Source organism: Nesoenas mayeri (genome assembly GCF_963082525.1).
Source record: "Nesoenas mayeri genome assembly, chromosome: Z".
NCBI lineage: Eukaryota > Metazoa > Chordata > Aves > Columbiformes > Columbidae > Nesoenas > Nesoenas mayeri.
The window spans coordinates 33,546,991-33,619,079 of record NC_137542.1 but is presented as its reverse complement, the minus strand read 5'-3'; the positions used below and the strand labels follow the sequence as shown (position 1 = coordinate 33,619,079).

General features: G+C 40.4%; 1 protein-coding gene across 1 annotated transcript; it reads left to right on the top strand.

Annotated features, from left to right (window-relative positions):
- Positions 1-17,852: 17,852 nt before the first annotated feature.
- RAD23B (RAD23 homolog B, nucleotide excision repair protein) lies at positions 17,853-56,566 on the top strand. The gene is made up of 10 exons (XM_080363163.1): positions 17,853-18,129; positions 33,398-33,479; positions 36,243-36,322; positions 38,085-38,332; positions 41,769-41,824; positions 45,719-45,846; positions 51,164-51,287; positions 51,693-51,820; positions 52,232-52,408; positions 54,226-56,566. Exons 1-10 carry the CDS (start codon positions 18,064-18,066, stop codon positions 54,337-54,339), a joined length of 1,203 nt encoding a protein of 400 aa, XP_080219289.1. The 5' UTR covers positions 17,853-18,063; the 3' UTR covers positions 54,340-56,566.
- The last annotated feature ends 15,523 nt before the right edge of the window (positions 56,567-72,089 follow it).

Below are 72,089 nucleotides of genomic sequence, written 5' to 3'. Positions count from 1 at the left end.
GAACACTTCCAGGGAAAGGGTGTCCACATCTTTCTGGGCAACCTGTTCCAATGCCTCACCACCCTCATGGTAGACACTTTATTTCTCATATCTGATCTAATTCTACCCTCTTTCAGTTTAAAGCCATTATATAATTCCTTATCGTATCCCTACATGTCCTTTTAAAAAGTCCATCTCCAGCTTTCTTGTAGGTAAATATATAGCAAATGACTAAGTTCTGGGAGATGGATTTGTGGAAACAAACCCTTATTTCATGTAAGAATCTAAGTCATAGATGAAGAAGCCCTTTTCCTGAGCATTTAACTTTATATTTAAGAGTATGTGTCAATCCAACTGGGTTGTATTCTAAATAATAAGCAAGTCCATTTTGCACTTTGTGTGTCTCTGTGCAAAAGCACCTGTTAACCACTGTGCTTATAAACTCAGCTTGATATTAGGGACTTTCTATGCTATTATATATCACACTGCAAATTCTATTCTCATTGTTGTGTTTGCTTGTCTCCTCTGTGACCTTTTGGCTCCAGATTCAGCTGAAGTCCCCTGTGAGGTGACAGAAAGAAAAAATCTTTAACTTGGCTAGATTTAACTGCAGAGTGTCATTAAAACCTGGTGACCAGCTATTCAATTACAGTCCATTTAATCTCACAGCAGAAAAATAATTGGCAACAGCTCAAGGCAAACTAATTGTTCAAATCTGAAACTCAGCAGGGTGACAAGAGAGCTGTGGATGAGGTGGTGATGGATTCTGAACATCTGACAGGTCTGATCTGGGAGGCTCCTGACAAGGAGACTACTGACAATCCAGGAAGGACTCTCTCTTGTGTCATGTCAAAAAACATGGAAAGACTTGGGGGCAGAAAATGAACTGCTGGACGGAAAGGAAAATAACACATTCAGGAGGAAAAGGGGAGAAGAAGAAGGGTGGACTTTTTAAAAGCCTCTAGTCTAAACCTTAAGTTTGCTTTGTAGCAAAGGCACAGAGGCAGGCCAATGTGTACAGGTTGCACTTTTATGTTACTGTTTTTTTCTCCTCTGTATTTCTTGCATCAGCCAAAAAATAATTAGGCTTGCTGGAACTCACATACGTCCTGGGAGAACAGTGTGGTAAACTCAGAGAGCTCCTGGGCTTGGATCTATGGGAGGGAATTAGTTGGAGCATGTTGGCTATCAGCACCAGCCCTGGAGCCTGTCCTGTGAAACTCTTGCACAAAGACTGTGGCATGTCCGACAGACAGAGGCAGAGCCTGGAATCACACCAATATTGACTCAGCTCGTTGGAACTCAAAACATAGCAGCTGGGTGGGTATCTGCAGATCAGTGACAGCATAAGCGTTTCCTATATGAAGGAAAGCACACCAGTGCTGTCAGGTGAGACCATAACTAGCTCCAGTACACCTCCGAGAAGCAAACACTTTTTGCTACTAGAAAAACATAGAAGTGAATTGGATATTTTTATGCTTCAGGCTGAACATTCATATGTTCCTCACTAAGACCTTAAGTCAGGAGGCATGCCAAAATGTTTGAGGGAGTGTTTTGAGGACTGGATTTCCTGGAATGGAGGTACAAATGCGTGCCTCGCTCTTTCCATGTGGTAGCACAGAAGCTTTCCAAAATGCAGAGGTGGATGTACCAAAATAACAGTGCTAAAGTAGAAATTATTCAAGTAGGAGCTATAAAGAAGTTATTGCATCTTGTTCTATAAGGCATAACTTGATGAGTAGCTGCAAATATCAGAAATTACAATAAAATTTTATCATTAAGAAATTGTGTTTTTTCACTGACCCTGAAACAGAAGGCAATATCTATGGCCAGAATCCAAAGGTCAAATATTGTTGCCACATGATTCAGAATAAAACTGTCACTGTTTTGGGGAAAAAAAGCCTTCTTTTTTTCCCCAGCATCTACTGTGATCTTTAGTGGAGGGGCATAGGACTGGGAAGGATGCAAGAAAAAATGAAATAGAGTGTAAGCCAAAGGGATGAGTTACTACGTGTATTTATTGAAGTGGTCACTATAGATGGAGGACAGTTTTGCAATGAGGTAACTTGTTTCTCATTCACTGAAATTTTTATCCAGAAACCTTAGAGGATCATAAAAATGACAGAAACGTCCAGCTTGGAAGGGGACATCGACCTTCTATGGAAAGAAGTGCCTTAGGTTAGGTTACCCAGGCTCTGCCAAACTGAGTCTTGAATACTTTCACCAAGGGAAAGTCCACCGTTTTTCTGGGCTCCTATGTCTAATTGTTCTCATAGCATTTTTTTTTCCTCTAGCCAGACAGAATTTCCCCTTAATTTGGGGAAGGTGTCTATAGGTGTCCAGTTTGTGGAGATGTCTCCTGATCCAACTTTCCTTCACTATTGGTATTTGCACATTTATTTGTCATTGTTTCTCAGTGTAGAGTCCTGGAGGCTGATCTCATCCATCAAAACTCAGGCAAAGAAGGCACTGAGCACTTTTGTCTTTTCTGTGGGGGTTTTTAATTAACCTTCCAGCCCCATTCAGCAGCACACCTACAGCTTCCTTGTACTTCCACTTGTAACATACCAATAACAGCTTTTTTTGCTATATTTGTCATCTTCTGCTAGTTTGAGCTCCAGCTGAGTTTTTGTTTTCCTAACTACATTTCCGCATGCAGGAGCAATACTTGTAAGTTTCTTTCTACAGGAGTCTCACTTTCTCCATCTCTCATATTTCCCTTCTGCATTTGATCTCCCTCATTAGCTTACTTTTTAAGTAGGCTGTTCTTTTTTCTGATGAAGAGTGTAGACCACTCTTATTCTTTGAGAGAGCTATATCTAAAAATTTCCTGGTACTCCTGAGAAACTTTGCCTTTCAAGGCAATCTCCAATTGGATTGTTCCTAACACTTCTGTTAGGAAGCTAACATCTGTCTTTCTTGGATTCAGGGTCTTCATTCTTCTACTTGTCTTTCTCAAGCCCCTTAAGCCCTTACATGTTAAAATCTTAGAGATACTGTAGGCAAACCTGCCAAAAACTGTCCATTATTGGTAAAGAGTATGTTCAGAAGAGCACCGCTCCTAGTCAGTGCATGCAGCAATTGCCTTAGGACACACTATGTCCTCAGGACAGAAATGTAGATTGCTTATGCATCACTGTGCTGTTTTCCCAGCAAATAGCAAGGTAGCTGAAGGATGGATAGCTGCTTGCATGTGTTAGTTGAATAAACTGCTGATGAAGCATCTTCTGACAAAGGGATGGTTTTCTTGCAAAAGGCATGGGAATAGAGCCTGTCCTGGATGTCTGTGCTTGATTTGCTGTGTGTCTGTATGCTACTTCTCTAGTAAGGCGAGACAGAGAGACAAATAATTAATCAGGTATATTTGAGACCTGATCGTTCATACATAGGATAGACCTAAACCAAATTTGTGTCTGCAGGTGAACACCCGAGACTTCAAAACACACAGAAGAAAAAGATCCTTTCTACTGACAATTAGGGTAGCAATAGGAGGACTCTGAACTAAAGCTACCAGCTGGAGGAACAGGCAAGGCCTTTTAATTGCATTTACTTTGTACAGACAATGAAAGCTGACTGAGTCTTGACTTCTAAGATTCATCATAGCCAGGCTGCACTGCCTCCATGACAAAGAAAAAAGCTGATGACATCATTGCAATTTGGCTGCAAGCAAGCCTCACCTCTGTTCAACCCTCCCTACCATTTACTGACTTTAATCTGCAAAAAAAGAGCCTGCAGCTAAAATGTGCTTGCAAACTCAACTTGTTCTCCTGCAGCAGAACTGGCAAACTGGGTATGACCATCCTACATTTCATTAAAAATACAAACTTTAGGAGGTTCATCTGAGCAGGAATTCTGCTGGAACAATAGAAAGCCCATTGTTATTTGCATTGCAGCAGCAACTAAGGGCTCAGATGAAGCTCTCTGCCCATTCTCAGATGGTTAAAATCCACATCCCAAAGAGTCCCCCATCCAGAGAAAGCAAGCAGACTGTGGGACTGTGGGAGGAACTGCCCTGCCATGGGGGCTCACACACTTGGAGCTCTGAGGTTTCAGACAGACTCTGGTTTGGGCCACTCACAGAGAATGCAAGCATTGAGACCTCGTCCAGCAGCCTGAATCAAAATCTGATTCTGATTAATGTCCTCCATTTGTCATCCCTTTTTTTTCAGAACGAGGTGTTGTTCTGAGAATAACCTTTGGCTTCCAGTAGCAAACTACTGAGTCAGTCACATGATTACTTGAACTGGAAATCTCCAGTATTTATTAAGTATTTAACAAGTAGCATTTCACATTATATTTTCTACAGTTGTTCATTTTATTTACATCAATGGTGAAGTACCAATGAAACAAATACATCTGTTAAATGAGTAAATTAAAACTTTAAAATCTTTTAGAAGCCTTTTTTAAGAATGAGTGTTAGTTGTCTTCTTGGGAATTGTTCTTCATTACTATCTTTGTTACTATCAGGACTACATGGTAAGATATTAGAGTATCACAGACTGACTTGTTTAAATAGCATGGATGATTCAATGTTAAGGTTCACTTCAATCAAAGCTGAATATAGTTTACATTCAAGTTTTCAGATTTGAAATTGAGGGATGAGCCTATCAATGGTTTCATGAGTACATGATGATGAATACTTTTTTTTTTTTGCTAAAGGACTATTTGAACTACGTATTCTGAGGTTCAGGAAAAAAAAATCTGCTACCAAACATGACTTCCATTGACCTGATAGAATTATTTTGATTCTCCTCTTGCTGTCTAGGCACCCATTAGAAGTGTTTGCTGGGAAAGAAACTGGCACAAGAGACTTTCTGTGAAGATTAGTGTGTGGAGATTAGACACAGATAGTCACCTGTCTTTCACCGCCCAGGAAATAAAAGAGCAAATAGATCATAGCTTAGTTCTTGTACTAAATGAAGTGATAATTACAAATTCATTTCTCCCAACAAAGTATAGCCATTAGAGTCAACTAAATAAATGTATGACTGTGCAACTGAATTGATTAGACCTTATATAGTCACAATAGGCTTTTGTATTAGCTTTTTACTATTGCATATAAGCAGTAGTTTTGAACTGCGAATTCATAAGTTAAATGCTATACATAATCTGGACCACCACTGTGAAATCAAACATCATGAAGCAATGTGATTTAGAAGTAATATTATCTCAACACATTTGACTAACATTTGCTATGTTACCTATCTCAGTATCCACAGTAGCCAGAATACTGCCTATATATGGAGTACAAACATTAGTTTAATAAAGAATTTGAGAAATCAGACTCAAACTAAGAAATAAAACATAACCTCACTTGAAATCAGTATAAGACAAATTCTCCTTAAATTTACTATAACTACACCAGAGAAGAAAATTAAAATTTCCACACTGTTAGGCTTCAGGAAAATATAACTAACTTTTAAAAATATATGTATATACTACTATAATAAGGTTTTTTTTAAGTTAATAGCAAACCAAAATGAAGTCTCCTAAAAGAATCCTTTTGGCATCATTACCTTTTAAAGAGAAAATACCAAAGCAAATAGAAGAATCTCTGCAGGACCTGAAAGAACGAAAAAGGATGAACTTTTCTAGAGCTTCGATGCCATCTGCTGGATGGGTAAAAAGAATGCAATGAGCCAGATACATCTAAGTGGTCGTTCGGCCACCTGGAAATCTGAGGTCGGGCTGTCCCCAGAGCTCCTGGTACCTAACAACATAATTTCAGAATTAGGAAACAAAACCCTTTTGGGACTGGGTAGCTCTGCAGGGAATGGAAGAAAAGATGAATAAAAGAAGATGTAAACCAGCAAACTGGCGTCTTTATTCCATGCAAGGAGTGAATAACCATTTCAAGAAAGAGGAACAACTTCACATCTTTTGATTTTTTTTTTTTCCAGCAAGACTCCTTTCAAGGCAGTAACATCTCAATTTGGGTCCTAAACTTTATGTCCTTTAAAGACCCACAAGTGAGAGATTTTTAGTCTATTTAACTGGACTCCAGATTTCTGCTCTGCATTTGGACTTCCACACTGACAAGCTTTAACTACTGTAACGTATGCAAAACAGTAAGCCTTCTAGGATACTCCCAATTCAGGGAGCAAATGTCAATGTCACTCGGGAGCGAAAAATGAGACAATGTAAAATTGAGCAGTAAGATTTGGGTATCTTCTACCTGAAGCAGCAATCAGATACTTGAGGAATATACACTGAGGAATGACCTATTTTTTCCAAATCCAATATAGTAAATATTTGCATATTAACATTGACAAAAATCATCACTTATCATATTAAAATTACATTGTTACCATAGATATGACTAATATCAACTTTTACAATTGTTTTCTGTGGGGAATTCAGACATTACTGTTCTAGCTAAGCCAATCCATCTCCATTGCAGTCCTGGCTGTGGAGCTTTCTGGCGCTTTTAGATCACCCTTTACTCTCTGTTTTTCCACATAACAGAAATGAAGAGTGTCTTCTGCACTGCTGGAAATGTCTGATGAGGCCACAGCACTGCTTGAGCCATAGCAGTCAGCTGCAGCCATTGTGCAGGGCTGCTCTGCTGAGTAGCTGTGGCTAAAAAGAGTTGGGCTTCCATACACAAGGTACATACTCTGTCCTGTCCTCTCAGCAGGTATAAATTATTTGCTGCATCTTGAGTGCATTGGGGAGCATGTATACAAGCAAAAGTGAGTAATTCACATGAGCTTTCTCTGGTGCCTCAGCTGGAAACACGGAAGCCCTGTCTCTTATCAGAAGTAGCATACTGCCACGGCTTATGGCAAATTTTACTCTTTTGCCTCTCAGTGTGAAGTGCTATTGATGCCATTGATCATGTGCTCATATTGCTCCATAATCAGCTTCATTCCATTTACCCCCTTAACTCTTCACTGCTGCTTTTCATAAGCGTGCACATCTGTGGAAGCACAATCCTTTCAGTCTCTCCTCTTAAAGCAGACATGCAATAGAAGTGAGCAGGATAAAAAACCAATAACTTTGGATAACTCCTTTAATTTCTCTCCAGTGCAGACTAACTTGGACAGCACGTCCTCTTCACTGCACCTCCCTAAAGCATGGTTAAGTTCTCCCTGCTTTGGCTGATGATATTTACGCTTGTGCTCAACTTGAATGAGTTTATTCTCACTTTCTCAGTTTTAAAGTCCTTCTCACCTTAAACAAGCTATCCCTTACAGGTCTTTTGCAATCCTAAAAATGTTATTTCTACATTACAATTTTAGTAGAAATCAAGTATGCTGTAACCATCAATATTTATAACCAGACACGAAAGTGAACACTGCATAAATCCAGAAATTGAATTGTTTCTTGCTAAGTCCTCCCCTTGATCTCAGAAAACACCATTTAGCAAAGAAAGTATAAAGACAAACCAAGCAATACCTATATAATTTGATTTTCTGCTTCACTGAACCTGTCTTCCAACAAACAATTAGTGGCTGACTTTTATTTCCTGTTGTCATTGCAGGTAACTTGCTTCATCATCGTAATTAAAAAATATTATTAAGTTAAACTTTAAGTCATTGTACTTTGCAGATCTAGTGAGTTATTTCCACAGAGAGGACAGAACCACAAACAGATAAAATCAAAACATTAGCTGATCGGTTACTTTGGGCAGGATGGTAGGCAGGCCTTTTTCATCCCAGTTAGGCACCCTAGTCGCTGCTCTGAACTCCCTCTTAAACTAGCAACACCAACTCTATTGTTAGAAATACTAAGCCTAGGTCTGTAGTTTTCATACATTTATTGTACTATTTGATCATTTTTCTCCCAGTCCCCTTAGGGGCTGGTGGGTGCTCCAGCTGCTGGTCCAGCCCTGGTTTCACGAGCTCCTGGGGCACCCTCCTACTGTCGCCGGTGGGGTGGCCTCTTGTTTGGCGGTGAAGTGGCCTCAGGGCTGCCGGCCCTCCTCTTCGGGGCTCTCTGGGCACTCCCAGGGGAGCACTGGCTGCCCTGGATGGGAGTGGAGGCCGTGGGCCCAGCCTCCTCTGGGTCCGCCCGCGGTTCCTCTGGGTCCCCATGGGTGGGGACGGGGACAGAGCGGGTGCTGCTGGGACCCCCATGAAGGGCAGCCGAGGAGGTGCTGGGGAGCTCTTCTGCCTCCGATCTGTCAGGGCTGCTGGAAGGGGCTGGACTGGGGGCAGGAGAGCCCCTTTGGGAGGCAGCAGGGCCGGGAGCAGCTTCGGGGCTGCCCTCCCACTCCTCGGCAGCCCAGTTGTGCCCCAGGCGCATCCAGCGTTGGGCCTCGTTGCTGCACCGCGCCACCACGGTGTCAACCAGCTGGCGCACAAAGCTGACTGTGTGCAGGCCCAGGGCAGCCCGCAGCAGCTGGCACAGGGCTTCCTCATCTGGGCCAAAGAGTCTCAGGTTGGACGTCTCCAGGCAAGAGGATTCACTCAGTAACACCTTGGTTAGAAGGGGAAAAACAGAGACCAATTAAGCATTGCAGCAGGAGCCAGAGAGGCTGTGGTGTCTATGTCCTTGGAGGTTTTCACAGTCTGCCTAGATAAAGCTCTGAGCACCAGGATCTGAATTCATTCTAGAACCTCAATCCAAGGAGAAGTTTGGACCAGCAACTACCCATGTCCCTGCAAACTGCAATGCTTCTGTGGTCTCTGTGACCTAGGAGTTATTATTATTTTATATATGGCTTTATGTGGGCAGAGGAGCTACATATACAAGTGAATTCCTGATGAATCCAGAGGGCTCACACTCTCCAGCTGTCAGGGTATGCATATGCTAGGAAAGTAATGTACTGCAGCAGCTATATTACTCCACAGCAGATGGCCTGTATAAGCTATGAATACTGTGACAAAAGTCTCAGACCATGGCATATTGTTCTCTTTTATCTGGGAGTCAGGATTAAAAGCAGAGTGTTGTAAAGTGCATGCTCAAAATCAAGTAATGCATAAATCCATTATCAGGTCTACAGAAAGATCTGTTTTGGTGTTTAATCCCCCATACCATGCTGGAAAAGATTTGTCTGTGTGGGGGGTAGTACACTTGAGGCCAAATTCATTTATATGGCTTTTAACTGCATTTTTATTAAATTAAAATACTTTCACATAACTACAGTGATGACTGTAATATGATTAATGACTAATAGAAAAAATAAACTGATCTAATTTATTTATAGTAGGCTCAGTTTGACCTGTAGGATTTGATTAATTATTTTTCAGATAAATATTATTCTTGGAATCAATGTTCCAGATTGATTGCTGCCAATTTCTGATGTCATTTCCCTAGGAGCTTTTCATAGTGCATTTCACAATCGATTATGCAACTGCTTGGTCCAGCCCTGAAGTTGGGAAGACCTTCATAGTGACACTGTCAAATCGTGGCAATAGTGATGGGCTTCCCTGGCTGGCTGCATTATTTGCCATTCTAATGTCTCATGCAATAATTGGCCTTGCTTCAGAAATATTCCGATGTCTGGCCTTTCCATAGCAGGTCTGCCGGACTACAGAAGGCCAATATGCAGCTTCTGGGTTCCATTTGTTCTTTTTATTACAGCACAGGCAAGAACAAAGACAGGACAGAAGCTCAAACGAAGCCTAAATATTAAAATAGTTGGCAAAGAGTTTTGCACACTGTTAAATCCCCCTGAGCAACAATAGTCCTTCCTGCTAACAGACACAGCCATCAGATAACTGTCCTTGGAGACACACACTGGCAATTGTTGAACCGGAATAATTTTTATTCCCTTCCCTTTCAACTGCCTAGCACTCCAAAGAAACTAGTGACTAAATAATGAAACTTTTCACAGATGACAAGATTTGTGCATTTCCAAATAAACTCTCTTGAAGCACACGGAATTCAATACCTTGTCCTCCTCACTGACAAGTAGTCTTTATGCATACACAGATTTACAGAGTTTAATTCCTATGCCCAGTCAATAGCCTCTTCCAGGCATTGACACTGACAGTCTAAGCTTCCAGAGTCATTAGCCATGACTGCTATGAGCCTGGAAGATGACTTCCGCTTTAAAATGTTTTGGGCAACATCTAGTCTGCAGCCTGGTATTCAACCTGAGCTCCCATACAACTTTTATTGGCAAACCTCATATCCTGGGGTAGTAAAATGGCAGTGACATGACTGCAAGAGAGAGAGACTATAAGCAAACAAAAATACATATGAAAGAGTTAGATTCTAACTGCAGGCACAGTGTTGGAGTGAAGCTTGACTGTCAGAAGCAATGCCCTATGAACAGCTCTCAGAAAGCATGTCTTGTAGACACTTCCTGAACTGAGATTTCTCTCCCCACTCCTTGTTCTTTGCTTCCTTAATAAATGGGGTAAAACAAACTGACAGTCATTTCAAATTAGGAAGTTCATGTACTTAGCATAGTTACTGCACCTAAATCTCTGTACAGGAAAAAAATTATAAAGGTTTTGCTACTGAATGAGAAAATTTGTGACATATTTAAGGAAAATTTGCAGGCTAGTGTCAGCTGAGAAATCTTTTGTGGGTTTCCCCATGCCTGGTACTGATTTTACAGATGGGAAATATCATCTAGATATTCCTATATACAATTACTACACTCACATAATTAGTGTAATAAATATGTAAGCCTGTCAAGATGACAGTCTAATGCAGGGGTTTTAAACTCATTTTCACTGGGGGTCACATCAGACTCACGGTAGCCTTCAAAGGGCCAAATGTAATTTTAGGACTGTACATATGTAGGAGTAGTTGCACTTGCCATGCTCTTATTTTGTAGACAGTCCCCAGTATTCTTGGCAGCTGTTTGAGGGCAAATCAAGCTAAAAGGTTAACAACAAAAAAGCAATCACTCACAAAAGATCAAATCCCTACTTAAAAGACATTTCAGTTCGGTTTTGTCACAAAAAGCTGGGTTTCATTTTGATCTCATACTAACTTCATGTTGGTGTGTATGAACTACAGGTGCTTCTGTGCAGACTCTGTACAGTGGGGTGCAACACCCACAGTGCCCAAGTGCTGATGGAAACTCTAATGGAATTTCTACACTTCTGGATGTGGTGCGGAAAATGCACACAGTGATTTCTCTCATCCAAGGGAGTATCACTGCTTTGGAGAAGGGTATCGCCAAGTGTGAAGTCTCCAGTTCCTTTTGATGACTTTTTTCAGACCCTGAGGCATGCAGACATGAGAAGTCACTGATAATGCCAACAAAAAGTATCATCTAGACCCTCTTCTGCCTGCAGCTAGTAGTGGCTGAAGAGGTTAGAACTACCTTGCTGCAAGTTACCACTGCTCCCATGATCACTGCCTAATATCTCACAGTCTAGTAAATTGATTAACCTGAGCAGCTGCTCTTTACTACGATGGCAAATAGTGTGAAGCTGCTTCGGTGTTGTCTTGCACAGTAAATGAGGATGACTGTGGAAGGTTGGTAGCAGCTTCACACCTCAAATAAGCCTCTGAATTACTCCTGTAGTGAAAGAAATAATGCTGCCAACAGGAGACAGAAAAAGCTCCTGAGTGCATACAGAATTTGATTCTGGGCGAATTAATTTACACTGATAACAATTACTGCAAACTGGAACATAAGTACCAGTTAACCTACCCCAGAGATGTGCTAGTAGCTGATTCAGCCTTCCCAAAAGATGCCCTGGCATTCTCTGTTTATATGTGTTAGAGAGAAATTGAATGGATGCTTTGCATAAAGGCATGTGGAATGGAGACCAGTCAACTCAATGGAATATCTCACCTTAAAGGAAAAATAAACACCATATCTTAAGACACATCACACTAATTAATGCCCATTTAATGTCGACAGCTGGTGAAAAGGCCTACTTTCAAAACATTTTTCTAGGACAGGTCACTCATTGTAAAAGGTGTAAATCCTGCCTTTCATTAAGGGCAAGGAGGGAGCGCTTCACATTACCACCTGCCAGTCGCTCTGCTACTTCCCCTCAACTCTCCACTACTGATGTGTGTTCCATTTGATCCAAAGCCCCTCCAGACTGTGCTGCCCTTCTGGAGTCTTTCTACACATCTGCCTAAGTAACAGCTCTTCCTAATCACCATCACAAGCTCAAAATCTTAACTCTTATCTCTGCTGCTGCTCATCTGCTGGTATCTAGCCTCACAGGCATCCACTTGGAGTATTGCCCTCTGCATACCTCCCCATGCTTCAGCACAGCAAATAGAAGCTGCTTTTTCCACCTTCAGGGCCTTGTACAGGCCATGCTGCTGTTCCTGTTGCTTCTCACTTGGTTTTGAAAAGTCAGCACTCTGCTCCAAAAGGTCTGAAACAGAGCTTCTGCTGTGCATGTGCTGCTTTCTAGTAAGCACCCTTCCATTCCTTGCTTGCTTAGATTGTTAGTTCTTTGGGGCAAGAACCACCTTCATATTCTTCATCTGGCATCGGTCCTAATGTCTGAGTAGGACTTGTAAAAATCACAGTAATGCTAATAATGACTGCTAGTCTTTCTAACACACAGGTATCTTGAGACGGTGAGATGACCCAAGCAACAGAGTGTAGGCACTTACTGCAACTTACTGCAGAAACTGGATGCACTGACTTACCACATGAACTGACGGATGCAAGTATTTGCCTCAAAGTTTGCCAGAGAGATTGCAGAACCTTTTACCAAGAGTAATTAGACCAACTGTAGTAAGATGCAATAGGGATTTTTTTGGTGGTTGAAGAGGTGAAAACACACAGACAAGTACACACTCTTCTTGTTATGCCTGGCCCTGGACAATGCTCTCAGGTCTAAGGCTCTGTAACTGGGGTCTTTGAAGCCAGGAGTGTGCTCACAGCTTCAAAACAGTATGTGTAATAAGAAAACTAATTAATTGGTGAGATCTTATCCTAACAGGTTTGACTTTCTAAGCAGGGTCTTAGCCACAGGCCTCTGACTGATGGATTTCAAGCAGTGCGAGGCTTGAAGGTGTTACTTTCCCAGCATGTCAGACGTATTATCCCATTGCTCAACATTTTTCTTGCTTATATTCTTTGTTTTTTTTTCTGTTCATGATACAGTTTTTGTCAGGTCTCAAGGCTGTACTTCTTCCATAACCAGTAACTACTAGTGAATTTTTCATAGCCTTGGGGATGCTCTTTTAGCCCACGCCCAAGCTTTCAAAGCCTTTGCTATTACCTTCTACTTAAACTGCACATTGTAACAAGTGACAGCATTACAAAGCTTATTTTCACAAAGTAACTTCTCACAAGTCAGTAAGCACAATAGACCCTGGTCCTCTGGCCTCACAAAGTCAGCACAAGGATGGTCATCTGTTACCAACAACAGCAAAACTGCTTTTACTGGGCCACCAGCAGCTGAGAATCAGATCATTGCACATTCACTGTAGGCAAGCATGGTTGCAAATGGCAAGAAGGAGGACCCGGGTAACTATAGACCAATCAGTCTCACCTCCATCCCTGGAAGGTGATGGAACAACTTATCCTTGGTGCCATGTCAAGGCATATCAAGGATAAGAGGGTCAATTAGGGGCAGTCAACATGGCTACACCAAGGGGAAGTCATAATTGACCAATCTCATAGCCTTTTATGAGGAGATAACGAGGTGAATAGATGATGGCAAAGCAGTGGATGTGGGCTACCTTGACTTCAGTAAAGCATTTGACACAGTCTCCCACAGCATCCTCACAGCTAAACTTGAGAAGCGTGGTCTGGATGATCAGGTAGTGAGGTGGACTATGAACTGGCTGAAGGGAAGAAGACAGAGTGTCAGGTCAATGGTGCGGAGTCTAGTTGGAGGCCTGTATCTAGTGGAGTGCCTCAAGGGTTGGTACTGGGGCCTGTATTATTCAATACATTCATCAACGATTTGGATGAGGGAATAGAGTGCACTATTAGCAAGTTTGCTGATGCCACCAAGCTGGGAGGAGTGGCTGACACGCCAGAAGAGTGTACTGCCATCCAGCGAGACCTGGACAGGCTGGAGAGTTCAGAGGGGAAAAATTTCATGAACTATAACAAGGTGGATGGCAGGATGACCACTACTGTGCCCTTGTGGCCAAGAAGGCCAAAGGCATCCTGGGGGTTAGTAGGGGGGTGTTAGAAGGGGGCTGGTTAGTAGGTTGAGAGAGGTTCTCCTTCCACTCTACTCTGCCCTGGTGAGGCCACATCTGGACTGTTGTGTCCAGTTCTGGGCCTCTCAGTTCAAGAAGGACAGGGAACTGCTGGAGAGAGTCCAGCGCAGGGCAACAAAGATGATTAAGGGAGTGGAGCATCCCTCTTATGAGGAAAGGCTGAGGGAGCTGGGTCTCTTTAGCTTGGAGGAGATTGAGGGGTGACCTTATTAATGTTTACAAATATATAAAGAGCGAATGTCATGAGGATGGAGCCAGGCTCTTCTCGGTGACAACCAACAGTAGGACAAGGGGTAATGGGTTCAAACTGGAACACAAGAAGTTCCACTTAAATTTGAGAAGAAACTTCTTCATGGTGAGGGTGACAGAGCCTGGAACAGGCTGCCCAGGGAGGTTGTGGAGTCTCCTACTCTGGAGACATTCAAAACCCGCCTGGACACATTCCTGTGTAGCCTCATCTAGGTGTTCCTACTCTGGCAGGGGGATTGGACTAGGTGAACTTTCGAGGTCTCTTCCAATCCCTAACATTCTGTGATTCTGTGATTCTATGTATTTACTGTCTCAGTTGCCAGATTCTACTTCCATTAAATGTAACATTATTCTGAAAGACCTAGAGTGTCACAGACTCCAGTTGCTACCGACTGTGGGCTCCACAGCTTGTATACACACTCCGATAAATTACCAGCAAGGCCCTAAGCTTTGGACAACTCCGTCAGTAAGGTGATAGTGATGACTCCTGTCCTTATTTCTGTGTGGTTTATATGTGCACATCTTTCCAACTTCCAGAAACACCACGGTTATGTAAGGAAACGTTGCTGTGGGGAAAGGTGTACCTTCCCTACTTCATTTTGGGTTCACTGTGTTTTCCTCCCTCTCTGCAAGAACCAGCTGTAATTAATGGCTTTGCCTAGTAACTTGTAAGACATGGAAACATACACCTCCACTTGGGAGATGGCATTTACTGGACGATCATGGAAAACCAAAAAGTGCTGAGCAGGACAAAGCCCTGGGGGCGTGAAGTTGGAGAACCTGCACCAGGGAGATCAAGTTACTCAGAAATGAAAATCCAAGAGTTCTGAGAGCTGAAAAGTAATTGCTATAGACATCTGCCATCAAAATATCTAACTTTTTAGGCTTTATTTCACATTTCTTTCAAAGCAATGTAAGGTTTTCTACTTGCGTAGAGGTTTGTGTACTCACTGAGTCAGCATACAAACTGCTGTAAATGAAGTCAGTGACTGTGATACTCCAGTCTGAACACAGGGCAATCACCCCAGACACTTCAGACACAAAATGAAAAAGAAACCTAAGCACTAGCTGTCAAGGAGAACCACTGTTGAGCTGAAAGACAAGAATACTCTGGGAAAAAACACAGCCATCAACTCTGCAACTGATGGGAGGGAGCCTGAAGAGACCTGGAGAGTCAAGGTCTGCCATAACACATTTTATGGAGGTGAAGGGGCTGAGCTAGAGGAAACACCAAAACTTGTTTATTTAATTTAGGTCCCATACAGTGAGTTGTCCCAAGTTTCTGTACCACTCTGAAGGAAAAAAAAAAAAAAAAAAAAAAAAAAAGAAATATCACAGGTTTTCTCTTTCTGTTTGCTCAAAGTTCAATACATGGTCAGGAAAACTTTTATTCTAAACAGTTCACAGCCTTTGGAGTTGATTCCCAGTTATGCTGAGGCTTTTACAAGTCTCATAGCAGAACTAAACAGCCACATGTAAATGAACCCTCGCCTTACAACAAACTGGTCAGAACAGTTTCATATTATAACCAGTAACCACAAAAATCAGATGAGTAGATTACACTTAACATATTCTGAGCAAAAAAGAGTAGTGAAAATGACACAACCCCTCAGCAGGAGTACTTTTATTTACATGTGAAGCTCAGCACTTACACATGCTGGACTGCTGAATGGAAAGCTTAAAAACATCCCATTTATTTTGTCTCCAATGTATAAAATTAGATATGCTATCATGCAATAGTGAAAGCAAATAAGCAGCATATTTTAAGGGGTAACCACCCACACAAAAAATAGCAGGTGATATTTAATCTGATGCCTTTTTTTTTTTTTTTTTTTTTAATAGTGCTCAATGCAACGCAAGCGAGTTATTCTGTGCTGCCAAGAATGCTGCATTCCTACTAGCAACAGTCAGCAGTTTCTTTTTGGTTGCGAAAGCCCTGAGAGGCTTTGGCTGTCTAGCAGCTGTGTGTCAGAGCCTAAGGGGGATGATGACAATAGCAGCACCACCACTTGTGCATGCAACACGTGTACATTCATACACTCCCACAGGGAGAGGCATCTCCCACTTACCCATTGTACGGCAATACAGCCTGCTGGTCTCTGCTCCACTGTGCTGCTGGTAAGAAAATCACAATGAAGCCAAACCTATTGTAATAATGAGTTAAAAGATGGAGGGGTGCCACATCAACAATGTGGCACAGCAGAACTTCTCAAGGCATTACACAATACCAAGAAATGTTGAGTTTAATTACATTACAGTATTAAGTTAGCCTAACATAAGAATCCTCTTTTGCAGAAAGACAGCCTTAGTTCCAAAGAAAGAACACTGGGAGATCCCACACCTACTGGTGGAAAAGGTTATAAGGACCTGGAGTGGGAGTCTCTTTTACCAGTAGTTCTTTGTAGCAGGGGCCTCTCCTTGCTGCCTAAGGAGTACCAGAGGAAACAGAGGTACATCAAAGGTAAGCACTAACTATTGAAATCAGCAGTGGCAGAACTGAGGGACTACATTGTCCACCCGCTGGCATTGGTTCCTCTGATAAGCAAGTAACCTCCTGGGTTCCCTGTTTGTATGCATGGGATTGAAAGGAGGTGGAAATGATAATGCAGAAAAGATGATCCAGACCTTAGGAAAATCAGACAAACAACCTGTTAATTATAAAGCTTGGGATGACTATGGCAGAGAACCAGTCTAAACTTTTGTTTATGTGTATGATAAGGCTTGTCATGATTTTGAAAAGATATTCAGTCTTCAAGAAGGTGTAACAATAGGTTGTTATCAACTTCTTGGAGAAGTCTTTCACCATTGCCAACTGGAGATGTGCTGTGATGACAGGTAAGCTTCTTTCCTGACACGTCAGTTTATGTGTCTGCACATCAGTCGATGCTGCTGAAGAGCTGCGCCCATGTTGAACGGGCTTGCGACAGCGAAGGAAATGTGACCCCCCGCTACGCACACGCGGGCTGCTCGAGCGACACGTGCTCCCGGCGCACTGAGACGAGGAGCTGTGTCACTGAGCTGGCTCGCGCAGCGGCACGGCCACCTCCCCGCAGCAGCTGTGCCAGCCAGGAGACAGGGCACAACTCCAGCTCCCAGCTGCTGCGGACACGCTAGACGGACAGACAGACACATGGTCTCACCCTGCCCCCAGTACTCCCTGTCCCCTGCGAACACGTAGGTATGTGGCAACACACCCGCAAACATAACTTACGGGCGCGCAGCCGCACTCCCCCATCGGCACCGCCCCCCCGCGACCCGCCAGGCTCCGCGCCTCGCGCCAGCGCACTGAGGCCGCTGCCGGCTGCCCGCGCCTGCGCATCACGGGCGCCTCAGGTGGCGCCGCTGGCGCGAGGCGCTCCTCGGCGGGGCTCACGCGGCGGCCGGCAGACCAGTCGGCACCACCCAGGCGGGGCGGCCGCACATGCGCGCCCGCACCTTCGCCCCCGGCTCTCGGCGGACGAGAGGAACGCGCAGCTTGCGCAGGCGCACGTCTCCCGCCCCACCCCTTTCCGCCGAGCGCCTGCGTACGCCCGCCGTCGGGTGGTGCTTGTCCGTCCTCTCCCTCCTTCCCCCCCCCGCCGCTGGGGCCGGGGACCTGAGCGCCACCGCCCGCCCCCGCGCGGTGAGTGTGACTGGCGCCCGGAGGCCGCGCGCCATAGGGCGAACCGGTGCTGCTCCTCCCCTTCCTCCTCCCTCTTCTCCGCCCGTCCCGCTGCGCTGTGGGGGACGCAGGGGTAGGAGCGTGACCGCGACGGGCGGGCTACAGCCGCCGCCATGCAGATCACTCTGAAAACGCTGCAGCAGCAGACCTTCCGGATCGACATCGACCCCGAGGAGACGGTGCGGGCCCGCGCGGGGACGAGATGCGGTGGGGAGGCCGCGCTCCGTCCCCTCCAGGGCTCAGGCCTCGCTTTCCCTTCCCGGAGGAGAGAGCGCGGCCCGGGCAGCGGCTGAGGGCAGAGCTGGGGCGGCCTTTTCCGTGTCCCCGGGGCGGGGGGCGAGATGGGGAAAGGGGCAGGACGGACCTCTCTGTTGGGGGAGGGGCGGGCAGCGTGTGCGGGGGACGGATGGCCGGAGCCTCTGTGAGGGCCTGGGTTGTGTGGGTGTGATGTGACGACCTGGCAGGAGTTTAGGGGTGCGGGGTCCGGCCGGGAGAGTGGGGTTTGAGAGCTTCACCGCGGGGAGATGCGGGCCCTTTTCTGGTGAGCGCGGGCGGTCATGGGGTGACCCCTTTTTCTCGGGGCGCAGAGAGGCCTCCTGCTGGGTGAGAGTGACTTTTCATAGCTGGGGAAACGAGGGGCCGTTGTGACCAGTCCCTCAGTGAGGAGACTTTCCTCGTTTCGAAAAGGAATGCCCAAAACGTGGAAGGGAGAATGTCTCATCCTGTACTCTGGAGAAAAGAAGCAAGAGGGCAATAGGAAGCTAAAGTTTTTTCTTTCAGGAGTATACGTGCCCACACCCGTGGATTAATGGTGATGGGGCAACACTGGGAGTGTTTGATGACCACTTGGGGGAGTGGGGAGGCTGAAGGGAAGTGTGGTGCTCGCTCTCTACAGATTCCTGCCTGGAAAGGAAATGTCGGGAGAGTTGTAGGGCTCCTCTCTGCGGTAGTGCGTACTGCAGAGGAGCTCGTGAGGGTTTGCCCTCAGATGCATCCCTATACGCTTAGGCAAGTGTATACTGTGTTTGAAGGTAGGTGGTTGCAGGGAGACTTTGCTGTTTTCCTACAGCATGATTAATCTCTGCTTATGAGGTGAGGGAGTGCATGTGAGATTCTGCTAACAGCTGTAGGGTGAATGTTGCTGTCTTCTGCAAAACAGGCATTTGGGTTTGTGGTGAGGTTTATAAGAAGTATTAGCCTATCTTACTGGCAGGCTGCAGTGACTGTATCTGTGTACTTCTAAGATTGGGAGTGGGGAGAGGATGTGTTTTGGTTGTAGGTGAATGTTTTTGATTGGCACGTGGCATTCTGCTGGAAGATCCTCAGGGAAATACACTGTTCTAAGATGAAAGGAAGGGCCTTAAGTGAGTTTGCAGGGTTGGAAGTTGCCTAGTCACTTGTCTGAGCAGGGACGGTTGCCTCTGATAGCCAAGTCCAGACAACCTTGTGGCCTTCTTTTGAAAGATTTGGAGAGTTTAGCGTCTGAAGGTGTGTCTGCAGTAGCCTTTCACATGATACCTGGGCAGTGAAACTCTGGAAACTGTGGGACATTACATCTGCTTTTATCAAGTGTCTTGGTTTACCCTCTTTCGCTTCAGTCTTAAGAAAAATGAAGAACAATGGTTAAAGTTGGATTGAGAGTTGATGTGGTTGAAAAGTGTGGTAGAGGGAGATGGCAAATGCCTAGCTGATGCATGTCTTAAAAACCTTCAAAGATTTAAAATATCAGTCTTGTTATGGAGAAAATCTCTCTTTTAATATTTGCTCTTTTTCTCTGTTATTCAGTAGGGTCCTGGGAAATAAAATTGGGGAGAGGACTAAAGGAATGTTGCCAGTCAAAACCCTTACCAGCTTATGAGACAGCAAAATGCATTAGCAAGAGGTTGGATTATGGGAAATTAGACTGCACTCCGTGTTTCATAAATGGAATTGCTGCAGTAGCTCAGTAACAGAAGCAAGAATACTTCTCACGAGCATAATGCTTGAGTTTTTGGGTAGGAATGGGTGGTAAGATAGAGGAAATGTGAGTAGGATTTGAAGAGAACTTTGTTTTAAAGTGAGCAGGGTGAAGCCTCAATGTTATTATTAGGTGAAAAACGTATTAGATTCCCTTGGTCTACTTTTTAGAAAATTACAAAGAAATTCCTGTTGAAAATGTTGCAAATTGTAGAACTTAATAAGAACACTTTTGAGCCTTCGGTTAGAAACCAAATCTGTTAAAATTGGAAAATACTTCAAAATGTAGTCTGTTAAGCAAATGTTTCACAAGTATATGTTTGAAAGTTCTCAGTCTGACTTTGAGAAATACTAATTTTAGCTATGTCCACTGGTATCTTAGCTTAATTTTCTAACAACTTGAAGCAAAGGTGTTTGTTTTGCAGGAAACATTACTTTTAGTCTTTGAACTATATGTGTGTGTTTCTCTGCTAGAGGTAGGCTTGTTTACTTGGATCTGTGCCCTACAGTGTGACAAGGCCAAAAATCATCTCGTTGTGATAGGCCCAGGAGACTTGTTGCTCTGAAATTGGATTCTCATTCTCTAAAATTGGTTTCTGGTTCTAGCAATTTCTGCCCTTATTCTTAATACAAAATTAATCTGAAGAGACTTGATGTTACACGTGCTAGTACTCTAACAAGAGTTTATGCTTGTAGCTGAAAGGTGTAATTGGTAAGGAATATTTAAACAAACTGGTGAAATTTTGAAACAACACACTTCATAATACCTCATTGGACTTGTTACAGCTTATACATAAGCAACCGATTATACTTTTTTCCTGCTTAATCAGACACTTGAATTTTAAAGTTCAAAACGTGCTTTTAATAATGTGTCTTTAGTTTTGATTTAGTTGTGTTTTAAAGTGTTGCCCCACTGAGTATATTGACTGAATAAAAATTGGAGTAGAAGCATGGTGTATTCTTGGGTTTTTTTGGGAAAAACCTTGAGTTAATGGGAATCGATCTTCTACTCGTGCTCTGTAGAGGAGTGGATTTACCTGTTGTGATCATTTTAGTGTTATAAGTGAGGCCATTCAACACATGAGCATTCAGACTTAACCAGGATAAATAAAAATATACATTTACCTGCACAAGCTGCTTCTGCTTGTTGACTGTGGGAGAATATATGCATTAAGCATTGTGTTAGGAGCAAATAATAGGCCCTGTCTGAAGCTTATGTAGACCTGTGGCTTCTAGATTTATACAGTAAATAGACTTTTAAAAAGTCTCAAACATTCTTAACTTTGTTTGAAAGTGAAATACCAGTTGAAAGTCTGACCTGTTTCTTTTTCAGCTTCCCTGTGCTGTTAACCTAGAAACTCAGTTGTCAAAATGCAGGGAAGTGCAAGGAACATTCAGGATGTCAGTAGCTTTTTGGCTGCGGTTTCTGTTGTCACATATTACGAGCTTTCACATGTTGCTGTTCCACCACAATGTTTGAACACACCAGGCCTACTTGTTTAGCGCTGTGTCAACAGGACACTTTGTTGTGGAAATTTGAACTTCTATGCATTCTGGTCCATCCTTATTACATTTATGCTTAATTGTTAAACGTGTGTGTATGCATTCTTGTATGCTAACATTACGCCTCTTTGGTGCTGGAAGCTCCTGGTTTCTAAGTGTAGGCGTTTAGGCTAGATACTAAGGAAGCCAAGTTAAATGTGTGGAGAGTATACTCTAGCGAAAATCAAGCAGGATCCAAGGGAAAAGTGAGTTTTGGCATACATTTAATTTTTCCAAATAAAACAGGTATACTGCAGGGAAAAAGAGATACTACTCCCGTTTACCAAAAGACACTGACATAGCAAAGAATTTGTTTTCTGGTTTGTATGGGGTATAAAAAACACTTTCGCTTTATAACAACGAGGTGGTACATAAGGGAGGTACTTTTTAATATGTACTTGAGGGGTGTCTATGATAAAATGACAATATAAAAAAGTAATATATTTAGTGTTAGTCATTTTAGTTTTGCTGAATTCGTAGTTTGTTATATTTGTCAGAAGAATTAACTTCAGAAACAGAATATTGCCATAGAATATTGCTGGGTGAAATGGTGGAATCTGACTTTGAGGCTTGTAATCTATGGGGAAGTACGAACTTACTTCGACCTCTGTCCTACATGTGTTTCAGTGTAGGTTAATTCTGCAGCAGTTGCTGATAAGAAGATAGTTTTCATATTTCCCTGAGAGTTTATATATGGTCTTGGTGGTTAGAGAAAAAGTGTTGTCATGATCCTGTTCAAAATCCAGAAATATCCTTCTGGGTTCAAGGTGTCTTTCTGTCTCAAGTCCTGATATTTTTCTTGAATTCTTTGACTTTAGAGCAGTTATCTTTCTCCTCTTCTAGAGGATTGTTATGTTGCTCTTGTATCTCCTAGTATTTTATTGGTGAATGTAGGTACTTTCACAGTCAGAGGAGGTGTGTGTACACATACGCAGGCACGTCGCAAGAAGAGCCAGAGGCCATGAATGCATTGCAAAGAGCAAGTTTTATTTTAGTTACCTCTCCACTGGGGGCTCTCTGAAGTAGCACCTAAGCTTCGAGGCAGAGGTGACACCAGCGGGGACGCAGGTGCTGGTAAATTCAGCCCTGCTGGAAGATTGCTGGGCCTGCTGAGCTTGTCTGTATTTCAAGGCTTCAGGCAGGTGCAGCCTCCCGCTCTTTCTCACAACAAAGCAGGAATCTCAGACATAGTGATAAGGTGCCTAGAGTTTCTCACAGGCTTACGTTATCTAACACAGAGGTTCTACTCATCGAGCACACATGGTCAGTAAAACCGTTAGTGTGATATATGTGCATTTTCTACAGACAGCTGCAAGTCACTTGAGTGTATTTAACTGATCTCCTCGCCAAATCTTCCGCTATATTCCCATACAGGTGTAAATTTGAAGAGCTTGTACTTGGTGCTTGAGTTTTGATAGATAAGTCTGCAAATATGGTAGCTTTGGAGGGTAACCGAATAAGTGTGTCAGGGAACATTTGCAGTTTTTTCATTGTTTTTATACTTTCTTTGCAGAATGTAGCATTATCAAGTTGTGTGCTGATAATTCATGGGGTTTTTTTACTTTTTTTTTTTTTTTTTTTTTGCTAGTGCTTTTTTTCAGTGGCTAGTCTTCTTCCCTGCTTCCTGGTTAGAGTTGAAATTTTCAGGGAAGGGAAGTTGTTCTGATTCTTGACTGAAAAAAGCTAAGCTTTTACATGTTCAGGAATATTTTTCTTAAATTCTGGTGAGTGTTCTAATATAATTTCCAGAGAACTTTAGAGATGATGACACATCTTTAAAATGTAATAATGGAAATGGTAAGATAGCATGAACTATGAATACAACTGATTTTATTAATACTGGAATATGTTTTTACATGTTAGCCATTTTTCAAATACTCTTCCTCTATGACCATAATTTTACAACTCTTTTATTGGAATGTTTTTATCTAGTTCAGCTGTCAGCAAGAAAAAGGTACGTTTGTGCTTTTAATAATTTGCCAATACTATGTGCGGTATTTCTCAACCATCCAAAATTTATTGGACCACCATTCCCAAGGTGGCCAGTGAACTGAGAAGTTAAATATACAGGTTGTACACACAGACGGCTCTGTACGTAATTGTCTTATATTTAAACCCTATTTGGCAGGTATTGTTGGTAAGCAAAGGTATCTGTCCTTGGTATGTATAACAAGAGGCCGAAAGGTGTTCCCTTTGGAACTTAGAGGCAGTGGAGAGTACATGTTAATTAAATAACTGTATGAGGAGCTGACTTTACTGCTTTCTACAGTCTCATTGCTGCCCTTGTGCTTAAAAGGGCACGTTTACTGGTAAACCTTTTGAAAGTATTCTTGTTGTATTTCTGAAACGTAGGAAAATACTTCCCTGAATGGAAATTTATAAAGCTATGTAAACTTACTGGACTGAAGGCTGTCAGTGTCTTCTCCCTCCAAGGTTTGTATCTTTGATCACTGTTCAGACAGGACACTTGGATGGAGTGGACTTACTGAAACAGTAGTTTCTTACAGTGTATGAAGTACCCCATGGCTTACCCAGGCCCTGTAAGGACTGGACAGGAGGCCTCAGTGGCTCTCCTCTGCATGCTGCCCTGCAGGGAGCATTAAATTAATGTGAAAGGAAGAGGAAAAGGCTTGCAGTTGCTATAAGAACACCAAGTCAGAGTGTGGTCTAGGGACTACCTGGCTCTAGTTCTCCCTGTCATTGACTGTTTTTGTATCAGAAAAGTGTTAAGCTCAGGGCAAGGAACAGAACTGGAGCTGTAATCCCTGTCTCCGTCCTCCCAGCCTGTGTGTCTGAGCTTCACACATTATATTTCTAACTTGTTTTTTTATTTGGTTATCTAAATTAAGACCTTTAATGTGTATCTAAATGAAACTTGTTTTACCCCTCCAACTGGTTTGCTGGTATGAAGTATTGGGAAAGTTGTTTTTATTTTTCAAGTGTATTTTTATAATTACTTAAAATGTCTTGTCCATTTTGTTTCTACTCAAACTACTGCATTACTGTTACACTGGTTGTAAATCAGTTTGTGAAGAATATTATTTGTTGTAAAAATTGTCTACTTAAAGGTAATTTATGCTAATGTCTACTTAAAGGTTGTTTATGCTAATCAACATGACCATGCAAGAGGCAGCACTCAGAGAATATGATGTTTCCCCTTAAAATAAGCACATGTGGATTCATAAGGAGCACTCAAAACTGACAGCAGCCACATCTTTTTTGCTTTTTTTGAAAGCTGCAGATAGCTGTGCGGCGATTAGAAACGACGCGCACTGGGACGCAAAGATGCACACACAGACAGAGATCTTGTTCAGGAAGGAGTGCCGAGCCAAGCAGAGCAGAGAGCTAAGCTAGGCTAGGCCTTTAGCCATTGACAATTTATAGGGTTTACAGATATGGGCCTGGATGAAGACGTTACAGAAGATACTTTTTTCAGTAATTGTTATTAAAAACACACCACACTGATGTTATCTTTGTTTCAGTTACGTTCTCACTCATTCACAGACCAGGCCCAAGGACATTCACACATCATACATATGGGGGTGGTTTTCTGACCTGAGATATCATTCTCACTGAACCTGGGCTATCAGTTCTTACACTTATGAAAACCATACTTCTTTATAATCTGTCCAAGGCCCTTTAGCTGGAACTGCTGTTCCCACAAGCTGAGCTTTCTTTTTTTTCTGTTGCTTAAAGCTCTGCTTTATGTTGAAATGTATGTGTTCATGTGTTAATACAAAACTGCATGTGTGCAGCTCTTTTAGTCACTATTTAGCATCTGAAAACTGGCCTTAGTGTCTCCTCTTTTAAATAGGGCATACACCAATTTTGAAATGCATGGTAGAAGTGTGTAGAGGCCAGATTTTGATATCATGAGTTTATTTTGTTGATCTCTGAGCAATGTATAACAGCAGCTACTAGACTGAAACTTAATTTAGGTGTAGACAAGCTCAGTTTTTGAGGGGAAATTAGAAAGACAGAGGAAAGGCTCAGGAAGTAAATGTTAGAGCTAAATATGGATTTGTATCTTCCCAATTCCAGACTATTTATCTTCCAGACCATGCTGGTTCAGTCTTTGTACACAAACTTAAGCACAATAAATGCTAATAGTAAATAAAGAAGTTTATGAATGCTTTATACTGTCTGTGAGGCTGTTTTTTAATGTTGGTATAATTTTAAATGCCTTGTTTAGTTGACTACAAATGTATTTTCTTTTCCAGTCACTCACTAACTTTGTAAACCTGACTGGATTCACAATTCTTACTCTCCTATGGTTCTTCTCAGTTACTGTGTCTGTTACACCTTTGGGATCTGAACTAGGGCAGTCGTCTGTATGTACAACCATAGAGGTGGTCTCCTGACTGCATATGTGTGTCCTGTTTAGTAAGACAATGTATGAGATTACTGCAAATATGTTTCTGCCAGCAAAATCTGTTATTTGTTATTTACTTTTGTTATTTGTAGAATGAAGTAGTTAGAAATGTGTTCTTAACAGTAAAGCTATAAAGCATTTACTTATGAGCTAGGTAGCTTCCCCTGGACATTTCAATAGTACATACGATATATGCCATGAATCTGATGCTGATCATGGAGTTTGATTAAGGGTAGTTGGGAGTAGTGATACCATACTAGTACGCATGTGCTGGCCACCTCTTCCCAAGGGGAATGAATTTCCACCTGAGCAGGTGGAGGAAAGAAGTGCTAGGAAGTTATGGAAGGCTGAGACTCCATGTGAAAGGAAGCTAAAGGGCTCTGGCTAGCTTAGCTCACAAGCTGGGAGAAAAATTTGATAATACTATGTAAATATTTTATAGTGGTAAGCCCCGTGGGAGGTAGGAAGGATGTTCATGCTTCAGTTTTATCAGCAACATAAGAACAAAAGAGTATTAATAGTTTATGAATTAATTTGGGCTGGAAATTAGGAAATGGCTTCCAACATCAGAATAAAATTTGTACCAGCCTTGTAGAAGACCTTACTGGTCATTAGGTGAAGGAGGACCAGATTCCGGATAAAGATAGTGGTGTGGAAGGTGGGTATGTGGTTGATGTCAGAAGGGGTTTTTTTCAGTTTTATATTCAGTTTCTCTATAGACCTCAATAAATTCAGAAATCTATATTGCCTGTGTTGCACTACTTGTGTAATTTTAAATTAAAGTTAATGGAAGTATACTGTTAGCTATTTTATTAGGAATTATGAAATGTGTTTTTTTTCCTCCTCTTCTGTTTCAGCATAGTGTACAAGATAGGATAAATGGAAACTGGTGTGTGTGAGGGAAGGGAGAGAGTTTGCTTGGTGTACTGAGCCATGAGAACTGCTTGCCTAGATGCAACCCAGTGTGCCCTGCCTGCTTAGCTGGCTAAAACAACTGCAGAGAGCAAATGGGCATCTTAGCACTATCAGTTTCACGTAATTCACTTTTAGGATGCGTGGCTGGGATGCCGTTAGGGACTGGTATGTCTTTGGAAGACCTCAGTTTTAATTAAACTGTTTTCTTAATTAAGCTGTTTCTGAATCTCTAGGGTGTTTGCAGGTGAATTAGTGTTCGTTCTTAAAGATGTTGTCATAAGATGTGGGTTGCCTTTATTCTGATGTGAAATTCATTAGGGTATAAGGAAAATGGGATTCTCTGGGTACTGAAATCTATTTTGAACTCTGATCGGGTGGAATAAAACTGGCTAGCTTGGAGGTTTGATTTATGGATCAGTGTTTTTGAGAAAAATACGTCGTGTTATGGATGCAGAGGCTGACTGTGTATCTTAAACCTGCTTTATAAGTTTGACAGATCAATGTGATGGGTGTGCTTTCCCAAAATTAATTTTTACTCTAAAACCTTGAACTCTCAGCTACCTAATTTTCTAGAGGCAAAGTTTAGGATGTTGCTCTTTTCGGCAGCTCACTGTACCACTCACTGGGTGATGCAGTTGCCTTTCTCAGAAGCAATCAGAGGGCCTCTTTGTTCCTTCAAAAAGGAGAATTAATGGTTTAAATCTAAATGAAAGAATAAAGGTGCTTAAGACTACTGTGTCTAATACACAGGTTGTTTAGGGAGAGTTCTTCTGTATTCTCTTCTACTGGAAGAATTAAAGATACAGGTATTTCCTTGTTAGTGGGTGCTCTGTCTTCAGTCACTCCAGCTGGGACTGCTAGAGTAACTTTTATGCCACTAGCATGTTGCTGTTCAATTCAATGTATGTGATGGTATCTATTCCTTTTTTATTCTGAGACCTAGTATTCTATCCTCTGCAAATGAAGGGTTTCTAGCCTCTTAGGTTAGGCAGTGATGAAAGCCAAAAGAACAGGCAGGCACTGTATAAAAAAACTTACTTTATTCTGAGTGTACTCTTGAACTTTTGCCTCTAACAGGAGAATGCTGACATCTGTAGCTGACTGCAGATTCAAGCTATAGTAGTTTAGAACTCTATTAAGTAGAAGCCTTAATTTGCTCCTTTGAATACCTGTAATCACTTGAGTTCATTTGAGATATGACAGATTCCCTTATGTAAATGACTATTCTGTATAAAACAGTTAAACAATGTGCTGATCTGTATTTTCTGGAAGTTGCATGACTATTTTATATATTTTCAGTGTTACAGGAACAACTGGAACTACATGGCAGAATTTTTAATTAATAATTTGGAGCTCATGATATGTTACTGTCAATCACAATAACTTGTTAAATATCTTTGAATGGCAAAAGTTTACAGAGTGAATGTCCATTTAAGTGAGAGGCCTGTGTTAATGATCTTTGGCTTTGCAAATGACGATGTGTCTGTGGATATAGTTAGCAAAATACTATAAATTAGCTCAGCTATGCTAAACTTAAATTTGTTTTATAGTTTTGTAAACTGTCAGCTGGAGAAATGTGTCTGAGAATGGAAGTAATTTGTTCTTGAATATGATTTGTTCTTAAACTGGCTCACATATATGGTGAGAACAGAGAATAAAGACCAGTACTGAAAACTATGATGTCCTCCTCTCCTCAGCATTTCCTTTTCAGATTCCTTTAAGAAGCTACTCAGGGCCATTGTATTGGCAGCCTTTAGCCAAAGGTTGCGTCCGTTCTTTGAGAAACAAATGCGTAGTTTGTTCCTATGTTCAGTACCAGTGTGGCTGTGACACCTGGCTGTGGAGGACCTCTAGGGATGCCTGGGACCAAGCTTGCACATCTGGAGTCACCATGGTCCCAAGAAAAGGCAGCTGGCACCACCAACTCAGCATGCTGCTCCTCGTGACTGCTCACAGCCCTACTTCTGTCAGAAAGCAACGGGAAAGCAGAGATTACTGCTTTCACATAACTTCTGTTATTTGCATTAATAAGAACTACTTCACCAAGGCAATAAATACTACACTCCTTCACATGTATCCAGTTATGTGTTTAGTCTGTCCTGACCTAAGCCACAACATTTATAAAAATTATGTCAGGAGTGGGGTCCAAAGGCAGTTTTTGGACTATGAAAGGGGATTCTACAGCTGAAGCAACGTCCCCTGAATGTCTGTGAGGCTGCGACTGCCTGTGGCTGTGGAGTTAGTGTTCCTGGTTATAATCTTGTGGAACCTGTGTGTTAATGCACCATGTAGGAGTCTAGCAGGTACTGCATGCAGTACTCCTGCTGGAGATTGTGTATTAGTAGTGAATATAGGATAAATGTAACTCACAGGTAAGTTAACATGAACTCCTACTCTGTATAGGCTGGCAGAAGCTGCATGTAGTAGAAATTGAAATCCAGTCTCACTAATGGAAACTGCAAACCGGATGATGTTGTAATGTGACTTACCTTTGCATCTTGAACACTGACTTTTTGGAAGAACACATATTTTAAGGATCAACAGGGACAATGAGTATTTAGCATTGCTGTTGTGGAAATGAGTAACGATATCCTTTTGATACCTCAGCTCCTCTTAGAAGGAGCATTAGTAGTCAGACTACAGGTATCACTTTGATTAGTGCTGGCTGCAACTCAGATGGAGCACTGATTACAGTACTAGACCAACAGATTTGTTTTGTCCCATACATGGTCATATCAAAGAACTGGAAGGGCAAGGAGCGGTTGCATTCGTTCATTTATCCTTCAACAACTGTGTCTAATTTATGTGAAAACACGATGGGGATTGAAGATTAACTGTATGCTGTTGAGGTTTGAATTTGAAGTAACACCACTCTGCAGTGCCACAGTAGCTGCTCTGCTACAGCTACGGTATAAACTGGAGCTCTGGAGCTGGCCTGATCCACAGCGGAGTGGCAGGTCTTGGTGCGCAGGGGGATTTTCTGAGACCAGGAAATGCTGGGGCAGTGGAGAGACGTGCCAGGAGCTGGCACCTTTCATAGGAGATGTTGGTGAGACTTGGACATTGCCAGAGCCATGGCAACCACTCCCCCACACATGTAAAAGCAGCCCTGGAAGCGCTAGTGACTGGCAGTGCTACCAGCAGGACAGGCAAACAGAACAGGGCACAGCAGTTCCCATGGAAGTGTGTGCAGGAAGGGCATCATCACCCTACCAGCTCAAGGTGTGTGTTCAGTTGATGGTCATCACGCTCTCAGAAGGAGCTTGGCTATGGTATCCACTTGGCAGAAAGCTGTGTCCGCTGCACTGCCCAGAATGGATGTGGCAACCTGGACAGCTCCCATGAAAATCTGCAGCCATCCAGATCTCAGACTGCAGGGGGTGCCAGAGCATTTCATAGAATCATAGAATTTCACAAGTGATGAATGGCAGTAGTGAAAACAGCTGTGAGATGTGACCAGGTAGATGCTCCGCTCAGCCTGGTTGCAGAGCCACAAGAGGAAGTAGAAAGGTTAAGGGAGCATCAGGGAGTCTGAGGAAGAGATAGAGTAGTAGAACTATGCTCTGCCCTCCCCGAGACACAAACAGGAACAGCCAACAGAAAAAAAAATAAAAAACTCAAGGGGTCCCAGTATCCTCCCTCCACCAGGCAGAAGGCAATACCTTAAAGGAAAGAGTGCTTCGAGACAAATCCACACTTCAAGCAGCAGACAAACACACTCCTTACTCACCTTACCTTCCCAGATGCGTCTGTACAAATGTGTGAGGCTCTGCATGTGGAAGGTCGGTCAATGGATGATATGGATGATGGTCCATCTACACCAGATGTGTTGCCACAGTCAGAAAGGCCTACCACCTGTATCACAACCACCTCCACAAGGAAGACAGGTTATAGTTGGAGGTAACTCCCTTCTGAGTGGAACAGGGGGTCCAATGTGCCAAACAGACTCTCCACTTAGGGAAGTCTGCAGCCTCTCTGGGGCCTGGGTTAAGGACATCACTAGAAAACTTCCTAGACTGGTAAGGCCTTCAGACTATTACACATTATTGCTCTTCTGTGTGGGGGTGGCAGTGAAGCAGCAACACATAATCCAAAGGCAATCAAGAGAGACTTCAGGGCCTTGGGCTGGTTGGTAAAGGAATATGGAGCACTGGTAGTTTTTTTCCTCTCTCCTTCCAGTTGTGGGAAATGACATCGGAAAAAACAGGTGGACCCATTCATTCTGGCTCCGTGGCTGGTGTTGCTGTCACAGTTTGGGGCTTTCTGATAATGGGATGGTCTGCACAGTACAAGACCTGCTGGCATCATATGGGATTAATGTTTCTCAAAGTGGGAAGAGGGTCTTTGCTTACGAGCTACTGGACTCATTGACAGCGCTTAAAACTATTAGGTTGGGGCAAAAGTAATTGCAGGTTCGGACTGTGAATTTTAAATCTGTCTAACTAGGCTCACACACATCTTTATTAAACAAAATAGGAGCCATTATAGTCAACACATTTTTTATAATGAGAAATAAGTTTGTTTATTCCTGTAGTGTAAAAATCCATGCTTTGGGATTTGACAAAGCCTTGGAAAGCATTTTCTGCATCCTGCTTGTCGTGGAAGCATTTTTCCTGCAAAAAGTTGTCAAGGTGCTTGAAGAATTGGTAGCCAGTTGGTGAGAGGTCAGGTGAATATGGCAGATGAGGCAAAGCTTCATAGCCCAATTTGTTCAACTTTTGAAATGTTGGTTGTGCAACATGTGGTTGGGCATTGTCGTGGAGAAGAATTGTGCCCTTTCTGCTGACCAGTGCCGGTTGCAGGTATTTTTGGTGCATCTCTTTGATTTGCTGAGTGTACTTCTCAGAGGTAAGGGTTTCACAGGTATTCAGAAAGCTGTAGTGCAGGGGTGTCAAACTCGTTTTCACCGGGGGCCATATCAGAGTTTTAGATTTCAAGGACATACTCCTTAAAAATAAATGTAAATCCAGGGATAGAACAGTGTGCATGATAATGATGATACTATCAGCAAATTATTATTAAAATAAGTAAAGGTTTTGCTCTGTCTGAAGACTTGTGGATGGCAGTGAGCTGCTGTTAGTTTTGCTGGAGAATAGCAACTGGCTGTATAGAGACTGATTCTGAAGCTTTTGGCAGGTGCTGGGATGCCACACATAATAAGAATACCAAGACCATCTTTCCTCTATCTGCCGAGTTAAAAAGGATTTAGCATCCTATTTTGGTGTAGTCCCATAGAGTGAAGTCATATCTTGTGTTCTGTTTCCTTCTGTGCCTAGTGATTTAATTGCCTGCCTCTAAAATGAGGTTTGATTCTGCAGACCTTCTCTGCTGGGTCATGAAGCCTGGTGAAACAAACACTCCTTTTCATGTATCTGACTGAAAAGATGCAGCTTCATTGTGAGTGTAAAGTTTGGTTTGTCCCTTTTGGACCAAACTGAGAGGATTAGCCTGGTAAAGAGATAAATAAAGAAACACAGAAATAACATGTGAGGGGAAGAGCAAGAAGAAGCGAGGGAACCAGTGAAGGAAAAGGGTAACAAAAAGGTCTAAGACATAATTAACAGAAGAATGAAGTGAATCCAGGAAGTATGACCAGAATGTGAAGTGGCAGACATTTGAATTATACTGAGAATCACAAAGCTCAACTTCTCAATAAATATTTGGCACCTAAAAATACTGTTTCAGTGTATTTACTACTTAAGCGACCTTAACAGTGAGCTACAGCTTTAAAAATTAACAGAAAATGGTAATACTAAAGCTACTTGTGGCACACGTAGTTGCTGGCCTGATGTAAGCTGTCAAGGTAAACACATTTTTACATGCTTAGCTGGTTAAATAGCTAGATATACGCATCTCAATTGCAGCATTTCATGAAAAATGTTTATGAATATTAGGAACAAAAACTGTAAAAAGATGGAGTAAGTCTTAAATCATGGTTTCAACTGGATCAGTGCAGAAATGCTTCTACAGGGACATCTTTTATCTCCTCAGCATAGTGTTATGAAGTCTTTCTGAAGAATATGGGCATTCTGATATATGACAACTAACATAGTGTCATTTGATCTATTGTATCTGGTGCTCTGAAAGCATGGTCTGCATAAGCCAGTAAAAAAGGCAAAACGCTTTCATGTATAGGCTTGAAGTTGCTATGCAAAGCTCCAAAAAATATGGGGGAGGGAAGAGTTTAAAACTACTCCTGTAGAATGAACAATTGGACAGTTTGCAGAAGTTTCTGTATATTAAGGCTTCATATCATACAAGTGAGTTAAATTGAATGTCATGGTGACCTTACCAAAAAAACAGGCATTCCTTTCTGAAAAAAGCTGTCAGCTGTGTATAGCACATGTACCCCCTGCATTCAGAGAAGGAATAGGGAGGGCAAATGTGTCAGTAGGTAACAGCATTTTTTTGCCCAAATTTCTCATTTTTTCACTGTGTTGTAAACTCAGAGACTCCTCATGGGGAAATTTGATTTTTTGAGAGAATATTTGGGGCAGGAATGTGTTGCTCTGTAAGCAGTTACAATGAAGTCATTGGAAGACTGATGTACTTGACACAAGATATGGCTGAAGACTAATTTTTAGTATTAAAACTTAGAACTAATTGTACTTAATTAAGTTTGTATTGTTCAGCTTTTTCATAAGACTATTTCTGTGCTTTAGGTGAAGGCACTGAAGGAGAAGATTGAATCAGAAAGGGGGAAAGATGCCTTTCCAGTAGCTGGCCAAAAACTAATTTATGCAGGTAATGGATATTTTTTATGTTCTTTGATGTGAATGTCTTCTAAAGATTTGAAGTATAGAAACAAAAATGGGTTTAAAAAGCAAACAAACCAACCAACCCAAACCAACCGAAACCAAACCAAACAAAAAATAACAACAACAAAACAACAAACACAAAACCAAATAAACAACAAACCTTGTTGTCAAAGGGAACTCTTAATTTTGAATCAGAATTTTTCAGGTTTTAATACATGTCTCTGTTGTTATCTTTGCTTTCCTAGCACAATATGCTGTCAGCTTTAGTCCTGGGTGGAACATAGAAAGAGCTTTTGTTACAAGAAATCAAGATTTATGTAGCTTATGTATCTTGTTCTGGATTAACTTTTGTCTTTTGTTTAGCTGATGCTGTGTATAGCTGAAGCGTTCCTGTGTGTACCTCAGAGAATTAAAAAATCAGATTATTTCTTTTGTATTGACAAAATAAACCCACCACCAAATCCTTGCTAAACAAAGATAGTTTCAATACTTCCATAAGCTCTGTCATCAGAAACATGTATTATGTACTAGCAAAAAGCAGATTAATGTCAGATCAAGACATTAAGTTATTTTAATTGAGGTAATGTTTGATTATTTATTTATTTATTTCACACACACACACACACACACACACACACACACACACTTTTTACTTTTTGTTTTTGTTTTTTTTTTTGGTTTTTTTTTTTTTTTTTTGTTTTTGTTTTTGTTTTCTTCCTGGCTGATCTATTCTGGCAGTAGTACACAGATCCAGTTTTTTGTTCTCATTTCATGTCAGAACTTAAAACATTCTATTCTAATACCCCCTGTAGTGCTTTTCTTCTCCCAAACAGCGCTTGAAGGAAATTTACGTGGTCTTTTTACTTCTTCAGTATTCTGCTTTGTAAACAGTATTGATTTTCCACTTCTAATAAGCTAAAGCCACTAATCGCAGTAGAAAGATACTAATGGAAGAGAAGTGCAGAGTCAGTTCCATGTTTGTACAGACTCCTCGGGACCATGTTTCGTAGCAAGTTTTATGGCCCTTATACTTCTAGTGGATTCAATGCACATCAAGAACATGAAGGTATAAGTTGCATGTATAATAAAGAAACAGTAAGGCAGAAGGCCTTGTGCAATATGTGTAATTGCGTAGCCCTCTTAATACTATGTTTCTGTGATTAAAAAAAAACAAGAGTTGCATAAGATCATATGATGTTACTTGAGTATTTTCAGAAGCCAAAATTTATCTGCAGCTTTGTAAGGTAAGATTTAGACTAGAAGAATGTCCAGTCATTGGTTGTATTTTTTCTTGGACAAGAGATATAACAAGAGTATATTGATGAAATTTTTACTTTGATTAAAATGGGCTTTAGAATTTTCATGGTCTGGTAAAGCAGAGTGATATCCCAACTGAACCTGATAAAAGTACATAATTTGTTATCAAAAATACTTTTTTTTTAAAAAGGTTATGCTAATCAGTGGTGAGGTATATCTGTTGTGTTGTCATCTGTAGTAGGGTAAAGTCTAGAAACCCTGAGTGGTGTTTCCTGAGAAGACAGGATTTGCAAGTTTCTTCCCCAAAATGCCTATAAATCAGAAAACTGTAAGTAAACCTGTGTAGGTTCTGAGTCAGAAGCTGCACCATCTGCTGCAGGTATTGCTACTACAGTACATATAATAAGTATCTGAGTATTTGACCTGCAAGACTGGTGGAACCAGTGTAGAGTAGGACAGTGCCACCTCATTTGTGTTCCATGTGCCGTAAGGTAAATGCATTGCTTGATTTCCTTGCAATCATCAGGATAAGGATGTGTCCTGCTAGTTACAGTTCAATGCTGTGTTCCACTAGCACTGAGAATGATTGTGAAAATGTGTAACTTCCTTTTGAAATAGGGAAGCAGTTCGTGGCAGGTCTTCTGAAAACAAATCAATTAAAATAATAAAATACTTCCTCAAAATTCTGTAATAGAGGTGGGTGCTCTAAAACTTCTGATTTGTGGTACTGCCTCTAAATCAGCTTATCCTAAAAGAAATGGAAGTCTATGTGGTTTAAAGTGTTTCTGAGTTCTTATGAGGCAAATCTACCTTCCCACAGTACCATCACTGATCATGAAACATAAGAAGTGAAAGTATAATAAACGTTTCTGGTTTTCTCTCTCTTTTTTTTTTTTTTTTTTTTGGTGTTTAATCTGTATGTCAAGGTAGAAGGATATATAGTGATTCTAGCTTTTTCTAATGCTTTACTCTTATTTAAAGAAGAGATTACAGTTGCAAAGTCACAAACTTATATAATGCAGATAAACTTAGTTTGTGGCAGGGAGGTTTAAATAGTTCATATGAACGGCAAACAGAAGATCAGTGGGAAGGAATTTTCTTACTGTGTCTAGGAGCAGGCATATTTTTTTCAGTTAAGGTTATTGTATGCTAAGCCTTTCCTCTAAATTACTTGTATCTGTGTTAAAGGTCCAATAAATCTTTCTCTAGATTTAATGCTTCTGTTTTAAATGTTTTGAAGCATCTCAACACTTAAGGCAACAGCGTTCCAGCTAACTGGTACTGTGGACATCATAGGAAGAAAATGACTTGTAGCTCTACTGCTAACACTTAATAGCCAAAACACTTTTTGTAGGATTATTAATGTTTATAAATCTGTATAAAATGTGTTTTTATGTAATTTTTCTAACTGTGTTTATGTGAGGGAGTTCTAAGACCATCTAATAATCTGGTAAATAACAACTTATAATTTTGTATCTGTTCAATTTGCCAGGTAAAATCCTTAATGATGATACTGCTCTTAAAGAATACAAAATAGATGAGAAGAACTTTGTGGTGGTTATGGTGACAAAAGTGAGTAGTCCTTATTTTTGAAAAGGAAATTGCATTGATTTCAGTCTTTTTTTTCATTATGATGAATGATTGTATATGCTTATCCTTAAAACCAGTGGAATTTAATCATGTGAAGGTTTGGGTCAATGATAAAAATACTTGAGATAATGAGATACTGCTTCACAGTCCTAGTTTGCTTATGCTGGTTGCTGTTCTGTGGTGTTTATGACAAAGAAAAGAATTTGCAATGGCTGATTTTACAGTTTCTTCTTTCTTGTTTTTCTGCATTATTTTTCCCAGTGATACGATTAAAAGGAAGAAGGGAACCTAGATAGTTTGTCACTGAACCCCCTATGTGGAACTCTTCCAGTTTTGCCAGGTTGCTTTTCAAAACTCATGGCTGTTTCTTTTGTCAAGCTCAACAGCTTAAACCAATAGAGAGGGGATACATAATGCCAGTCAGCAAACTTGTGAGTTTTGAATGACTGTAATGTCAAATTAAAGAGAATGACTGTGACATGTATTGAAGTATATTTCCTCTTAACTGGTCACCAGATTGCTTCTGGGGATCAAGCCACTGATTTTTCTAGGCATTCCAGACCCTTGGGTTATGAATAAACTGGCTTTTCATCTGTCTTGAGACATGAAGTAAATTTTGGAGTTACAGGTCCTCCTTCTGACAAAAAAACCCCTGTGTTCAGTTGCCCTTCACTTCTTTCTGCTATTGGCTTCTTAGATCTCTGTTTGGACATAACTGTTCCTACTCTCCTGCACAAACAGCGTTCTAGTCTGTGGTTCACATGGAGAAAAGGCATTTATCAGTACAAGAAAACAAGTGCAGTTGGGATTTCAGAGTACAACTTTCATTTTGTTTGTAGCAGAAGAAATGCAGACCTCCATTAAGAACTGCTAAATGCACTGCCTTCTTAGATTAAAGGACCTGTGTCTTGCATTTGGGTATCTCTGCAGTGTTATGGTCTCTTTGATAAAGTCTTTAAGCTCAGTTTCCTTTTCCTTGACTCTTTTGTGGATAAGACATGCCTTGTCATGTAAGCACATATAATTGGATTAATACTTCATGCAAGCAAAATTCATGTTTCCAGTAGAGATGTGAAGATTAAATGACAATTATATGGAAGTATTACCCACTCTAAATCTGCTGCTGTAGATTTGGTAGTCCTTGATTCTGCTGGATTTTTGGTGCTCTCTATAGAACTCAAAGTCTGTGAATGCTATTTATGTAGTGCTTTTAATGTAAAGAATAAGTAAGTAAAACTTGATGCAGGTTAAGTTTAAATTTTTCAGCATCTCATTTTCCAGCAAATAGCATTCATAATGAAATGTGATGTCTGTCTTTATCACTTTTTTCCAATTTCAAGTGGTGAGAAAACCTTATGCTTTTTATGCCTGTCAGATATCTTTTGAAAACTGTTTTAATTTCTTCTGAAAAATCCACTTTTGTAAAACACATTATTGTTTTCATATTTAGAGTACTGCAGTCTGTAAATATTTAGATCTTAACTTTGCATTTGACTTCATGTTCAAATAATGTGACTACTTAGGTGTCTAAGTAAGTACTTCAGTGACAGTATCAGTTGCCTGTTTAAACACAAAACAAGGCATTTTAGATTTAATATCTTGCAATGTTTTGATGTTATGCTTGATGTTGAAGGGGCGATGTCAAACACAAATGGTCTTAACAGACATAAATCAATGTGTTGACCATAGAAATCATGGGTTTAGGAGCTTTGTGCTGTATGTGAATTCTGTTGTCCTCCTATAGCCCAAAGCAGCAGCTGGAGCGACTCAGCAGTCAAATGCTACTAGTGCTGTTAGCTCGACAACTGCAGCTGCTGTGCCAGTCACTGCACCGGTCCCTACTGCTGCTCCTGTGCCAGATCCTGTTCCTCCACCACCAGCACCAGATGAAGTTGCTTGTGAATCTGCACCTGTGAGTGCTCCTCAAGAAGAGAAGCCAGCAGAAAAAACACCTGAGGCACCAGCTGCTATCAGCCCATCTTCAACTGAGAGGTATGAATGAGACTCCAAAAATTACTTCCCTGTCCATTTCTGTTGCTTCTAGTTTTGATTTGAATTTTCCATTACAGTGTTAGTCCAATCATTGTCTCAATTCTACATAATTTTTCTTCATTCTTAACTGTAACTGCAGTCTCTGGCTCAAGTGTAACATTACTGATGGTAAGAAGTGCCCCTCCCCACTTAGACTTTCTCCTGTGGGAAGTGTGGTCTTGGAACTAAACCTGTGGAGTGGAAATTTAAATGACACAGGACTTGTACTCCCATTAGGGATTTCAGAATCCCTGTGCTACAAGTTATCTTTTCAGACGGAGGATATTCACCTCTGTGGGGACCTACTGTTCCCAGAGGTCTTTTAAGACTTCAGAGGGATGTGTCCTGTCCTGTTCATAGACCTCTGATTATGTTTTGATTCATATTGGTTAGATTGGAACCATAAGTTTTTTTATTGCTGTAAGAGTCTCTTAATTTCTGGAAAGAGATTTTTCCTCCAAAATGTAGGCTATCGCATTGCTCTTAACCATGTAATGTCTTAAAGCAACAAGCTTATTTGTTCTGAATGCTCCTTGGCCCATCTGCAGATAGTTGTAGGAATTGGAATGTCTTTTAACCTCAGTTCTCTACATTTAAGAAAATAAAATGGAAGCTAGAGATTTCAACGGTGTTGTATACTGTGGCCTTTTTTGCTCACTTTAAATTGCTTATGGGATAAAAAGGCTAACTGTAATGTAATGGCCCTTGAAGTGCTGCAAAGCATCAAATCTTCATTTTTCATACACTGGTTTTCAGTTATTTGTGTGTTATTTATATGAATACTGGTGCACGAGACATTGATTTTTGAGGTGGTTGTATTTAAACACCATCAAATATTGATTTGATTATAAACTTAACTTCCAGTTGCCTAATATCTTCAAGATGTCATCACAAATCTCTTGCACTAAGTACCCTAATTGATTTAATTTTGCAATTCTCAGAAACGGACATATTTTTAAAATGGAATACAAATAAAGCTTCATTTATCAGTCAAATAACTTAGATTTTTTTTGTTTTAATATTCATGGGTTGGTTTCTTTTGCTGCCCACTTTGTCCAGTAGGTTCAAATATTAGATTAAATCTTTGATACTGAAACAGTGCTTTCCGGGTTTTCCATGTACAGATTGCAGTGTTATAAAACTGCAGTAAGGAAACCTCAGTGTACATAAAATAAACCAAGAGAACTATTTAACAAATACATTGTTGTTTCCACCTGCCTTGATTTCAGTGAGTAGTGCTTGTTTCTGATTTGCTTTTGAAGTTAAATTACTAAGGCTGGTGAAGATTTATTGAGGGTTGACCAGACAATCTGGTGTCCCATTTTGCCTTTGATGTTTTTTTAGTTGTAAATTTTAATAATGATAGATACTAGTGAAGCATTCTTGTTGGAACAAATTTTTTCTTTCATAAAAAGATACATCTTTGTAAATGCCTTGTTAGATTTTTTTTCCTAGTGACATCTTCTGAAAGCTGATGCAGATTAAGCTGATGATCTTTCATTTACTGATAGGAGCTGCCAACTCTGTCAGCCTGATAGATGCAAGCCTGCTGCAGCTCCCAGTCCCCAGGTCTATCAAGTATTAAGATTGAACATGTATTCCCAGTACATACACGCAATATGCGTATACCTGTTGATGATCAGCTGCATGGGTCAACAGAGGCAGGAAGAAAACAGCACTCAAGCAACCATACAGCACCAACATGCACATCCTGTTCACTTCAGGCTACTCAAGGCAGAGCCCACTAGTGCAAAATGCCTGTGTACAAACATGCAAATGAACAATATTAGTTTCTCCAGCAGCTAGACTTAGACAGTCTATTCAGAGAAACTGGCCCCCAGATCTCAGGTCTCCCAGGTTTTTGGTACCTGGGCATGTGACTGCCTGAGTCCTGCCCCCCTTGTCCATTTGCTGATAACTCAGATTCCCTTTGCACGCATATACACATGCACACACACAGAGGATCCATCCAGGAACTGGCTGTAAATATGCACTAAAACAGGTACCTAGTTTGCAAATTCCCCAGTCTCCCACTTGCTTCATTCATGGACACATGGGCAGGTTTCTACACCAGCTGGTTGAGGCCCATGACCTTACCAGTAGCTGACCCCCAGACCCTCATTCTCTTCAGCAGCAGACTCTGATTTACAATTCAATAACTGGCTCTCAAGAGTCTTACCCTGCTTGCTGGTGATTACATGTAGGCCACACACAATATGTCCACATTCGAGTCTCTTCAATTGCCAAACCCCCAGGCGTGTGGACTCCTGTGGCCCCTTCTCCAGTTGCTGGCACTGAGACTTCCACAGCATCTGGTCTCTGCAGTTGCTGGCTCCACAGACACGTGGATCTCTGTAACTCACATGGTTCCCTGTCCAGTTGTGGGCACTTAAACTTCCATACACACACATGCATGTAGAACAGAGAGATTCCCCACCATGAAAAATAGTTAGACATGGAATTTATTTAAAGTCAGGATGCATTTGTGCTCAGGTGCATGTCATGGTCAGGCAAGTGTTGTTTACATGTGACTGGCCTCTTTTTTTCCTCTTTTCACTCTCCTTACCCATGCCTTTCATCTACAGGGTGCCTTGATGCTTCCTTTTCCCTGCTTTTGAGTCTTCCCTTAGATATCCCATGATAAGTTTTGCACAATCTCCAGACATTTTTTCCTGGCACCCTGTGGTGAGTTGCACCACTCTGTAGGTAGTAATACCCTTGATCTTGTAAGGCAACATGGATACCCTCTCCCGTTGACCCATCAGGGTGTCACCCTGAGACCTAGGGGCTGATACCTTAAGCTGCAGCCCTGGGACGAGCCAGGAAAGGGGCACCCTTGGCTCTGACTGAGTTAACTGGGGTTCTTCTGCCTGGAGTTGTGCCTCTGTGTTCCTTGGTGTTCATGGAGGTGAGCCTTTAATTCTGTAATTTAACACTTTGATAACTTGAGATGGAGTAAGTGCAAATGTTAGCGGTTTATATTCCTGGGAAAGCAGGATACTGAGATTTTAATGAATCCTTGAGTCCTCATTGAGGTCAAACTGGTGACTGTGGGGAAGCAGTTAGTGAGACTGCTGTGTGCTTTCGAAAATCTACCTTATGCTTCCACCTTTTAAAACATTCAAGCAAGCAGATGGCTAATCCATGAGCAGATGGGCAAGAGCCAAACTATTGGGGGGCAAGGGGGGAAGGTTGGCCTTGTGTTAAAAATGGTAGCATTGTAAGTTTGTAAAATCTGGTCTCACTATTAGACCAAAGAGATCTCTTTGGAAAGCTTTGTTGGTTTTTTAGAAACAAAAAGGGCTATTAGAGTTACAGCTGCTGCTGCTTTTTTTGAAAAAAACAGGAAGTTTTCCAAAGTTTTGTAATTACCATTGCACTTGTCTTCATCTTACAGTACAACAGGTGATACATCTCGATCAAATCTTTTTGAGGATGCTATAAGTGCACTTGGTAAGTGGAGTGTTTTTTTAATGTAGACATTATTTTGGTGCAGCAGAAACAAATGGTGGATTAGCAGATGTTGACATTCTCTTCTGTATCTGTCATTGTTACAGTTATAATTGAAGTACTCTAAGACCTGAAGTTGCTATCTTAGAACCAGCATCGAGAACTTCTTTACTGAAGAATATTTCGGTTCATGTATTTTTATTGTGTGAAAGGAAGATTGTTGTCATTCCTAGTTTTTTTTCCCTTTTCCCCTAATTTCTCTTCTAACTATACAATTTGAAGTGTCTTGAATAGAAGACTGGACCTAAATATGTATATACTTTTCACATTTACTTCCCAGTGTGCAGGTCTGATAAATGGCTGCCTTTCTAATGCGCTCATTCCAGCTTTGACGGTACTGTCTTTTGACACATTCAGATTAGATAAATTCACCGAATCTGCTGCTGTCTGGGTTGAGGAATGAATGTCTCCATGTACTTAATTCACTTTTCTTTTGACAGTTTAAATGTCTTTGTTTCATAGTGGAGTAGGCAGAGGAAGAACAATAGGAAGTTCTGCCCCTCGTTTATGCTTATTCTGATAGCTATGAAATTACTAGGCAAACCCACAGCTCCTTACTCTTACTTAAACTATAACGGAGAGGTGGGGTTTTTATTTGTGTTATCTCTGTAACATTAAGCTGCAACTTGGTACAAAAAGTTAAAGTAGTTAAAGAGTTTAACTTAATTTTTTGTGTAGGAGTATGTTGATATTGGAGGCAGGTGTTGTGATTAAGCAACCCAAGGTGATTTAGGAGCAGTAGTAATATTTTACATGTATTGGTGGTAGCAACCAGGTTTAATCTGGTTTAACTGCAGCTCAGGTTTTAGAACAGACATACTGGTTTAGGATGAGGAAATGTATGAGCTGAAATAGGTGATACATTCTGTAGGGGGTAGCTAGTCAAGTTCTGTTACATTTTTGAAGTGACTGCTGCTACCAGAGGTGCTGCAAGTTTCATCAGCCATTCATTATACCTTAGTGGCTGAGATGTAGTCATCACAAATACTTACATTACACTAGAGGTGTAGTTACATTTATAGGAGTAGTTACATTTATGATGTCCTAAAATAACATTCTGCCCTTTGAAGGCAACCGTGAGGCTGATGTGGCCCCCCGTGAAAATGAGTTGAACACCCCTGTATTAACACAGTAACGAGCAACAGTTTGAGTTAAGCTAGTAGTCTTGATTCACGTATCTTTTGAATTGAAAACAAAAACATATATCTCCTTTCAGTGTAGCATCACCTCACTATCATCTTATATGAAAGTTCTTTGGTATCTGATATAGTAAACCCATGTGTCCCAAACAGTTTGGAAATTATACGTATTGAATGTCATGTCCTGGGTGAGCATACTGCAAGGGTTATATGCCAAAATTTTTTTAAAGGCAATAGACATGAACTCTATGGTTCTTTTTCTTCATAAACTGTCTTGAAAGGAATTTGCTTGCACAAATTCATGTAGTATGTTTTTACATCCTAAGTAGGGTCCCAGGCATGTTCTTACTGTGGCTTCTCAGTTACATTGCCTGAAGATAATTGGCTTCACTTTAAAAATGGGGATTGATTTCTACTAAATTGCTTTTGTTTTCAGTTAGATACACTGACTGAAAGCCAATGTGGTTTTGTGTGCTACATGAAGTTCTGCACATCTTGCCATTCCTGTGCAACAGTATCTTTCACTGGAGCAACCTAAGCTTTCTTCAGAGTGGAGGACAAGAATTATTGTGGGGAGTGCAATGGGCTGACTTTGAAAGTTAATCCAACTTTAAAATGTTATCTGAAGATGAAAGCAAAGAGCAGAGCAGATGAACTTTGACCTCACAAATGTTTCCAGTAGCACTATGCAGAGATAGGCCTGACTCTATATTATGACATGGCAGGTGTGCAATTCCTGAATTACTATTCTTGGTCTTGCTTTTGCATGACTTATGTAAGTAGACCGTATTTGGAGTACATGTGCCTAAATTCCCAGTAATTCTGTTTCCTTCTTTGTCATTTAATTACGGCTTATATAGCAGTCTGTCCAGAGCAAGTCAACCTAATTGTATCTTTGTTTTTTTCTGTAACAAATGTCATACTCTTCTAGCTTATAACCTAACTTATTAGAGCACTACAGAAATGTTTTTCTAACTATTTAGATCAAAATATGTTGTGCCTGCTGTTTACCTTTATTAGTTTGTTACCAGTAGTATGGATAAACTAGTGCGGTGTAAGAACATGAGCAGTAAGTTTAACAAAATCACTGTGTTGGAACAATTGTTGGCTTGACTTTCTTGCTTCTCTGAAGGCATGTGCAGAAATACCTGTCTTTAGAGCCAGGTGAGGTTTTTTTATGTCCTCTAAAAAATGAAAGTAGATGTAAAATGATTGATGTTGTATATGAAGACATAAACTTAGCATTCCTAAAATTCAGATTGACACTATTATTTTGATATCTGAACAATAAATACTCAAATTAGTCAAGGGTTGTAAATCCATTATTTATCATTAAGGTTAATGCACAAGGATCCTTGGGCTTGGGCTGTTTTATTATTTGTTCTTGAGGATATTGCCCTCAGTCATACATGCACTGATTCTTTAGAAGCATTCTTTAAAAAACAAGCAATGTGGTTTTGTTAATTTTGGCGTGAGTTAAACACCTTTCTAAACGAATAAAACTCTGTCTTTTCTTTGGTTCTTTTAATTGTGACTTACCTAACAGAGTAGCTTTAGCAGTATTTGTTCCCTTTACTTCTTTTAATGTTAGTTTTTATGGTGACTATTAATTATTTAACTCTTCTGCCACTAACTTGCTAGTGTTAGAGAGTCAGTATCAGTGTTCTACTGAGATTAGGAGTTCCACTGAAATCTCCTTCTTTTATTCAAGGAAGGAGAAGGTATTTTAATGCCTGTGGGTTTTTTCCCCTGTTTTTGCACAGCAAGGTAACCTTTAAGATGTTGCTCAGATACGATTTATGATAGAATAGTTTGGTTTTTTTAATTATTATTAAACGTGCTGTCTACTTTTGAGGAAGGGAAATAAAATGGATTGTGAAGAGATAGTAATTTTCCCTACAATACCATTAGTATAGGGATCAGTTGTCCTTAAATTGCTTCATATATAGTGTGTGTACCCTTTTGATGATTGCAGGTGTGGGCCCGTTCTTTTATGCTGTGAGAGGTGAGAGATTTTAAGTGATAGATGTCTAGTCAACTTTACATGAATTAAATGAGCTTACTTGTTCTCCTAAGCTCCCATGGAGGTCTAGATGGCTTCTCTAGATGTAACATTAGGTCTTCTGCCTGACTTGAATTGGTCCATGTTAAGTTGCTTAAGTGACTTAGATCATCGTCACCAGCATGTAGCAATATACAGTTGTAACTTGGTCATCATTATTTGTCATCTTTCTAACCATAGCATAGTGTAAAGTTTCTTAAGGAAAGCCTCAATGGCCAACAGTTTCACAGGCAGATTTTTGCCTGGAAAGCTTAATTTCCAAACTTACACTGCAGGACACTTTTCTTGATTACATCAGGAATTGAATATTACCTGTGAGGATACTCTTCACCTTAGATGAAAATGTAGAGAGGGAATATTATTTCAATTATGAGTACAGAGGTGTCACAAGTGCTGCCTTTTTCTATAAAGTTTGCGTTGTGTTCATTACTGTCTGCTGTTCCAATCAAATGCATAATGAAACCACCAGAGTATATTTGGAATTAAAGCAACAGAATCATGGCAAGTTTAATATGAGCTATTCTTAATTCCTCAGTGAATGACTCAGATTTGGGTAGAAGTGAAATTTATCCAATGCGACTTTTTTGGTGCTTTTTTTGGCTTATTCGCTTAAAATGGTGGTCATGTTACTTCTAGTGACAGGTCAGTCCTATGAGAATATGGTGACTGAGATCATGTCAATGGGCTATGAACGCGAGCAAGTAATTGCGGCGCTGAGAGCCAGCTTCAACAATCCTGACAGAGCGGTGGAATACCTTTTAATGGTGAGCAATTTATTTTACCGACACCTTGTTTTCTCACTTTCTGTTTTGTCCTCACTAAAGAATAGTTATAACTGTGATTTACTTGTTATTTTTAATATTATCCAATTGGTGAGAGTAATACGTGTTCATAGAGGAAAACCATCTCTAAGCAGAGCATCTGGAAGGCTGAGATTTGGATTTGGAGGGTCATAATATGTTCCAGGAAATACTGAAGTCATCCCTAACTACTTCTGTCACTTTGTTGATTTATATGGATATGTATGTAAACTATGTCCAGTTACAGTGATAGTTTTAACTGCCAGTAGCTGGCTCAAGGAATGAATTTGAGTCACATGTTAGTGACAGCATTAGCTGTATTTTTTTACTAGTATCTGTAACATCACAAAGGCTATTTTAAGTTTCACTTCATTGTTTCTACTAATAATGCACAGTGTTCTTAATAATATACTTTCCAAACAGACAGATTTAAAACTTTTTTGAAGTGTGCTTAGTTTAACTGGTGTTTTGGAGAAGAAACAGTTTCTTATTTGACAGATACAGTTTGAAGGGGGAAATGAACATCATTGGAGTAAGAGAAAAAAGAAGAGTAGCTGCACTTGAATGGAAATCTTGTGAATTGTTTTACGGGCTTTTTTGATTACTTCTTATTGTATACCTTCATCTAATAGGTGAATTGTAAACACCAGAGAATCTGTCTAGAAGCTCGTTGCTCCATCAGTATTTCAGGTGCATTTTTCACTCTAGCATACCATTTTTTTCTGCTGATGCAGCTTTTGCTTGTTCCAAATCTGAACTTTATTAATTTTATTAAAATCGTGGAGTCAGGTATCTTGAAACAAAATATATATGGAATGAATTTCTGATAGACTCATAAGAAAACAGCGTTTTTACTTCTAGTCATGAAACATTTCTTGTTAATGAAGTTTTTCTTCAGTAGTTAAAACTACAAGTCACTGATGTGGTTGCTACTTACAGTAGTGATCCCAAGACTTTGTAACCTGCAGTTTCTAAACAGGCAACAAATGTTCTGAATACATAAATGTAGAAAGTTCAGTTCTCATCTAGTATTAGATGAGAACAACTACCTGAAAGGAGGTTGTAGCATGGAGGGTGTTGGTCTCTTCTCTCAAGAAGCAAGTGATAGGACAAGAAGAAATGGCCTCAAGTTGCCCCAGAGGAGGCTGAGATTGGATATTAGGAAACATTTATTCACACAAAGAGTTGTCAGGCCGTGGAACAGGCTGCTGAGAGAAGTGGTTGAGTCAGCATCCCTGGAGATGTTTAAAAGATGCATAGGGGAGGTTCTTAGGTCATAGTTTAGTGCCAGTGTTAACAGTTGAAGACCCTGAGGGTTTCTTTCAGCCAAAATGATTCTTTGTTTAGGCCACTGAAAGGTGATAAGTATTGTCTTGCCCTTAGGGTGAATGCAGTAGTTCCAGTTTGTCGGCCTTAAGTGTGGAACCTCAAACATCTGGAATCCCAAACTTTTGTTTTTCATGCCTTAAAAGCATTGATTTTACTATTCATTTAGTCTGTACATATACCATAAATCCAGTGCATCCTGTAAGTTTTGGGCTTGCTTTATGTGTGCCAATCATGTACTGTGTGCAGAGCTTGTACACTCTGCTATTTCCCTGCTATAGCTTATTCCTGTTCAGGAAGTCTTGAATAGAAATAGAGAATCCCTATGATGAAGTTCAACATGTGGCACTTGCCAAATGATTAAGTCTGACTGGTCTCAGCAGTTCCTTTCTACTCTTTCAGTAGGTCCTGTGTTTAATATGGATCCTTCTGTTTTAGAGGCTGGTCCCTGTCTGTGTTGTGTTATCCTTTACTGAGAATATGTTTTATCCTTTACTGAGAATATATTTTCTTTCTTTAAATGAGATTGAAAGGGGAAAGGGGGCAGTAGCAGGCAGGTCGGTGATGAACTGTGGAATGGCACACCAAAGCTTGAGAAGATGCATGACAGTGAGATTCTTCATACTGTGCATTGCCAGCCAGGCGAGGGAGGTGATTGTCCCTCTCTACTCTGCACTGGTGCGGCCTCACCTGGAGCACTGTGTGCAGTTCTGGGCAACACAGGATAAAAAGGATATAAAGCTACTGGAGAGTGTCCAGAGGAGGGCTGCAAAGTTGCTGAAAGGTTTAGAGAGGAGGCTGTATGAGGAGTGGCTAAAATCACTGGGTTTGTTCATCCTGGAGGAGGTTAATGGGAGACCTCATGGCGGCTGCAGCTTCCTCACAAGAGGAGGAGGATGGGCAGGCGCTGAGCTCTTCTCTCTGGTGACCAGTGACAGAACCCCAGGGAATGTCAGGAAGATGTGCCAGGGGAGGTTTGGGTTGGACATTAGGAAAAGGTTCTTCACCCAGAGAGTGGTGGAGCACTGGAACAGGCTCCTCAGGGAGGTGTCACGGCCCCAAGCCTGATGGTGTCCAGAAAGTGACTGGACAAGCCCTCAGACATATGGTGTGAACTGTGGGGTTGTCCTGTGCAGGAACAGGATTTGGACTCAGTGATCCTTGTGGGTCCGTTCCAACTCAGGACATTCTATAATTCTGTAGTAGCTGGCAGACTTCTCTTGTCCTTCTAGAAGAATCCTGTTACTGAAAATGGTCTTTTTAATTGTTCTTGATCTGCTGTGATCTGAACATATTCCTTACTATCCTGCTGCATTAAAAAAATTTATCTTTAGTTAATAGTGGTCCATTGACAACACTGTTCTTTGACCCTCTGTGTGCCTCCAAGCCATAATTGATGCTATCTTTTATGTAATCTGCAGTGTAGGATTAGGATGTTGAGAGCTGTAAATCTATACCATTGTCCTGGTTTAAAGGATGAGTACACCAAGGGCACCTGTGAAGTGTTGGAAAGAAAATATCGAGAGAGTGCGGTTAAAGTGTAACTGTGTCTTCAGTGAGCCCTGAAATTTCCACTTGTTGTCCATGGTTCAGAGGACTAGCTGTTCAGTTTTCATGGCTGAGAATCTAGACGTAATCCTATGTATTTGAGCTGTGGTCACAGAAGGAGGTCTTGATTCCAGAAGGCACTGTTTCTTTTTCTTTACCCCATACTCAACTTTGAAGCATTTAAATTCAGATCTCGCTTTGACCCGACGTTTTTTAGCCCTTCATTAGGAAGGAGTCGTGCCTTTCCTTCAACAACCACATGATTCATTGCAGCCTCTTAGTTAGAAACTTTTTAGGAAATACCTCTGTACCCTGAAGGTAGTCAAACACTGAACAGGCTTCCTAGAGAGGTGGTCGATGCCCCAAGCCTGTCAGTGTTTCAGAGGCATTTGCCAATGCCCTTAGTGACAAGCTTTAACTATTGGTCAACCCTGGAGTGGTCAGGCAGTTGGACTAGATGATCATTGTACGTCCCTTCCAACTGGAACTATTCTGTTCTAAATGTGTACATTCCTTGTGCTGGGCTTCATGTGAATATTACCCTATGGAGAACAGTGTCAGCTAAAAACTGCTCTGGAGCTCATTTAAACTGTGAGGAGTTGTTTAATCCACCATAAGAAAAAAAATGGCCTTTTTGCTGTCCAAGGAATGTTTACAATCAAAATTAATTTTACGTGAATTGATATATCATGCTTTATTCTGTTGGATAGTTCTATGGACAGGGTGTGTACACCTCACTAGTCTCATCTGATTATAGTTGTACACAGTCTCGGTTATTTGGAGAGTGATACTTCAAGGTTATATTTAAAACTTAAGATGATTTTCAAGATGACAATTTGTCTCTAAGTAAATTTCATTAACTAGTTTCCATAGTGTTTCCATTCGAGAGCAAACTTAAGGTTTAAAAAGTATACGCTGTTTGGTCTGGGCACAGATTGCAGTGATAACACCTGCCTGTGAACAGACAAAATCAATCAGTGATTTCATAAGACTAACCCAAGATCCTATATTATACTTAAATTCCCAGAAATGACTGATTTAATGGGAAAAGGTATTTAAGCAGTGCACTGATAAGAGAGTTACCTCAGAATTATGTAGTGAGTGAAGTTTTCTTCCCCCTCTCTGGAGGGAGGGATGTGTAGCAAGCTAACCAAGCCATGTAATGGTAATGAAGTATGCGACAGGAAAAAATTGCATTTATTCCTGTCAGTGGCTTGAAAGTGGACTTGGTTATTAGGTGATTTATAATCTGACATACATCTTACCTCACGGTAGGGCAAAGTTTTGCCTGAAGCACTGTCTAGTTCTCCTTTTTTGGAAGAGGCCTTTTATATTAGCTGTTTTTATATTAGCTTTTATATTAGCTATTCATCCTTTTTGTTCAGCTATAGTGATGAACATCTCATGTGAAGAACAAGTAGGAGTAGGATTTTTAATCTGTGTTACCTCCTAGTGATTTCTGTGGTAGGTTTGCCAAACCTTTTTGTTATCTGGTTACACTGAAATTCTGTGATTATTTCCACCTATCCTGTTCCTTACATTTTGTGGTTTACAAACTGAAGAGTGCCCAGGCCAAGCTGCCTAAGCTTCTAGGCTTCAGGGAGGATGGTGGAAAGGATGAACTTGGTGCAGGAGCTCAGTGACAGTAAGGAAAACATGGTCTGGGTGGGAAGTTTGAAGGATTTCCATACAGGAGAGAAGTAATAGACTAAGTAAGGTCTCGTAGGTATAACCCACATTGTAATTTATTATAATTGTTCTTTTTTAGATGTGTCCTCCTAAGCAATTAGTTCCTATATAAAGTTGTTTACACATGGAAAATAAACAAAATGCAAGTTAACTGTTTTTTAACCTGCTAAAATTTGATTACATACAAGCCTTTTCACACTCGAGATAGAGTAAACGACAGTTGCTGTCATGTTACGTTGACGAAAGAGGTCCAAAGAGCCTTAGTCTTATATCTCAATTTCTTCCCAGATTGTATGGCATCTATAATCTCACTGTTAGCATTGTGTACCACAATTCTGTTGCTGCAATGTAACTTTATTTGCTTAACACTGTAACATATTGTAACACTATATTTAGTTTAACTTTTTCACTCCTGTCAGATATCTTAGAACAGGATTCAAAGCAAGTAATTGTTGATGGAGTGAAATGTATTTTAAACTGGTGCAGTGCGTGCTTTACTACCTCACTATACAAGCTACGTACTTTTCTTCTCAAAAAATAAACTACTCTTTCACAGTATTCTCTTCCAGTTGCAAATGTACACATATCACAACATCCTGCTTTGTATTTGCAGTGAAAGCATTAATGTTTTTTCTTCATTCTGAAAACTACATAATATGTGTAGTAAAACAAATATCTTTTAGCATTCTGTAGGTAATTATGTGAACTGTGGCTTTAGGGTATACCTGGAGATAATCAGGCTGTGGCTGAGCCATCTCAAGCAGCAAGCACTGGTGCCTCTCAGTCTTCAACAGTGGCAACTTCAGTAGCAACTATACCTACGACTACTAGTTCATTAGGAGGTAAGAAAAATTATGTTTGAGTGGATGTGATAAACACAGGCATTCAAGTATTCTATGCTACTCTGTTGTAGGCATAGAGACACGATAGTAGGCTGGGTAGGTGTCTCTGAGGTTACTCAGAAATGAGACATGAAGAGAAAAGTGCTGGGGATCAAGGACAGAAGGCTCTTGGATATTAAGAGAAGGCTATGTGAAAAGGAAGTGTATTGTTTAACCTCAGAATAAAAAGTTCTTGCTTAAAACTAGAATAATTTAGTGTGGGGAAGCAAGCCCTTCTGTTCTTCAGTGCGGGGTGTATTGTCCACTTTTATGTTCCATTTCTATGTACAGTTATAGCATAGATACGTATTTTATTAAGAATCTTTGTAACTTTTTAAAAAATGTGTTACCTCCTTGATTTTTCAGGACATCCACTTGAGTTTTTACGAAATCAGCCTCAGTTCCAGCAGATGAGACAAATTATTCAGCAAAATCCTTCTCTGTTACCAGCATTGCTACAGCAGATTGGACGGGAAAACCCTCAGCTACTGCAGGTGAATCTTAAAATGACAAAATAATGCTAGTGATTTTGATTTAGCTTTACAAGAAAGAAAGGGATATGTTGATGTTAACTGGGGTAGTGTGTTCATCGCTGTTAAAACATTCTTTGTTGGCTTTTCAGCAGTTATTGCTTGTACAGAACATATTTTCTGTGACATTAGAAATGAGTCTGAGTCTTTTCACAAGAGGTGCAAAGGGCATCAGACAAAGGGAGGGGTCTTTGCAATTGAATGGAAACCTTAAATTGCATTTCTTATGGTTAGATGTAATCATTTTTCAGTATGCACTTTTGACACATTTTTTTTAACTCCTTAATTTACTGAAAATAAATACTCTTACTTGCCTGTTGTCAGACTTAAACATGCTTTATTTCGAAATATTAATTATTCTCTTGTGTATCATAGCAAATAAGCCAACATCAGGAACATTTTATCCATATGTTGAACGAGCCAGCTGTAGAGTCCCGCCAAGGTTTAAGTGGCAGTGATGATGGTGCCAGCACTGGAGGAGTAGCAGAAGCTGGAAATGGGCATATGAACTACATTCAAGTAACACCTCAGGAAAAAGAAGCTATAGAAAGGGTGAGGCTTTCTTCTTTGAAATGTTACTTGGCTGTTGCTCTAGTGTTTTGACTCTGGTACATGCGTATGACATGCCTTAAACTTTGTTTATGCTCACTAGTTCTGCCTCATTTTTGTTATTTTATATTTGACATGTCATAGCTGTTATAGTCTTGTTTCAAATTACATCTCTTGCTTTATCAATTGAGTCCAAAATATTTTGAATCTGTCTTACTGAGAAGATGCAGAGCCTTTTAAGTGATCAGAGGCCATCTGTAGTAATTGATGATTGAATGTGTTTCCCTCTGGAATGGGAGGGAACTCAGGCAGTAATTCCTCCTGCAGAAGTGTCAGAGGGTACTTTTTTAGATGGGGCTGTGATAGGCTTCCAGGTACAAAGGTGTGTCTGCATGAGCACTGTTTGCAAAGTATGTGGATAGTAAGACCTCTCATAGTTAAGTAGATTAGTTGAAGTCACCATTTAACCCAGTTATTTGTCTATCCATGAGAATTAGTTAATTATAGCTTTGTAAAAATAAAGGTAAATATGTCTGTAAAAATATACTTGGATGATATATTTTGTTCATGAATGCCCTATGTAACACCGAATAAATATAGATTTGCATAGACAGCAATACCTGAAAGTTTTCTTAGAACAGGTTGCAAAGACTTGTGTCACACTGTGGTAGTGGTTTTGTATATCAAAGACTGTTTTTCAACTGGCAAAGCAAAAGGTTATGTAAGGATCATCAGAAAAAAAAAACCAACAACTTTAGTAAAGGTGTTAATTTCCTAGATCTTAAGGAAATTGACAAAACATTAGTCTAATAAAAGTCTTTGTACATGCACATGTTCACAGGTCATCGTCTCTAGTCTGCTGCATTTCTTTTTAAAACCACTTTATGCAGTAGAGCATTATTACCTCTACAACCTGTTCAAAAACGCAACAGAGACCTGCGTGCTGCTTCCCCTTTCCATGCTTTCCCCTTTCCCAAAGTTGGGCTGTTTAAGTATTACAGCTGACACATTCATGCTATTTGTAAGCATGAAATTAAATTTAGGAATGGTTAGTAAAGGATAATAGGACATAGTTTTTCAAAGAGATTTGATATGCCCTATATGTAAAATGCCTTGTGGGTGCTGTGAGGATTTTAAGAGTCTCCAAGTGGTTGTACGTGGTTTGGCTAAAACAAAGACTGGTTTGCTGAATGTCTTTAAGGGCAGGCTAAACCCATTGTTCGGCACAGTAATAAGCTCTTCGCTAGTGTTCTCATCCACTGTTGTCATTGTGCCCTAGACATTAATTAGTTCCTTGACTTCTGAAAAACTTATTGCTCTCAACGTATTTCTTATGGCTGCAATGTATAATCAATTTTTTTTTTTTTTTTTTTTAAGAGAAAGGCCAGTTGGAACAATGGGAAGTGTGGCTTAATGTGGCGTGTTGGGCCACCTACTAGTCATCACAAGCTGGGAACTTTTGTTCCAGGCAACTTTTGTTAACAATCCTGAGCTTTGTATAATTAGCAGCTTCAAATGGGCGTTGTTTTTTTGTTTTTTGTGTAGCGGTGCAATCTGCTGTTACTTCCTGACATTTCTGTGATCAGAGTCTGTTTTAGTGTGTTACTGTTGCAGTGAAAGAAAAGTGACATGTTTTATGGTAGTTTGTTAGACTCAGATCACTTTTTCAAGTAAGAATTCTGTTTTCTGAAGACAGAGGCAACACCTTTGTGCACTAAGTGGCATCTTAAGATGCTTAAGTGGCACCTCAAATTACTAGGTATACAAATAAGGTTAATATATAATAAAATGTACTTTCTAAATCTGTTTATTTTCTTCAGTTAAAGGCATTAGGATTTCCTGAAGGACTTGTGATACAGGCGTATTTTGCTTGTGAGAAGAATGAAAACTTGGCTGCCAACTTTCTTCTACAACAGAACTTTGATGAAGATTGAGAGACCTTTGTTGGTTTCACACCTCACACCAGTGCATTAAACTAACTTTGTTCACTGGATTGTCGGGGATATTTGGGCTTATATTCATAATGCTTGGTGTATGATATATGGGGAGCAGGGGAGAAGAGAATATAAGAAACAAAGCAAAGAAAGCAGCAAGTATGTCTACTTTAATTTAGCAGATGCAGAAAATTACAGTGTAAAATAATATACAACCAAAAATCAGCTTTTGCAGATAATTAGTTTCTTCTATACACTGTAGGTTAACTTTTTCTAGTTTTCACTCTTACTGTACTAGTTGCAGAAATGTAGTGTAATGCTTCATGTTCCTTTCTACTTGGTATTGAAAGTAGCCTGTGCCACCTAGATTCTACAGTCTCTATTTCATGGCAACACTGGATAGCAGCCTTGTGAAATCTAAAAGATCAGAGCAAATGCAAACATGAATGCCAAATTATGGGTAACTATTTTGCTTTTTCGGATGTGTTAAAATAGGGCAAGAAGCACAGTATTTTGTTTAAAGTTGGGTTAGGAAATGTTGGCACTTTTTTTTTTTAAATTGAAAATCCATTTCACTTAAAATTGTCTTTATCATTGCAAAACACTACCCTCTCCTTTGCCCACCTCAAATGATCTGAGAGGCTATATACGTACAGGTAAAATTATTATCCTGTTTACATCTTTTCTTTTTGAGAGATACGTAATTACTGTTCAATTAAATGTCACATTGCAGTAAAAGTTTTAAAATCAATAGATCGGATGTTTGGTTTTGTTATGTGCGCTCTTGTGAGTTGAAGATTCTCTTTCTGCCAGCAAACAAAATGCAAGTTTCATTTTTGCCCACTGCAATGAAACTTTATCAAGTCAAATTTCACCTTCCTACTTTTGAACTAGCTTTTACAACACAGCTGTAAGCATCTGAAGATATTGGCATTCTGTTGCTTTTGAGCAGATTGTAATTATCCAGCTATTTCTGTTCAGTAGGGACTTTCTTGGACTTCCTCATTTTATGAGGAAGAGAAGTTCATAACTTGGGATATCCACGAAACAATGGAGTTATTCCAGCCTAGAAGAATCTTCACTCACATCTCTGATATTGCAAAAAAGCTTTGGTGATAGAGTTTTGAATCTTACTTTTTGGTACCTACATGTCATTTATTTTGTTTAGTTATCATAAAATGTAACAATCTTCCTTTTAATATATGTTGACTTGTAGAGACAATTTTGCCCATAATTGCAGTGTTAGCAGTGAAAACAAATTCTAATTTAACCTAAAGCTATCATGGGGATGTTTAGAGTTGTACTCCAATTACCTAGATTACAAATTTATCTCTACAGTAACCAAGAAAATATTATTAGTGGTACAGTACTGAGCTGTTGTACCACTAATGATATTAACAATTTAGTGGTACATTACATTTAAAAAATTATTTTTCTGCTTAGCTTGTATGTCACTGGATTAACTACTTAACTAATACTTAAGCTTAAAGTATAAGTCAAGTGTATTGAGAAAAGAGAGTGAAAAAGACTGAAACATTTGTATTGTATTTTGTTTCTTCATTGGTTGGCCATCGTCTGTTAAATGATTATCTACACAAAATAGTTAAATGTATTAAAACCTTTTTCTTTCTATCCTTAGGCACATGTGATGTTTTTCCAGATAGTGTGTATCTTAATTATTCAGATTTTATTCTCTTAAAGTTTCATAGGTGTATGTCTTAAGTGATCAGTAGCACAAACCAGATCTATCAGTAGTTGTGATATTGCTAAATAGAAAATAAGTCTTTCATAATGCTTTCATTTTAGTGAAATGTTAATATGCAAGTCAGCCAGTAGTCTTCAGCTAAATAGGATTCTTACTATATTTATGGACTGGAAGAGATGGATTTTGATTTAACACTCTTCAGACAAAAAGGGGATATTTGTTACCTGTAAAAGGACCAGCTGCCAAGTACTTGAAAAATGCCAAACTAGTATAAAGACTTCTCGAATGTACTCTTCTACATAGCTAATATCTAACTGAGACAACATGTTTTAGTTTGTGGGAGTCTTCTGTTCTGATCAAACTGCTCTCAGAAATAACCATTTTTTCTCTAGGAGGATGGAGAGTAATGCAAGAATGTCTGCGCGTGTTTTCAGTCAACTGCCTCCAATTTTGATTCTGAAATGTTTACTTATTATAAATGTATTTCAATTAAAGACTGTTGAGCTTGGTCTTTGTAAAAAAGCTAGTAGCTTTGGTCATTTGTAACTTTGTATGCTGAGAGACTGAGGGTTTAGCACTGTGTGGTTGAAGCCTTACTAGTAATTTTCTGTTCCCAGTTTTCAACAGTGAAATAGTGTTTATGTGACTTCTGATGAACAACAGGTGTCTGACCTTACATCCTAGCGTTATCTTTTCCATAGTAGGATGCTTGCTATGGAGAATGATGTTTCTCTTTGTAGTTGCTGCCAAAAGGAAATAATATATTGAACTCATATGGTCTTGAAAAGGTAAGTGTGACCTCAATAAGTTATTAAAGTTGTCTAGGTACTCTGTGCCTCATTTTCTGCCAAGTGCTACCAGGCATTGTCTGCAGAGCGTGCTTTCTAGCTCTTTTGCTGCAGATCTCATAGGGATTTGGTGAGCATTCTCCTCAGGGCTTTGTCAACAGTAGCTGAGAAAATCGAGTATTTCTTCCTAAGATTTGGTACTGGAGTCCTTACCTGTGTTGTAAAACTTATAAGTATCTGCTTAGTGAAAAGCTACTCATAATGCACTTTTAATTTGGATTAAAGCAATTACTCTGAAGTCCTATCCGTCCTATAGTTGTCTAATCTTATGTCCTCTATGTAGCTGCATTTTAATTCTATGGTTCATTAACATTGTCCAGAATCCTCTTATGAATCTAGTTAAACCCAAGAGATTGGATTGATGATGTGCTTTATTCTTACCACACAAAAAAACTTCTTAGAAGTGTGAGAATAATCACTCATAAAGTCAAACTGTGTTTCTGATTTTGAAGTGCTGGGTTGAGCTTTACTTCAAGAATACACGTGAATGAATGAAACTTGGAGACCAAAAGCAAGTCCTCAAATAATGTAGGAAGATCTGTCACCTGTGGTTTCATTGAATATTTCAGGTGGTTTTACAGAGATTTGGAGACAGACATGTTAATGTTTAAATTCTTTTGCTGATTTATTTCCAGGCAAGTTCTATCTGAACACAAACTAACCTAGAGTTTCTGCACTTGAAAGTACTATATAATTCAGTGGAAACAATAAGATGGGAGTGAAGAGACAACATCTGTGTCAGTAAAATTTTAAGTTCTCCCTTGCCTGGTTTGGGATGCCACAAAGTGTTCAAACACACTGTCTTTTATTGTTTTGCAACTACAGCTATGTGGTTATGAAGCCACAAATTATAAAATGTTGTAACTTCAATAAACTATCCATAAAAGTAGGGTTATCCCACCTGTGATGAAATGATGTATGGGAATATTTGGGATTTATGGCGGTAGGTGATGCTACTGACTTCCAGTTGTCATGTGCCAGTGCTGTACTTACATATTTCCTTACAGAGTATATGACCTGCAAGGAATGAAGGGACAATCTTTTTGGTTTGTGTTATTACTCAACTTCTTTCCTCCTTCCCGATACTGGGATATACTTATTGGCTAGGCAGGAAAAATAAATATTAATAACACACAATTTAACTCAAAGCACATTTTGTGAAGACACTAGCATCTGTGACATCTTCTGTCCAGATGGCAATGAAATTAATAAAGACACGTGCATATTGTTCAGTAATAGTTGTAGTCTGAAAAAAATAGTAGTAGACTCTGAAGATACTTATCCCCTCTTCATTCCTTTGCTTTGTCATTTTCCTCAGTGAAAAATTACTATCTGCTATATGCTTCTGTTTGCTGAAAGTCCGGTGCTAAAAATAGTACTTAAGTGAAGGTTTTGTGGTGTTTATACCTATGCAGCTGTGCCTAGACACCTAGAATGAAAAGTGTCTTTTACTTTCAAAATAGGTACCTTTATGTTTTGATATGGCTCCACATATTAATGTGAATACTGGGTGCTGCAGAGGGCAAGAAGAGATGTCTTTAGAATTCTTGCTTGAGATAGGGATTTTAGATGTGACAGACTAGGAGTAACAAGATATTCTAGCAGGCAGGTCTGTTTGCCATCCCAGGGGAGGGATTCATTGCTGCCCTTTTAATGTGAGACATTTTACTCTAAAGGTGCAGCAACCAAAGATGAAAAAACAGGGGAATGTCTCCCAAGTGTCCATGTGGCTGCATCTGTAGAATTGGCCAAAATCTTGTAAATTCAGGTACATATTTTTAATGATATATTTGAATTAATGTGTTCCTTCCTTCCCCCACCCCATTGTCTTAACCCTAAATCTCCCTTTCTTTTTTTTTCTCTCACTATTGGAGGTAGAAGCTGCAAAGGGAGCGCTATCAGTGCCTATTAGAGAAGGTAGGAACAAGATTTCAGAGGCAGGCGTTGAGGTGTTGGAAATGGTTAGTCTTCTGGGTGCGATATGAAGCAAAACAACGAGTGTAATTCTGTTGCCACTACCTGGGACAGAGGTTTCTTCTGTGGGTAGGCTAGGTCGAAGTGCAGAGCCTGCTCCTGGAAGGGGCAGCAGTGTTTGTGAAAGGGCACGCCTGGAAGACTTACACAGTATGTTGAAGGCAGAGAGGAATTAATGGTGTGGCAGAACCAAATGGAGTGTCAGCCAATGAGGGAACTTTTGGTGGTACTCTGCATCTATAAATAACCAAGAGTTAGGTTGACAAAGAAGGTGGGAACAGGATTAACACTTATATTGAAGGAATCAAAGACAAATAAATGATGTGTTCCTTTTCAGGCAGTAGCTCTTTGTTCAGTGTTTTGCTTCTAAAACCAGCTCTCAGAGGTGATAAGGAGGTTACAAAAGAAAAAGGGCAATAAAAACCAAGAAAGTCTGTACTTTGGTGTAGATCTCGATAGCCACAAGTACTCTTGAGCAGCCTAAACACACTGAGGTGCTTCTGCTTAAAGATGGAGAAAAAGTAATTTGATTTTTGTTTCTAGCTATATGTTATGTTGTTAAGACCTGATCTGCTCTTTGAGTTTCTTCAGGAGCCTTTGTTTGAAGTGAGAGAAATGAGCGATCCACCTCAAGTGTGTGTTTCATAGTAATACTGCTGTTTGCTTCGTTTTTTATCTCCATGTGAAATTTCCCGTGGCAAAGTGCAGGATTATGCAGCATACTAATGGAGCAATGCTGCAAATTTCATTTGGGCAACTGTTTTTTCATGGGATTATACCTCTTGAGTATTAATGTAATTCGTGATTCATGAGTACGTGTCTTAAATTGTAAACTGTGACCTGTGAGAAGTTGCCACAAAAACTGGGAATACTCAATCTCAGAAGAGCAGAATTCCTTCAGAATATATGAAATAGGGCTAAAAATCAACACAGCTGTAATTTTTTTTTTTTCAATTGCTGTAAGAAATTGTTGCTAAATGAGTACATAACTATATTGTCTTTCACATTTCTCAGAATTTGAAGTAGATGTCTTATTGATACACAAATATTAAGATAAAATACCCCAAAGACCATTTTCTATACCTGGTTAAAGTGTGCATGCAGTGCCTAGGTCACTGTTGAAAATCCGTGGCAAGTTGCCATTGCTAAAATACTAGACCTCAGTTTGCCATGAACAGGAGTGGTGATTTTGCTCATGTGCAGGATGGCAGAATAGAGAGCTGTTATTGCTGAATACAGCGGTTTGGCATGACTGACTATGGTAGGGGCATGTAAACAGCATTTAACGGTGGCTTTGTCAGCTGCTGCTAGCAATGAGGGTAGCCTCGTGTTCTGAATTCAGTTCATAATTTGCTTTGCTTCAGCGTTCTTAGAATCTATTGCTTTGCAAGCTTATTAAAGAGTCAACTTAGTCGCTTATGAATTGTATACACTACACTGCTTAAAGGGGAGGTTAATTGAAAGCTAAGAATGCAAGTGAGGAGAACTGAGAAGGTTACTTGTGGAATTGTAAGAGCTTAGCCCTTTGGGGAGTCATATTACTTAAACATACTGATGCGAAGTGAGGCTCAAGTTGAAGTTATGCATTTGATGTGCTCTGTCTGGTGTTCATGCCATCGGGTGGCAGAGATAAAGTGGTGGTTTTAATGAGAGAAGTACCTTGTTGGAAGCAAGTAGTATAGGCTTGACTAATGGGGCTTCTTCTAGTGCATAGGCAGTGTTCTGACATCTGTGTATTTAGATTTTTGAATTGGAGACACTGTTGCTGCAGTTTCTTTTTATTGCTGTACTACTGGAATTTGTAGTGTCTTTAGAACTGTATTATGCCTTAATAAGCCTTAACATGCCCTAATAATACCTCTGGAATGCCTTATATCTAAGTGGTTAAGGCTGTGCTTACATAAATGGGTATCGTAGTTTGGTAAGATGTTATTTGTGTGATTGTGGTGGAGAAACTGCAGGCTTGTTGTCATATTACTCATTCCAGCTGAAAAAATTATCTCTCCTTGGCTGTCACATCATCTTCATGGCCTTCATGGAACAATTAGTGTATTTTACATGTGTCTGGAAGATTGTCCGTCTTCTTATGTAGCTTCTCCTTGGGAGTTTTGCTTGATGGTGAGAAGAAAACAAGAAATTAGGAACGCTGAGACAAATGAAATGACATTTTCTATAATTTGTCTTTTACTAGATTCTGCTAATCTCCTGTCTTGTGTGTTTGTAGACACTCCAGTGCCATGAAAAGGTTGTAATTTTTTTCTTTAGTGGAAACAGTAGCAGAGTCATCATTATGTAGTGGCCTTAATCAGATGGAGGTCTAGATGGTTTCGTTTTCATCGAGCTCTCCCTTCACCTGTGACCTCCAGCCACAGTGTTGCTTGTCTTCACATTAATACTCAGATTTGTAATTGTGGATTGAACTACACTTGGGAGATGAAAATGAATTACCAGTTCATCTGTCAAATTAAATTAACAACTACAGAAGTAGAGATAGAGGTCACACAAAGCTGACCAGGCTTCTAGCATGTCTGGCTTACAGGATAACTGTGAGAAGAGGAGAAAAAGGGACAAAGTGATTTTTACATTTGGGGCAAGAAATGGTGAAATGTTTGCCAGGCTACTATAGGAGTCTGTGAAGCTCTGCTGGGATAGTCTTTAATTTGTAGGTTAGAGAGTCTAACAACATGCAAACGAGGTGGCTAGATAGGGTAAGTACCTGAAGAAACCTCTCTTCTGTTTGTGTTAGGGTTTTTACAGACATATGAAAATATATGGAGCTTGCAGTATCAGGGTTCGACTTAAATTGTTATTTCTACTCAAAATTGCATCACATTTGTCATGCAGACTAAGTATAACATCAAAATGTCAGAATGTGTGCTGCTTCTTAATGGAGTCTGTTATCCCAAATCTGAATAGGTAAATCTGAGAACAAATAAAACTTTGGAGAACTTGAGTGTAGGGGTGGGAAACAGTCATTTGAGTTTGTCTGAGAGAATAGGCCTGTGAGTTGTTCTTTTTTAAACATATCATGCAGATGAATAAGAACATAAATTTTCTAAAGTATAGACAAATAATTTTAGAAAATGTTACTAGAAAGCACTCACTATTTTCACATCAGCCATAGAGCTCAGTGATCATGCTTGCTCTGTCTGGGTTGGGAATTATTGAGTAGAATAAATCATTAATATTCATACAGATTTCAGTGACATGGACTCCCAGGCTTGTCTCAAGGAGAAAACTGGATGAGTCCAACGAGTGAGTTGTCAGAAGATGGAAGAAATTGCATAGTGGAGTCTCTGATGGGTTCATTTACCTTGTTGAGATATCTTGAAGTTCATCCAGTAATGCTGATGGTTAAGGGGGAAGTAGCACAGTGTCACTTCTAAACAGAATTGATTTTCTTGGGTGGAAGTTGGGAAGAAGTGGGAATCTGTCCTACTTCTAACAGATGGTACTGAAAATTGCAAAGCAAAACCAGTCTTTCACCACTTACCACTGTGCAGTGACTACTTCTGTCATGTCTTCTCTTTAAGTTTTTATACTTTGGAACTTGCACATTGAAGCTTCTACAATGAAAAATTGGGCTCTCCTAATCCTGAATCAGCCTATAAATCCACGAAGTGTAAAACAGTGTATTTATCCAGACTTTTAGGAGCCAAAAGGTCAAAGCCCCCTTTCATCCATGAAAGTAATGGATTTACTTCTTGGGGGATGCTTGCTAAAATGTCTCCTGATCCTCTAAGGTTGAACTGCTTTGGTCTCCATGCCACTAAAGCACTTTGTTCAGTGAAAAATGACAATATGAAAAGGAATGTCCATCTGTAAGCTTCTGAGAGGATTTGTTACCTGATAATCTCAGAACAATTAAGACCAGATTGGGAGTGGGAGCAGCAATTCCTGTTCTGGAATGACAGGGCAGGAGACAGCACCAAATGAATTGCTCTAACTGTCTAGTATTTCACTTCAAAGGACCCTTTCTATCAGTCCTGGAGTTACTGTGCACCTTTCTAGCTGTGAGAAATTTGAGAGATAGAAGAAAGCATTTGATTCTCAAGCCTATCTCTCTTGCTGATGCACACAGCCCAAGCAATCTCACACCTGTAAATTCTTGAGCTGAGTCCTGAGTGCCAAAAGTGTCTTGACAAACAAATGAACAGGACTTTCCACAGTGGATGTGCAAAAGAAATATTCAGGCTAACAGAGTACTCTGCTGTGTTCCTGAATGATGGTCTGCATTTCAAGTGCCTGCCCAGCCTCTGCAAACTGGAACCTGAGCTCAGAGACAGAGAAGGAGGCAGTAGCGGAAGAAAACAAGCCATGCACTGGAAGGGTACTTAGTGCAAACTAAAAGATCCATCTGCTGACCAGACAGTGTCATGTTGTACAGGGTTTTCTGACAGAGAAAACAAGTAGCGATACTGCTGTTGTTTATGTGGAACAATGTGCTTGGTGCAGTGAAGAACTCCAGATACACTATGACAGTACTGGAGTAAGTCTTTCACACCATGAGGTTGCTCCTTGATGGCAATCCGAGAGCCTGAAAATAGTCTGCTTTTTAGAGTTCTATACACTACAAAGCAATGGCTTGTTTGCATGGTGCCTGTTTTCTGTACCTCTCTTTGATTGTATGAGCAAATTAAAAACTTTAACTGCTTTCCCTTTTTTCCAGCCTTTCTGGGCCCAGTGTTGGAGATTGCCTTTGAAGCAATTACCCTGTGAATAAATGGAGAGTCCATGGTGACTTGAAGGTGTAACTGATGTAATGAGGGAAGAAGGAAATCTTGCTTAACCTTGCTGTCCAGAATAACCATGGTGCTTCCCAAATCACGTCTCTGTTACAATTTGGTCTTGCCTTATGAAAAAGATGGTGGTGGGTGGTGCGTAAATAAAAACAGAAATGATTTACATTAGTTGGCCCAAAATGATGTTGCACTACAATATGTAACAAAGGACCCTGTTAGGTTACATCTGTTCTTGTCCCTGCAGTGTCCCATAGTTGTTCTGGAAATGTTGCTCACATGAGGAGCAAGCTGATGTGCAGGTGTTCTTGCCAATGGCAGTTGTCAGCCTGGGAGGGCGTTGCCTGTGCAATACCACACCAGGTGCGGCTCCGTATGAGGCACTTGAATTACACCTCAGCTTGAATCTAAGTTTGAGTTCTATGGTTTGTATGAAGTGAAAGGCTTTCACTGCCCAAATGACAGCTCAGTGTTCGTGGGGATTTTGATGAAAGTTTGTTTTCTTCAGAAAGACTTCAGTTCTCTGGAAAACTTTTTTGAAAGCACACCCCTCATGCGAGATATTTGGCAGCTGGGTCATTTGTCATTACCTCAGTGCTGCTGACTTTCATCATTCATGGCAAGAAAAAAATTTAGAAAAAGTGTAGTTAGAAATTAGCCTTACAGGAGTATTTAGTAACAGGAGCGAAGGACAAGATCACTTGTGAAGAACAGGTTAACTGACATATACCCCAATCTGTACCCCTGTAACTAGCTTAGCCTGTGTCATCTCTGCTCTTGTCTGAAGCAGCTGGCAGTGCTGAAGTCAAGTACTAGGCTGCTTTAGGTTTGATGTAGGTTAATAATTACCCTTCACAGGACACACTGCAGCCTGTTTTGAGACTCTGCTTATCATGTGAACGTGAATGTGTCTTACTGCAAAAAGTTGAGCTGTCTTTGGTGATTTGGTAAGTTGAGTGCACATACTGCAGTAAAATGGTGGACTGGGGAAGTAGCTTTTACTTGTCCAAATAACATAACCAACCAACAACAGCAATAACAAAGGGGGAGGAGAAAAAAAAAACAAACCACCAAACAGTCCTGTGAGTGCCAGAAATAATAAAGCCTGGTTACATTTGGGTTTGTGGCTCTTCATATATATTTTACTGTCATAGAACTTTGCAGTATGTTGAGATGTGGAGTTTATTTTATTTTATTTTCCTGTGGATTTGGGGGTTTCTAACTGTATATGGAAGTGTTTGTGTGACTGTCTGCTTTTCTGTAGCATAATGAATTTTTCTTTGGCTGCTTAACCTCCTAGGCATGCAAATCTCTGTCCCGGTCACATTTGTTGAATAGGTTTTAGAGGAGGATTCAAGATGGATAAATAAGACCACAACATACGTAGATATATCTGTCTCATTGATACAACTTCTTAGGAAACAAGGTTCTCTTCAGAAACTTTGCAAAAACCCCAAACTCCAGAACTGAACCCTAAATCCTCAGTGGCATATGAACTTGTCACACGCTGTGTGCCATTTTGGACTCTTTCTTCCACATTGAAGGCCTCAGCTCATCCAAAAGTTTTGGATAAGAAGCCATTCTTTTATTTTTCTTTTATTTTATATTTTTGTAGCTGTTCTGCTATTCGCTGAAGGATATCTCAGCTAGCTACTCCAGTTTCCCAACTGCCCTTCCACATAGGGGCTTTTTAACAGGCCATTATTGTTTTAAGGTGTCTGATAGAGGCTAAAGCAGGAGAATGATCTGTGTTGCATAATGACATTTCAGATTTTTAACTTTTCCCCGTCTCCCATTAATCCTTCTGCAGGTTTCATCAGCACCCCATAAAACCTGTATGTTACACGTGTTCCAGTCTTCTTCACAACAGCAAGCTGGCTGCTGCGTATGTTTCAGATTACACTGATTTTTTTGTTTTTTTCCAGACCCTTTGCAGAACAGAGGGAACTGAAACTAAAGATTGTGAGGTTCCTTCTCTTGGAGGCTTCTTCTTGAAGCCAGAGCGCTGTAAGGAAGGTTAATTGTAAACAAGAATCAGAGACTTTCAAGTGCAGAGGGCTGACAAAGCCATTAATTCTCCTTTTTCAATAGATCAGTGAAGGATATTGCATGGGCCAGAGCATCTGCTGATGTAAATGATTGTAGTTTTACTCATCAGGGGATTCAAATCCCTTCATTCCAGCTGGGAATGTGTCACTGAGAGATAGTTTAGTGATTTGCACCATCAGCATCGAGGGAGACAAAAAAGCAACACTAAACAACAACAACAACAAAAAACCTGCCTACGTCAATATATGGGGCATTAAAGACCTACTTTAAAACAAAAGAGAAGGAGCCTACACTTTGTAGGTGGTCTTGTTAAATGAGGCTTTTTGTTTGTAATTACTGGCTTTACAGATGAAATGTAGTTAAGAAAGTGCAAATTAGCAGCCTGCTCTTGCAAATGCTGAAGTATTGATATAACTAGATCCTTGGACTTCAGAGGGCTTACTCACATGAGCAAAATTAAATGCAGAACTGTTGTTTTGTCATTCACTTTCTTCTAGGTTGGTGTCTCCTATAATTTCTGGGGGTTCGTTCTGAAAACCAGACCCAGTTCCTCTGGAGTTTCCAAGTGTAATCTCGTTACCTGCTAATAAACAGCACTTCTTTCCTTTCCCTTTCCCTTTCCCTTTCCCTTTCCCTTTCCTTTTTCTTTTCTTTTTCTTTTCTTTTTCTTTTCTTTTTCTTTTCTTTTTCTTTTCTTTTTCTTTCTTGCTTTTTTTCTTTTTTTTTGGTTTTTTTTTTGTTTGTTTGTTTTTTTTTTTAATTTCTCCTTTCTGCATAGATTACTTTGCTTCGCCTTGCTTCTTGCATGTTCATGGAAGGCTGGAATTAGCTTGTGGCTGGTGACATTCTTACCAGAACACGCAGTCTGGTCAGTCATCAGAGACACGACAGATGTATTACTTGTCTCACTCTGGGGTAGCTTCTATATGTGTAGGCAACATTCCCAGTCCCGGGCAGGTGTCTGAAGAAGGCCAGGCTAACACAGCCAAGTTTGCAAGAGGCAGAATCTCACTGCGGCTGAATTTGATAGGGATCTGCCTCCTCTCTGCCTCTGCTGTTTTTCTTGCAGTGATACTCCAGTCCAGCTGCGTGGGGCTGGCGCAGGGGAGTGGGAGGAGGAGAGGTCATTAAAATCTGCCCTGTGGGTTGACAGCTAGCCAAACCTGTTTAACACTCTAGGTTGTTTGTACAGCCTATGTACTAGTGCATTTTATTTTCAGAAGATGGAAGTGACTTGGTTTACAGATAGAGCTCCAAGAGTAGGTACATGTGACCCAACCAAGGGGCATTGTAGCTTGGCTAATTCAGCCTAATTAGTCCTGAGTTCCAAATGCACTAGATTCCACCGAAGTTGAGAGATAGATGTTGCTTCCATTACTTCCAAATGAAGTTTTGTATGAAACTTTTTATGCTCTGCTGTGGGTGCAGTGTTTTGCATTTTAATCAGATGAGAAATCCTGTTCTTGCTCCTCCATTTTCAGTGAACCCCTCTTTATGCCTGATTCGGACGCTTCCCAGGCCTATCTGCAGGTTTGCATCCATGCCCTTGCTTCACAAAGGAAAACACAAACAAGTCTTTCATCTGACTTCCATTGAAGTCAATGAGAGTTTTTCCACTCACTTCAGTGGTAGTTGAAGTGAGTCTTTCATCTTTCCTTCCTAGAAGCTGGTTGATCTGGGTCCCTTTTTGTTCTTCCTGTCCTGGCCCTTGTCCCCATCATGTCTGAGTACTTCGGTCAGTAGTAGATTACTCTGTCTTGTTCTGGTACTCTTCTTCCCTGTTGTTTGATGAGGCTGGGGAATAATAGTGTCTCCATTATTCTGGATGTCTCTAACTAACTAAGGATGAATGGCAAAGATAAAAGGCGACATTTTTCAAGATGCAAGTGACAGTTTCATCTGATTTTTCAAAGGTATTTAGAAGCTTCAGAGACTACCACTTTGTTCCTGTTTCTTTAAGCCTGTAATTATCCTGAAAGGACCTAGCATTAATTAATAAATTAAGGTCATGGGCAAAGTCTGTTGCAGAGGAGCGGAAGAGGCATTAGCTCTACATCTGTTTCTGAATGTTCGCTCTTCGGAATTACAGACATCTCAGTCTTGGGCATCATCATACACTGGCTGTACAGGCAAAATGTCAGCACCAAATACCTTGGAGGAAACCTGTATGGAAAAGCCACTGTTCTGAGTATGTGGTGGTGGCTGTGGCCACCATATTCAAGCATTTGAGGGGTTTTCTCCCTTTCCTTAGTTATGAGTTTTCATTTTGGGGAGGTGGTTGTGTGATTTTAGAGAAGCGTAAACAGACTAATAATTGCAAGGCTTAGACCCCAGAGAGTGACTGTTCTATGAGTAAGTTTTCAGAGGTAAAGAGCAGCCTAGTGACTTGTTCCTTTCATACAGGAATAATATAGGAGACACCAAGATGTGACAGATGAGAGATCTGCAAAACACTTATTCTGTGTCCTACTACCTGTTGACATAAGGCAGCTCAACGTTCCAGCTCTTAGCTTATCTAGGAGACTTTGCCTGGTTTATGGCTGCTCTGAGGTGCTTGGATATGCACACTATAGTAATTAGTTATGCTAGTGATTAGTTGTACCTCCAAAAATTGAGTTCCTCATTAAAGCCTGGCCCAAAATGTGAAGACCTAGCATTCACCTGGAATCTTTCAAGTCTCTGAACGTTGAAAGTCTAATAGTAATAATAATGATGATGATTATATATAAACACATTAACACTTACCAATTATGTCACAACCACACAAAGGACAGACTAAAGCATGTTGGTGAGAATGCAAGAAGCAGCAGAACAAAAGTTCAACGATAGTGACTGCACATCTTCATAATAAACATCATTATTTTAATACAAAGTATGTTGTCCCTTTGACCAAATTTTTTTCTCAGAAAATGTTCAGGGCACTTCATAGCATAACTGTGTCTCTAGGATTACAGACAGAAGGACTGATATTTTTTCTGAGCAGTTTTGATCCAAAAAGCTGCTTCCCCCCTCCCCGCCCCCACTCCAAGAGCTCAGAAACTGAGGAAACAAAGCATGCATGTGAACGTAGTCTTAATTATTCTTCCTGTGGCTTGTGTACAGAGGAGGGCAGGATTCACACATACTTCAGGTGGTGAGTGCAGGAGCAGAGCACCAGTCTGGTCCTTGGGCCTGGGAGTGAGGATTAACCCGTTGCATGGACCTCCCTAGTGAGGCAGGTCAGGCCGTCCTCATTTTCTTGGAGCAGTTGCCACCTGTGAGATACAGCATCTCCATGCACTGCTGGGCTCGCAGCCCTTGGCTGCAGCCTGTGCCAGGTAATGAACCAGACTCTTAGAGCATCATTGGAGTTTGAAGCTAATCTGAGTGTGGTGGTACAGCATTCAGGGAGCTGTTGGGTTTAGAAGGTAGGATACCAGGTCAGTGCTTGGGAAGTATCAGTGCTTATTCTCACCACTGATTTCCTGTGCATTTGGGCTAAGTCCTTCACCTTTTTAACATGCAGACTGATGTCATGTTTCTGAACCTAGGGTGAATGCTTTTTAAGTGGAAATATATGTTATTTAAATTTTGTTATGTGGGTGAGGTATAATCCTCAAAAGAATGAACAGTCCTCTGCTTATGCCCAGTGGCCATTATAGTCTTAAAATAAGTACAAGACCATGTAATGATGAACAGAAAAGTAAGTCAGTTGTTTAGGTTCTAGAGCTGAAGTGGTGAAACATTTCCAGGCAGTCATAGATTTCTTTCCAATAGCCTGTGCAATGTAGCATGTAGGAATAAATGGCATAGTTAATTACTCTGACCATGAAAATCTAAGCATCTGTGACCTGCTTTCTGTGTAGAGATTTTTGGGAGGATTGCACTTCCTATGAAGGTCTGAAAGCAATATACTAGATAAATTAGTTTTCAACCTGTAGTTGGGGATTACAGTTTAAAACATATGAAGGGAAAGGGGCCAGCATTTTTCATGACATAGAGCGAAGTTTCTAAGTGTGTAGTGGGCGGTATTTTCAGGAAGGAGCAGTGCATTTAGAAGATGGTTTGGATGGACTTTACCAGGAGGTACTAGGCATGCTTCTGGAAAATCTGAGCTCTTGTGTATTTAACTTCCTGGAAATAATGTATTACTTTTGAAAATATAAGTCCTTAGGCCTTCTGAGCTGTTCTGAATCCACTGGTCCATTCAACTGTCTTGTCACTCAGGCTTTGTCAGAAAGATCTTCAGAGTGGGAAACCAGGGAAACTGATCAGCGTTACAATAAAGTACCTTTTGCTTCCCTGCTGAGAGTGTTAGGCTGAACAAAAGTATTACCTTTTTTAGGAGATTAAATTATGCCAAGCACAGAAGATGAAGTCCCAGGGACTTTATTTCTAGAACCTTAGCCACATGATCCTTACTGGCAATCCATGTAATTTATTGGAGAGGTCAAACAGCCTGCTTGCTGGGTCTGTGCCAAGCTGACATGCTGTAGGGAAGTAATTTCTTCTTCACATCTATGAACAATCTGTTGGGTTTTTTTAATTATTTTTTAAAGTGTGATGAGAGCATGTTTCTTCTCAGCACCAGGTCCTGGCTGGTTTTAATCTTCTCTGTGCTTCCCCTGCCTGAACTCAAGCCCTAAACACCTGTTAAAAAATTGGGAGATGTATGGGGAAAAAAATAATATGGTGTTTTTCAGAATTCCAGGGTAAAATAGGCCAGCATTGATAGCTGGCAACATGCAGACATATAGGCAATATCTTAAGAATTTCCTAGTGTCAACTGCTAGCCGTTTCAGCAGCTATCATTCTTGGCAAGTAAGAGATGTTCTCTAGCAGCCGATGCCTTTTCCATCTGTTAGTATCTAGGCTGAACTGTGCCTCAGTCACAGTGGCTCCTGTTCTCTCTCTACCTTTTTTTTTGGTAGCTCTCCTGTTATTTGTGAGCCTTCTTTGCTTATGTTTTTATTTTGAGCTCCTTAGAGTGGGGACAGGCATGGATGGGGTATAAGGAGGCACAGGACAGAGTCTCACCCTTCTGGTGCCCAGAGATGGCACCTAGTTTTTAGGCCTACAAAAACACATTTTTGTTGTCTTGTGGCCATTAACCAGTCATTTCAGATCATTCTGTAAGGATGACCCATCTTCCTTAGTTTTTCTATCCTATAGCCTCTGAGTCATCTACTGAGTTTACCTGCAAATGTTTAGAATTGTTGCTTAGATAGCAGGTAGTCAAACAAAACAATATTGCAGCAAGCATTGCATCTGGGGGTGTTGGTAAAACAGACCCACACATTTCTCATGATCTCATTAGCAACCACGGAACCTGGAAGGCCTTTCACTGGAGAGAGTGTTTATTCATGCCATGTCTGTCCTCTTAAACTTCCATAGTGCAAAATCGTGCAATAGACTGCAAGGTAAAACACCTTGGAAAATTCAAGTATATCAAGTCAATACAGGAATCTCATTGGAATAAAATGTTTATTCCGTAAGGCATGCTGGCTGGTATTAATTATGTCAGACTCTGTCGGTATATCCCAGAAGCAATTGTCATGTTGCTTAGTAAAGGAGGCATTAGTCCGAAGGTAATGTGCCAGAACAGAGGTGGCATTTTGTGTGCCAACAGCTTGCACATTCTTCCAGAATTAGAAAATGTTTGTAATTCCTTGCAAGCACAAACATTCCTGCACCAGGCACTCCTTTCTGCAGCAGATGTCCTTGAGTCTGCGGAAGTTAGATGGGGGAGAAGTGCATCTCGTTGATCCCCTCCCAGCTCCAGCAGACTGTTTGGCTGCAGGTCACTCATCTCGGCGCTGTATCGGCCCGCTCAGAGCTCTGGCAGCTCAAGCCCCATGTGAGACGAGAGTTGGTGTGTGTGTACATGTTGCACGTGTGGAATGTGTAGGATTACTTGTAAAAAGCCCTGCGGTTGTGAAGTACTCAAAACAAGGATGTCTGAAGTAGCTGACTGGATACCTGCAGGCCTTCACGCTGGGCTTTATCTGCGTGTGTGTGTGCAAGGTCACAGGAGGTGCTAAACCCTGCTTCATGCTGTGTGTTGCCACATTTAAAATTCACAGAGCAAATAGACTTCAGGCTCTTGTGCTGCATGTGTTGGGCTGCTTTTGTGCTGCTTTGTTTTCCAGTTTCCTCCAACTGTAATTTTCTCTTGTCAGTTCCACTGTGGGGGAAGAAAGTTGAAATGCAATTCAGAGCTGATGCTTACTGAACCTCTTTTAGAGCTGAGATATCTAAGCATGGAACACATCAATTAGCCAAACTACAGAGGGCAAAGTCTGCATAATGTAAATGAGCACTTTCTGCAGACTTCCTTTACTCATAATGACCCTGTGTCAAGGAACAGGTGATGTAAAATACATAGTTAAGGGCAAAGGTAGGTGTTGATACCCCAAGCTTTCCAGTATCTTCTTTATAGCTGATTGCAGAGATCAG

What these genes read in the sequence shown, in the direction of transcription:
- RAD23B (XM_080363163.1), top strand. Translation starts at nt 18,064, where the DNA reads ATGCAGATCACTCTGAAAACGCTGCAGCAGCAGACCTTCCGGATCGAC. An exon ending in CCAAAAACTAATTTATGCAG is followed by an intron (nt 33,480 to 36,242) that starts GTAATGGATATT and finishes TCAATTTGCCAG; the next exon opens with GTAAAATCCTTAATGATGAT. An exon ending in AAAAAGAAGCTATAGAAAGG is followed by an intron (nt 52,409 to 54,225) that starts GTGAGGCTTTCT and finishes TATTTTCTTCAG; the next exon opens with TTAAAGGCATTAGGATTTCC.